Here is a 71,727-nt window from a genome sequence, read left to right as displayed (position 1 = left end):
GGCTAGGTTTTGTATTAATAGATGCGCAGTTTACTCTTGCCTGGAAAGTCCCATGGACAGAGGAGCCTGGTGGGCTGCAGTCCATGGGGTCGCTAAGAGTCAGACACGACTGAGCGACTTCACTTTCACTTTTCACTTTCATGCATTGGAGAAGGAAATGGCAACCCACTCCAGTGTTCTTGCCTGGAGAATCCCAGGGACGGAGGAGCCTGATGGGCTACCATTTATGGGGTCGCACAGAGTCGGACACAACTGAAGTGACTTAGCAGCAGCAGCAGCAGCAGTTTAGAAAAAGAGACAAAGAACCATGACTTAGTCCTTTGTGCCTAAAAGACATAATACCAGGTAAATGTCTTTCTGTCCCTGAAGCCAAATGTTCAGTAAGCTCAAGGGTACTTCTCTTAGACCCCCTAGGAATGTGGCTCAACCTTGGTTAACCAGAGTGTTCAGGATAGGACAAGGGAGAAGGGAGGAAAGACTGGGGGTAACTGGAAAGTTCTATCTTACTGTAAGTTAACCAGAAAACTTCTTTTCCCCCTATCTATAGTTCATCTTTTTTCCTGAAACACTTTGAGAAGCACATGTGTTTCTATATCAGAGTGAGCTGGTGAACATGGTTATTCCCCCCTTCTTAGCTTCCTCAAGAATTGGGGGACTTCCCTGGTGGTCCACTCATTAAGAATCTGCCTGCCAACGCAGGGGACACAGGCTCAGTCCCTGGCCAGGGAAGATCCTCCATGCCACGGAGCAACTCAGTCTGAGCACCATGATTACTGAAGCCCATGCACTCTACAGAGCATGCTCTGCCACAAGAGGAGCCACCGCAGCGAGAAGCCCATACATCGCAACTGGAGGGCAGCCCCCGCTTGCTGCAACTAGCAAAGCAACGAAGACCCAGTGCAATCAGAAACAAGTAAATAAAGAAATCTTTTAAAAACAGAATTTCGGGGCCTTTGGAGATTGCAATTGGCACATATACACTATTAATACTACGTATAAATAGATAACCAATGAGAACCTCCTGTATAGCTCATGGAATTCTTCTCAGCGCTTTTTGGTGACCTAAATGGGAAGGAAATCCACAAAAGAGAGGATATATGTGTGTATATATATATATAGTCACCCTCCTTATTTAACTTATAAGCAGAGTACATCATGTGAAATACCAGGCTGGATGAAGTGCAAGCTGGAATCAAGATTGCTGGGAGAAATATCAATAACCTCAGACATGCAGATGACACCACCTTTATGGAAGAAAGTGAAGAGCCTCTTAAGGAAGATGAAAGAGGAGAGTGGAAAAAGTTGCCTTAAAACTCAACATTCAAAAAACTAAAATCATGGCAACTGGTCCCGTCACTTCATGGCAAATAGATGGGGAAACAAAGGAAACAGTGACACGCTTTGTTTTCTTGGGCTCCGAAATCACTGCAGATGGTGACTGCAGACATGAAATTAAAAGACACTTGCTCCTTGGAAGAAAAGCTATGACAAACCTAGAGAGCATATTAAAAATCAAAAACATTACTTTGCCAACAAAGGTCTGTCTAGTCAAAGCTATGGTTTTTCCAGTAGTCATGTATGGATGTGAGAGTTGGACTATAAAGCAAGCTGAATGCTGAAGAATTGATGCTTTTGAACTGTGGTGTTGGAGAAGACTCTTGAGAGTCCTTTGGATAGCAAGGAGATACAACCAGTCAATCCTAAAGGAAATCAATCCTGAATATTCATTGGAGGGACTGATGCAGAGCCTGAAGCTCCAATACTTTGGCCACCTGATGTGAAGAACTGACTCATTGGAAAAGACCCTGATGCTGGGAAGGATTAAAGACAGGAGGAGAAGGGGGTGACAGAGGATGAGATGGTTGGAGGGCATCACTGACTCAATGGATGTGAGTTTGAGTAACTCCAGGAGATGGTGAGGGACAAGGAAGCCTGGAGTGCTGTAGTCCATGAAGTTTCCAATAAAAATTAATTAAACAAAAAAAGAAATGGACTCTTCCTCTCTGCTCTTGGAGCACTGAGTTTGAGTCTGATTATCCTAAGCTCATGAGATTTATTGTTTTCTTTTGTATCCATTTTTATTCCTCTGTACCTTATGAATATAAGACTTCTACATGTCTTATATCCAGGTACCAAAAGCAGGGTGTTTGGGCTCTGCCATGTGTGTCACAAGGATACTTGATCCTGTATCATCCTACTTCATGCCTCGGTTGCCTTTGAATGGGAAACTCCCATATACATTCTGCTTGCAAGAGATTTAATTCTGCCAAGAATAGACAGCTAATTCTGGCTTATTCATGCCACAAAACTGCCTTACGTGCCAACTCTATGCCAAGCACTATTTCAGGAAGAGCCGCTACATCATATTCTGCATTACATGCTATGGAAAGGGTGCCCCTTCGAGCTGTGCAATGTCTTTGCCCTGGTTCTAGACAAAGAAAACTAAACTCCTTGCTTTTCTGGAGCTTACAGCCCAATGTGCAGAGACAGACAATACAGTTCACAAATATAAGGAAAATATAGAATAAGCCAGATGTTAAGAAGTGCTGTAGAGAAAATAAAGCCAGGAAAGGGGATAGGAGCAGCGCTATAGGGAGTACTTTGAAAAAGGGCATTCCTAGAAGGCCTCGCTGAGAAGGCAGTGTCTTTTTTATTTTTTGGATGTGGATCATTTTTAAAGTCTTTATTGAATTTGCTATAATATGGCTTCTGTTTTGTTTTGGTTTTTTGACCTTGAGACATGTGAGATCTTAGCTCCCATCTCTCCCCAACCAGAGACTGAACATGCATCCCCTGCATTGGAAGATGAAATCTCAATCACTAGACCAACCAGGGAAGTCCTGAGAAGGTAGCATGTGAGCAAACATGCGAAGGATGAAGGATCAGGCTCTCCAGGTCTCTGGGGTAAGAGTGACCCAGGAAGAGGGACCAGCCCTGCTGCTGGAGGGTGTGCAGTGTGTGAAGGATCCCCAGAGGCCAGTGTGGCGGAAGTAGAGAGCGAAGGAAGAGGAGTCGAAGAGGAAGTCCAGCAGGTCCCAGGGGCCGTGTTCATTAAGCCAGGCCAAGTGAACGTGGAGGCTGCTGCAGAGAAGCAGCAAGACTCTCAGGTCACCGGGGACACAGACAGGTGTCAGGTTGACTCAGTCCTTCAAGCACTGAAGGTACGTGTTGAGGAAATCCAAGGGGTGTATCACCAGGCGGTGAGTGTGTAAGGAGACCGCCAAGAAGATCCAGGTAGCCCATTCTGGAACAAGGCATCCCTTTTATTAGAGCAGAAAGAGAATTTGGAGAGCCATGTTCTTGCTATCTTCAGTTCATGGGTAGGAACTCAGAAAACCACAGAGGAGAACAAATTTAGCTATGGTGCCCCTCTGGGATCAGTGACAAAACCAGGTCTAGAACCCAGGACTCCTGGAGCACAGTGAGCTCTCTTCTATCATGTTCAGCCTCCACCCACCGATTTAGACCACAAAATTACCTGGTTAGCTTCCTCACAGGATCACTGTGAGGAGTCAATGTAACCTACACTGAGATAAAGTCAACGGTACCTCTGGGACATCCGTCATGTCCAGAGGTGTGGGGGAGGGAACACAGGCCCCTCTTTCTAGAGAGAGAATGTAAGCTCGAGGACATAAGGCACAAGAACATGGAAGAGGTGACAGCCTAATACCTCTTGGGGGTCTCAGTCACCCAGCCAAGCCAAAGGCATTTTAGAATAAGCCCATGGAGAAGGACATTGCGGTAGAAGAGGAGGCATGGGTTTCCAGAGGGACCTGATACAATGCAGTCCATGGCCAGCACAGCCTGAGACCCAAGCAACACAGAGAAGGGTGTAGGGAGGCAGGAGGGAAGTCCTCTTACAGAGTCTCTGGAGAGCGGCAGATGAGGGAGCTCTGGGGACCTGGTCATACTCCTTGATATTAGAGCCCTGATGACTCCATGGGCAGGCGAGGACAGGCGAGTAAGCTCTCCCAAAGGCTGCATATGGTCATCACATACCTGGCCAAGTCAGGAGCCTCTAGGTGACCATTCTGAGTTCCTCCACACAAGACGAGAGAGTCCTGCAGGATGGGGCAGGAGCCGATGAAGCGTGAGATCTGTCCACTACAGAAAGCTGGAGAGACCTTGAAAAGAGCTGGAATATGCTTGTCGGGTGGTTGGCACGCAAAAGGTGCTCAATTAATGGTGTTCTTGAATCCAAAGTCTATGGAATTTCTGAAGCAGGGCCCCAGCCAACAGCCCATTCAGTTGCTATGACTAAGAGTAAATTCCACACAGAAAGATTATCTGAGGGGCTTTGATGAGCAGGAGCATTATACATTTTTGGATGGCCCTGTCTGGTTGGTCACCATTATGAATCTTGAGGCAGTTGCCAAAATCGGAAGTGGCGGGTTTGGTGTGTTTGTGTGTGTGCACCTGCCTAGTTAACCTGATTAGTATTGGTGGGGGTGGGAATTAGAAAGCAAAGGAGAAATGGTCAGAAGAGAGAAGGTCAGGAGGAGCAGAACAGGGAGGTTATAGTTCCAGACTGAGTCAGGGACCCAGGGCCACCTACCCATTGGGAAGGCCACAGCTCAGCCTTGGAAACACATCTGGCTTGAGCCAGAAAGGAAGTAAAAGGAAGCTGGGGACCCATTTGGTCTCAGGCCAGGCAGCTAATTGTTTCTGACACAGGCTAGAGTTCTGCCAATAATTGCTAGGCTCATCCTCATATTCAAAGTTAAAAAAAAAAAAAAGAAAGGTTCCCTAACATCTGTTTCAGATTTCTTTTTGATTTCAAGCAGGCCTTGGTCCCATTATCTTGGAGCATTTGACATTAGTGAAGGGAACAGGCTGGGCTTAATAGTGAAGAAGCACATAGGGATCCCCTGGAGCCATCCCTGCTCCCTGAGTCTTAAAGGGGGCACTGGTCCCCTCTGGACAGGCCAGCAGAGGAGCTGCCTGCGCTCAGGACTCTCACCCGTGCACTAGCACCAGCCTGGAATTCCCAGCCCAGTGCCTCTGCCCAAAACATCGCTAGTCACCTTAACATGCACCGCCACTTGTCTTCTAGTGTCCCTTGCTCCTCCAAGAGTCTCAGGGCTTGTTCACAAGCCTTCTTCGTGCCTGGAGATGTGACGGAGTAGAAAGACTCCGGGGTGGAACAGCATCAGCTGTGTCTCTCCCAGGCTGCTGATGGCCATGGAATAGTTATTTGCTTTCACTGCTCTCAGTTTTCTAATCCCAAAGTCAGAAAGAACAGTAACCACCTGGCGATGACACACATGGAGCCCAGCACAGTGCCTGAAACATACCCATGCTTCACTAATTCAGTCCCAGCCCCACCCCACTCCCCACCAGGACAGAGTTTCATCTGGTTCATTCACTGATGCAGTCCCAGCACCTAGACTGGTGCCTGGCACGGGGCAGCAGCTCAGTAAACATTTCTGGAAGGAATGAAGGAACTGGGATTGGGATGGGGCATTGAGATTCTAACCAGCTGAAATAGAAGCCACCCCAACTCAACTTCACTCACTAAACTTATCCTAGCAGTCTCTTCCTGTCCCAAGCTTCTCAGATATCACTGTTTTTCCTCCTTCCCTTCAGAGCATCCTCCTGCACCCAGCATCCTTGCTCTCTGCTAGCTCTCCCTGCTCACTTGCCTGCCTTGAGGTACATGGGATTGTCCTCCTTTTATAGATGAGGAAATGGAGCCCTAGAGTAGGAAATCGCATGCTCAGTAAGTAGAGAAGCTGAGATTTGAACCCAGTTCGTGCCGGCTCTGGTGCTTCTGTTTTCCATCACCATCCTGTCTTCCCATCCTGTCGCTCTTCAAGGCACTGCCCAGGATCTGCTGGTCCCCAGTGCCCTTGATCCACCACAGGGAGGCAACTGCCCCTGCCTGCTCACTCTTTTTGAAGTCCTCTCTACTCTCAGCATCTAGGGCTCAGGGTCTCTGTGTAGGGGATTTCAGGGGAAATTCTATCATAGTTAGCCATATCTCTTTTCTCCCTCTGAGTTAGAGTCAGTTAGGAAATAGGATGCCAGTCAGGTAGCTTGTGTGATAATTTGAAAGTTCAGTAGATTCTTACTCTCTTTGGTTTCCCTGAGCAGATTTCCCTGATCCACTGAGGCTGGGCGGGGCCACATGACTGGCTTTGATGGGTGGAATGTTTGCAAATGTGACTAGCATATCTGCCATCTCCATGGCTCTCGCCCAGATGGGTCCACTGGCCCTGGAGGAAGGAAGGATGTAGGGGGCAGATCTGAAACCAACACACAGAGCTGGGGTTGACCGCGACTAGATCAGTCAACACCCAGATGCCCCACAGACACAGGAGCAAGAAGAGAATGAGGTTTGAAACCACGGAGTTACAGGGTCTGCAGCTTTACTGTAGTAACAAAGAAATAAAAGATCTAGAAACCAGATTCGTAACTGATAAGGCTGACAGGGTAACCTTGCCCCCACAGCCACACCTGTCCTGTGGCCACACCTGTCACCCGTTACTGTGCCCGGGGTGGAGGCACAGAGCCAGACATACCCAAACCTACACCCAGGGGCCTTGGCCGGATAGAGAGAGCCGCTGTGCATTTGGGTTGTTGGGTAAGTGCAGGAGGCTCAGACCCCTTCTGTTTCCACATTTGTTACTGAAAATCTCTGAGACGTCACTGTCCTCTTAGGTAGCTGAGAACTGTCCAGGCTGCAGAGGCATAAGGATTGGGGCTGAATATCTAGATGGGAATCAGGCTGTGGTGGGCTGTGGTGGCCCCGGCCCCTCTTTCTAGTTACTGCTCTTTGTAGGGATGGGGCTCACTTCAACTCACTCCTGGATCTCAACTTGATTTGTGATTCGACTTTCAACTGAGACGTTAACATGAAGGGGGAAAAAAAGTAAAGCATACTAAGGTTTTCTTTTCTGTAAAAGCAAGGAAATGCCCCTCTTGTACGTTAGTAGGCTGTGGTGATGTGATCAGGAGCTTCCAGCTTCCTGGGGGTGCCCTCTCTGACCCGGGCAGGTCCCCCAGCCTCATAGCTTTGTTTTCCTCCACAGTGTGGGAGTAGAGATGTCTCCCTGCCCGCCTCCACAGGGCTGTGGTTACAGAAAGCAAATGACAGAAAGTCAAGATATGGACCTACTTGGAAAATCAACACAGCCTGCAGATGCAAAATGGTAAAACAGTTCTCACTTTTTTGGCAACCTTAGTCTCCCCTTAAAAGTCAACCAATTTAAGTACAATGTCACTAAATCATATTTCTGTAACAGAATGTCTATTCTGTTCCTCGATCTTCCTAAAAGAACTGACCTTTCTACTTCTGCCATGTTCAGAAGACCACATGCCTAGGAGACAGAGAAACGTGAGTCCAAATCCTGGTTTCAGTATCAATAAGCTGGGTGACTGTGGGCAAGTCAAGTAATGTCATTGAGCCTGAATTTCCTAATCTGTAAAAAGAGTATAATAATAAATGTCCCTGCAGATTGCTGGGAAGGTCAAAATGGACATTGGTATCTAAAGTACTTTATGATTTGGAAGTGACATGTGGGTGTCAGGTGCCATTACTATTTTTCAAGCATTTGTTAAGACTTGTGATAATCATGTGTGTATGCTAAGTCATCTCAGTCGTGTCTGACTCTGTGTGACCCTATGGACTTTAGCTGGCCAGGCTCCTCTGTCCATGGGATTCTCTAAGCAAGAATACTGGAGTGGATTGCCATGCCCTCCTCCAGGGGATTTTCCCAACCCAGGGATCAAACCTGCTTCTCCTACATCTCCTGCCTTGCCTGTGGATTCTCTACCACTGAGCCACCAGGGAAGCCCAAGTCTCAGGATATATAAAGGCCCTACACGCCATCCTCATCAGCATCAGGTACTTTGAGAGCAACTTCTGGTATGCAGCCAGGGACCTCCGCTCTTCCTCTTGAAGGACACCTTTTACAGACAAGAAATTCCAGGTCTCTCTTCAGCAGCCAAGACTGAAAGAAGAAAGTGGCCAGAGGAGATAGAGGGATGGGTGGAAGGAACCGAAGCCTCCTGGGGTGCCTGCAACACCACCTCAGTTTCCAGAAACTCCCAAACATGCTGGGTCTCCTCAGGGACCAACAAGACGAGGTGCAGAAATTGCTGCTGGCTAACAGTTATAGTCATAAAAACAACACTGTGAAAAATCCACGTCGTGGATAACAATGAGAAGTTAACACAACGCATTGCCCTTCGTTAGCGAAAACTTTGGTAGCGACATTTCCAGGCTCCCGGGAAGCCTTCGGAGAATGCTGCTTCTACCCAGAAGCACTTCATCATTTATATGAATGAAAATGAGTGCAAACAGATTGTCGGGATGTCTGTTAACATCACCTCTTTTTTCTTGCAAGGAATCCCCTCCGTAATTACATTTTGCCTGTCAGTTCATAAATTTTTCTTATTACAAACTGGCCATTATTGATTGCTTTTTAAAAGTACAAAAACTGAGCCCAAAGCAGTAGATCTCTCAGTAAATTCAAAACATATTCTCTTTGGTCCCAGTCACTGGCGAGGAGCAAAGGGGAAAGTCCCTGAGTTTGTCGTGAGCAGAAGCAGGCCTGACATACGTTTCAGTTTAGAGACTTGGCTTTGAGGACTGCATGTTTTAAGCCACAGTGAAAATAATAAATAAAGGATAAACTTATTTGGCAAATGCTGACACCCTGTGAGCCAACATCCTGCCATTGTTCTTTAGCTGGGTCCCACCGCTCAAAGGCTTCTATTTGGGTTCTTGGCATTTATGGCCAAGCGTCACAATGAGCAGAGGGAGGCAGGGTGGACACGGGCAGGATAATAAAGACTTGCAGTCAAGAGTTTTTAAGTAACCAGTAGATCGTGTTCCCAAATCCTTTTAAAATGAGATGCTATGATTCTATATTTAGACCTATCTGGTTAAAATGCGAAAGTGCCAAATTTCAAGTGATTACTGCCTGCTGGGGAAAGAATGGGCGTTCCTCATTGTTCTTAATCGGAGGGATGTTTCTAGAACATTTTCTGGTCACAAGTAAGGGAACATATCAGCAGAAGATGCTTACATTCCAAGCCTCCGCTTTGAGTCAGTGGTGGGAGGGAGGTGGGGGCAGGTTGGGGAGAAGGGACAACCAGGGGACATCCCCTGTTACTCCAGCCCAACCCCCTCAACACACAGAAACCGAAGTAGGCTTCCAACCCCAAACCCACTCCTTTAAGTTGCAACTGTGGAAAACACGTGGGGGAGGAAGAGCAAATGCAAACCTGGACATGTGTGATCCATTCCTGATTGGAGCGGGATGGAACCAAGTAATCAAAGCAAGCCACAGTGTGGTCTAGGTTGGGCTGCCAGTCTTGGACTGCTTGCTCGCTAAGTGCAGGCAGCAGCTACTGATCTGGCCAGGAAACAATGCCCCATTCAGCTCTCAGTATCTGTTCTTAATATCAAGATGCAGAAGCGGGGTTCCCATCGGTGAGGGAGCAAAGTCCGGGCCAGGAGAGCAATTACACCTTAGCCAATCAAGTGAACAGAATGGGAGACATAAAAACATTTTTCAAGTGGAAATAATTCAAGAGCCTTCTAAATATCTTAACAGCGCACTTGGCCACACTTGGGATTATGAAGCCGTATTTTATGCTGGGCAGTGGGGCCTTTGTTTTCTGTGCTTGCATTTTTCTCTTTAGCCAGGGATCTGAAGAGGGGACTGCATTCTGTCAGAGTGTGGCATGGACCCCTCCAGCCCCCCGGCAGGGTACAGCATCCCCAGCATTTGGTGAGAAGCCATGGGAGTCAGTGATGAAACAGACCCAGTCCCGTGTTGCATCTGACAGCTTGGAAGCACACCCCACCCATGCTCAGGGGTTCCCCCAGCCTCACCAGGCTTGGTTTATGGGAGAGGGTTACCCTTAGAGCCAAACCCAGGAGACAGGCAAAATGTCCAGATCACAAAAGGCTTGGTCATGGCCCCCAGAGTAGGGTGAGGCTTGAACTGGGTCACCCTCTGTTTTCTGTCAGCTCTCAGATAAGATGAGAAAAGATTGACCCTGTTGAGAGGAGCCTGTAATCCCACCAGAATCCCTCAGTCGGCCCCAACGTTGGCCTCTGGGCCATAAATCTGCATCCTGTGAGCAGCAGTCCTGCTCTGCCTGGCCTCAGGGCACCCCACTTGAGTTCTGAGAAAATTCTCTGCCCTGGGCACTGGGGCCCAGAGAGGAACAAGGGAGGGCTGGAGGGAGGCTGGGAGGAAAGGGATGGTGATGATGGCAAAAATAATGAAGAGGGAACATCTATAACGGGCTCACTCTGAGAGCTTTACCAGTGATCACTCCTTTAATCCTCTGCTCTGCGAGATCAGCATCGCCATCATCTGCAGCTCACCGATGGTGAAACCAAGGCTCAGAGAAGTTAAGCAACTTGCTCAAGTTCACACAGGCAGGGGTAAGATTTGAACCCAAAACATCTGGCTCCAGGGTCCACATTCCTAACCACTTTGCACCTAAAGGAGCTGATGGTAGAAGCAGATCAGGGAAGACGTCCTGAAAGAAGCTTTGAGAGGCCAGACGGACATGTCCGTTGGCACAAGTTCATCTATTAACACTCCGGGTCTACACAGGGGAAAAAAATACCTTGACTCTGGTGCTGTCTACACAGTGTGCCTCAGAGTCCAGAGGATGAGAACGGGTTAGTCAGAGTGTGGTCCTGGGTGACAGCACCAGCCTCTTCTGGGAGCTCTATGAAACAGAATTTAATTTTTAACAAGCCCCCCAGATGACTTTCAGGCACTCTCAAGTTTAGGGGGCACTGGCAGGGAACATCAGAATTAGACAGACCCGTGGAGGTGGTGTGAGTGGCAGGCATAAGGCCACAGACAAAGTCAGGGGAGGCCGGGTGACAATGTCTCCCCTCAGCTCCCAGTGTGTCCCATCTGGGCTGCTACAGCCCAGCTGTAACTGGGGCTTTTCTCACCACAGCAGAACCAGCACGGTGATAGGAGGTGGCCCCTCCGCCACCCCGCACACTCTCCCCACAGCTCACTCCCCAGAGGGGTCTCCTTTAAAAGGAACCCAAGCTCTGTCTTCCTTACACCCTTTACTTAGGGAGGGAGTGGGCAGGAACCATCCCAGACACTCACTCACTGACCTCAATTCTCATTCTCAAGGGGGCTCTCCTGTCCTGCTTCTCAAACTATGACCCTGGGGCAGATGCTCACCCTCTCTCCCTCTCCCCATTACCAGTCTCCTTTAAAACAAGTCTCGATGGAGGGAGCACAGATCTTAAAATCACAAAGTGAAATTGCTAGTCGCTCAGTTGTATCTCTTTGCCACCCCATGGATGGAATCCTCCAGGCAAGAATACTGAAGTGGGTTGCCATTTCCTTCTCCACGGGATCTTCCCAAGCCAGAGATCGAATCTGGGTCTCCTGCATCTTAGGCAGATTCTTTACCATCTGAGCCACCAGGGAAGCCCCCTCTCTCCCTCTCCCCATCACCAGTCTCCTTCAAAACAACTCTCGATGGATGGAGTACAGACCTTGAAGCCACAGACTCAGGCACAAAAATCAGTTTCATCATTCCCTACCTGCGTCACCTTGGGCAGTTTGCTGAACTTTTCTGAGCTGCATTTTCTTCACCAGTCAAATGGAGATGAGAACAGGTCTGCCATAAAGGATGAGATAATATGCGTGAAACACCAGACACAGAGGTCCCTTTCCCGACCACTTTGAATCAGTGATCACTGGGCCTAGGACCCAGGTGACTGTAAATCACACGGATGGTGCCGAACCAGAATATGTTAACCTGGGGCTGCTGACTCCAACCCCACATGGAACGCCATGGGCGTAGTGCCCATGCAAGAACAGGATGATCACTCAGGGATTTCGAGCCTGCAAGACCTGACCTGTCGCATTCCCGTCACTGCTTTAACTGAAACCAAAGCCCATTTCCTCTCTAGAGTCAGTCTCATGCTAACAGCTGCAGGTGGCTCCCAGGAGCACACCTCTCAAAATCCCAGTGGCCCCAGGTAGAGCTGCCTCAGCCAGGCTGGTGGTCAAAATCAGACCAAAGGAGATGTGGGAAAGACTAAGACCCAGAGTCCTTTGCATCTGGGATTGAAGTCATCAGCCCCCAGGTGATCTTATTCTGCGTTGGCATCATCCAAGTTTTCCTAAACACCCTCCGAGCCACTGCTTCCCACATCCTGGCACAACATAGTGAAAAGGATTCTAGGAAGGCTTTCAGGGACCGCATCTAAGAACAGCCATTGCCTCCCCACCCACAGGACAAACATCACCCACAAGCATCACATGAGCATCACCCTGGCAGAGGCAGAAGGGCAGGGTGAAGAAGCAGAGCTGCCTGAGAAAGCTGCTGCCCACAAAGACCAGGACTCGCCTCCCTGGCCCTGCCCAAAGCTCCCAGGCCATTTAGCACGTTGCCTTTAAGACAAGAATCCCTTCCAGAATTCTTGCGCTTAATACTTCAAGGATGCCTCCCCTTCTCTCAGAGTAAGCATAATCATACTTATAACTGTTGCTATTTGTTCAGTGCATGCTACATGCTAAACATTTTATGTAATTTTATTCAAATTGACCCTTGAGAAATCTATGAGACAGAACACACAATCATGCTCTTTAACAGATGAGGAAGAAGATGAAGCTCACAGAGAAAGAAGAAAATTTCTGCTCAAGGCCACACAGTCAGCAATATAGAGCCAGGATTCCCACTTAGATCCCTTTAATTCCAAGGTCACGCTCATAGCTACTTGGCTAACAGGTTTCCTTGTCACAAAGATTCCGCTACCTTTTTAGTTCTATTGCTTAACCAGTAATGTCTACGTTCCTTTATCAGTTTGGAGACCATAGGCAAACACCCTGATATCTTTGGAGATGATCAATATGGAGGATGGCAGGACCATCATCTCCCTGATTCAGCACACTCTACCTACATTGGTAGGACCCCAAGACAGCAGCCCTCCAGGCAGCCTCCCACCACTGCTGACACACAAGGAGCTCACACCAGCACAAACATCTCAACATTTTCAACCTCCACGGATTTCCAGAGGGACTGGGAGTGGGCCTGCCCGCTTCCTAATGGGGTCTCAGAGTGAGGATTCGGCAGTACAGCCCCTGGAATCTTCTCTGCCAGTTCAGGATGTCCTCATTGCTTCTCGTTTGCCCTGAGCCTGTTAGCTCCACATTCCTCATTAACAGCAAAGTCAATAATTGCACTTCTTCGACAAGCCAGAGTCAGACCCATCCCCAGGCACCCCAGATGCCCCAGACCTGTGTACTTTTTCAGAATTTATGTAGTTTTAAAATAACAATTGCTTACTCCAAATGGCAGATGCATCCTCCTGACCTGTAGCTTTCATTTTAGTTCCTGAGGTCAAGTCAGAGGCCTGGAGCCAAAGTGCCTTTCTGCAGATTCAGAAGGTTCTCTCTGGCCCATAAGACAGTCCCCTCCCTCAATCTTTCCCTAGTAAATGATATGAAAGTTCTGCCTAATTAGAGTCTCCCTTTAAGTTCTGTAGACTGCTAATGAGTAAGAAAGAGGAAGCACTTGGGAGCCCTGAAGAAATTATTTGAAAGCAGAACCAAGTGGCCTCAGTAAAACATCACCGTTTCAGTCAAAGGCATTTTTTCCCCTTACGCACAACCACCTGATGCAGCCCAGCTGGCAGCATATTGAAAAATTAGAGACACGGGCTTTTCTCAGAGAAAATGGCCTTCACTTTATTATCCCTGGGCTTCTTTTGCTTGGCAAACTGTCTCCTTATCAACTTGACCCTTCCATGACCCCCGATCCCCATCAGCTAAGACAGGAGCAGGTATCCTCTCTTGCCTGGGGTTCCAAAGAAGGTAAGTTAATTGCTTGAGCTTGCACAGTAAATTGACAGTCAGCAAGAAATGGGTCTTAGGGCTAAACTTTCAAGGTCATTTCACTCCATCGCTAACAATTCTGAGTGCTCACCATGGGGTAGGAATGATGTTTCCCAGGCACTAACTCATTCATCTATTCCTTCAAGAAACTGTTATTGAGCAAAGAGTTATTCACTAGCTGGGCCTACAGCAGTGAGCTCAACAAGGTCTCTGCTCTCCTGAAGCTTACATTCTAACAAGGGAGACAACAACAGATAAATGTACATGACAGTGTCAGCCGATGCTCAGTGATTTGGGGAAAATACATCAGGATAAGGGAATTGAGGGGGCCTCCCAGGTGATGCAGTTATAAAGAAACTGCCTGCAATGCAGGAGATGTGAGTTCAGTCCCTGAGTCAGAAAGATCCCCTGGGAAGGGAACGGCAACCCACTCCAATATTCTTGCCTGGGAAATTCCATGGAGAGAGGAGCTTAGTGGGCTACAGTCCATGGGGTCACAAAGACTCGGATGCGGCTGACTGAGTACAAACACACATGCACACACACACAGGGGAACTGAGAAAGCCTCAAAATGCTGCTTACGAGAGAGAATCAGGAGTTGTCTCTAGGAGGAGGTGACAGAGAGATTTCAGCCAAGTTGAATCAACGGTGGAGACAAGCTTTGCTCTATCTGTTTTCTGAGGGCCTCCCAGGTGGTGCTAGTGGTAAAGAACCCACCCGCCAATGCAGGAGGCATAATAGATGTGGACTTGATCCCTGGGTCGGGAAGATCTCCTGGAGGAGGAAATGGGCAACCCATTCCAGTATTCTTGCCTGGAGAATCCCGTGGATAGAGGAGCGTGGTGGGCTATAGTCCAAAGTGTCGCAAAGAATCGAACACAAAGGATGCAACTTAGCACGCACGCATGGGGGCAAGGCATTCAGGCAGAGGGAACACACGCACAGATTCCCTGGGGCAGGAGACTGCTCTGTTTAAGGAGAGAAAGGAAAGTTGCTGCTGGCCAAGTGCAGGAGCAGACTAACTAGGGATGAAAGGAGGCAGATGGCAGATTGCATAGGGCCTGCCAGTCCACGGTGGGGACTTCAGATTTTATCCTAAATACTCTGAGATGTGTGCTTGAGAAAACAAGTTCCAATTTCAGTTTTATAGGGTTTATCTGGCCATTCTGTGGAGAACAGTCTGGAGGGGGTCGAGGGTGGAGGCTGGGAGCTGAGTAAGGGACAGATGAGATCATCAAATCCTTCAGCAACCCCAGAAGATAAGTCGTATTGTTAAGAGGCAACTGGGGCTCAGAGACATTACAGAACTTGCTTCAGGTCTTACGCCAGGATGCAGACAGACTGGGAAAGAACCCATATTTGACCCTGAGCCTGAGCTGCCCCAGGACCATGAAGCTCAAAAACTGAAAGACGCCAAGGAAAAGGCAGGCACTGCTGCTTCTTTAAGGAATAAAGCTCATTTCAGGCCTGCCTCTAGCCAGTGCCCTGAGCCCTGGTTCACTTGAGAAGCACCATTTACTGGGGCCTCGCTGTGTCCCAGGCACAGGCTGGGGCTTTGACGTACAGGATCTCATTTAATCCTCACTCTAGCCCAGGGATCTGGGTATTATTATCCCTGTGTTACCAGATGAAAAAGATCTCATTTTCTCAGTGGAGATAGTGAAAACATTCCAAAGCTGCTTTGGGGTTTAATTCACAGAAACCTCAGCATTTAATCTACTAAACCAGAAAGTAATCCCTTCTTTGGCTGGCCCTGGGAGCCTGGGTCTGCTCAGAGCCTGTGGGGGAGAACTGGTTGCTCTCACTTGTACACGTGCTTAGGGGCACACACTCTCTCCTGCATTAAGGTCCGGACCTATTTGAACAATACCAGCTCATGAGTCCCCAAGGCTCCCCTCCCCTTCCTGCCAGAGGGCTCTTGTTCGTCCTAAAGCCCCCATCTCTCCTCTATTCATCTACACTCACACAGTCGATGGCCTCCCTCTGGCCATTTGGCAGCCCCATAAACCCACCCACCAGGCTCCCCCGGCTGCAGTGACAAGCACCCCTATCCATCTGGACCCTGGCCTAGCCCTTTTCCCTCCCTGCTCTTTCAAAACTTACTGAGTCATTGGTAAAGACGTGGATGGACCTAGAGACGGTACAGCGTGACGTCAGTCAGGAAAGCAAATATAGTGTATTACTGCAGGTATGTGGAATCTAGAAAAATGGTGCAGGTGATCTTACTTACAAAACAGAAAGAGAGACACAGATGTAAACAAACATATGGACACCGAGGGGACAGCGGGTGGGGTGGGATGAACTAGAAGATTGGGATTGACATATATACACTGATTGATACTCTGTATTAAATAGATAATGAGAAACGGTTGTATAACTCAGAAAACTCCATTCAGTGCTCTGTGGTGACCTAAACAGGAAGGAAATCCAAATAGAGGGGACGTATGTATACATATAGCTGATTCACTTTGCTGTACAGCAGAAAATAATACATCATAAACCAACCATACTTCATTTAAAACAAGCAAACAAAGCAATAAAATGACTTATCACATCTGCGTCACTTTTTTTCCAGGACCTGGTAAAGCTAATCTGACAAGCTAGGCTGGGCTCAGGGGTGCATGGCTGTCAGGAAGCTATTGATATCAAAATCAAAGGTAATCCTTTTGTCTTTCAAAAGAAACCTTCTGAGACAATCCTTTGGTTACAGGCAGTGAGGATAATAAGGAAAATTGCTAAGTGTGGCAGATAGGAAGGAAAGAGATGTTCCAAGAGGAGTTTACAGATGAGGTTTCGGGGTGCTTCCTAAAATTCTGCTTTTTCAAAACTCCTGTCCTTGGAGATAAATTCGACCTGATAGGAATTTTAGCACCTAGAAGGCAATAGCAACCCACTCCAGTGTTCTTGCCTGGAAAATCCCATGGACAGAGGAGTCTGGTAGGCTGCAGTCCATGAGGTTGCGAAGAGTCAGACACTTACGGAGCCACTTCACTTTCACTTTTCACTTTCATGCCCTGGAGAAGGAAATGGCAACCCCTCCAGTGTTCTTGCCTCGAGAATCCCAGGGATGGAGGAGCCTGGTAGGCTGCCGTCTATGGGGTCACACAGAGTCGGATACGACTGAAGCGACTTAGCAGCAACAGGCTGGGTGCTCTGTGTAGGGAGCTCACAGTCTAGCAGAGAGCCAGATAGGTAGACAATTACAATGGCTAGGTAACTTGCACAGCCCTGGAACTCTGTCCATGGTCTAGGAGGGCTGAAGAGGAAAGGGTTAAGTCTACCCTGGGAGGGTTCCTAAGCTTTGGGAGCAGGTTTTGAAGTATAAATGTAAATGTATTTACATGACCTATAAACAGGAGAGGGAGTTCCAGGCAGAATAAACTATGGGGACAGGGGCCAAGAGGAGTGTGGCCTAGAAGACTGGCATTACTAGTGTGGACAAGGAAGTGGGCAGAAACAAGAGGATAGTTTTTGCTGGTATGTGTTTTACACCCTAATTTTTCAAAAAATTCCTCAGCCAATTCCATTTCCCAGCTTCCCTCTGGAGCAAGAGGGTATAGCAAGAACTGCGGGGGCTTCAGCAAGTAGATTGTTTTCTGATGGGGTCACTACCATGCTCAAAAACCCTCCATGGCTCCCCAGTACCTAGGGAATTGAGTTCATATGAATAAACAAAGATTGAAGCCGTTGCTAAGTTCTCAGAATCTTCTTCAACCTCGGACCCTTCTCCAAAATCTCTTGCCTTCAGCATGAAGCTGTTACTGATTTCTTCCCTGCTGGAAGGGGACCTCTCTTATGACACTGTGATGGGCCTCCCTGTATCAGAGACCTCTGTGTAAGCCACTGTCTGGGGCCAGCATGGTCCAGTGGGAAAAAGCAAAAGCTCAGGGGTCCTCATGATGCACAGAGATGGGCACGGCCAGGGCAGGGCCTCACAGTGGTTAAGTCCACAGGCTCTGGGAAAACTGTTTTCAATCCTGGCAGAAGACACGCAGCCTGGGGGTGGAGTTATTAAACATCAATGCCCGATCTCACCCTCAGAGATTCTGATTTTATTGGTTTAGGGAGAGATCTAGAAAATGGTTATGTTTTAAAAGCTCTTCAGGTGACACAAAGGGGCCACCAAGATCAAAACCACTGATCTAGAGCCTGACCGTAGAGGTCAAATCCCAGGTCCATCCTCACCAGCTGGGGACCTCAGGCAGGTCACCTAGTCTCAGCTGTTGAAACTGACAGTTTCCAGAATTATCCAAAGGGGATAATACAACACCGCCTCTGAGGAGTGCCTTGAGATTTAAACTAGGTAATGCGCATCCAGCTCGGGGCAGAAGCGCTGCATGTGGTAAACACTCCGAATTAGCTCTCATTAGTAGGGCTTTAGGCGGCTGTGCCACTCAGCTCTGTGTCCCCCGCAGAGCCCATCACAAAAGAGGCACCCGGGAGGTAAGTGCTGTATTAGAATCTGTTTAACTGAGCTCCTGGGTCAGCCGAGCGCTGCCAGGCAGAGCCCAGCCCCGGCCACCTCCCTCTGAGGCTTCCTTGAGCACTCAGGCGCATTCTTCAACGGGTTGGCAACTTGCGTCTCTCTGGGACCCTTTCAAGACCAGCTCAAGTGCAAACAGGTGAGAGCTCAAGGCAACCCCAGGACCTCTCTGTCTTCTCACTCTTGGCCAGCTCACAGCAGGGCCTGTCTGTATAACAGGACCCCAGACCCCAAGAGTATCACTGTATGTTCTCAGGACACAAGCTCTTGCACCCCAGCCCCTTAAAGTCTGACCACTCTGGTCAGTGGCAGGGGGAGATCTCCACCTCCCTCCACCCCACCCACCCCACCCCTACCCCTGCCCAGGCCTCTCTCTGGTTTCTTGGGTCCCTAGACTTCTGGTCAATTAATAGTAAGGTTCTGATCAGTGAAAGAATTGGTTTAGATTTGTGCATCTCAGCGGGGACCTTGCAAATCCAGAAATCTGTGTCCCACCGCCCTGGAAACAAATCTTCACATTTTCCAGGAAGGCTGGAATGCCTACAGGCCTTCCGCTGTTATATTTATCAAGAGCTGTAAAAAGTAAAAACATTTAAGTGTGACAGTACGATTGCCAGAAATTCGTTTGTTGTTGTTGCTAAGGCTTTATTGCACGAAAGAAAGAAATATCTGTGGGGGAAGGGAAAGCCTGCATCCCTCTCTCCAACCCTCCAACCAGCCTTTTCCTCACTCCCTGTCGCCAATAGGACATCTTCTAATCTGCTAGATGGGCTGTGTTTCCTGATCAGCAGGATCACTCCCTGGAGAGGCCTGACACACATGGGCCGCCCCCCACCCCGTCTCCGCTTCCTGTGGTTTCTTGGCAGAGCTGGTTGGGGAACCCCCGACTGCCCCTCTTGATGGCAGGCCCTGCAAATCTTCTCTCTGCGTTTCTCACATGTGCTACAGCAGGGCTTCTAACATGTGGTCCTTGGACCAGCGTCAGTCTGTGAACTGGTTTTCACTGGTCGGCGAAGAGATTAGGACCTGTGCCTGAACGCAAGCACAGTGTCACTAAGCGCACCGTTTAGCTCGGCTGACGATTTTCTCAGCAAGGCTGTCTTGATGAAGAAAGCAGGGTGTTGATTTACATTCTCCATACAATGCTCACTTCATTGCAGAAGGGTACTATGGAGGACTCCTTGTGGAGGACTCCTCCATGTAGCACTCTGCTGTCAGACGCCCTCACTTGGATAAGGTGCCTGGACAGTGATGAGGTTCATGTCTGAGCTTAGATGGAGGGAAAGAGGTTGCACCAGTGTCCCACCCCTACCTTACCAGGCCTCTGCAGGGGGGGCATTAAGCATGGCCCAGCTCACAATAGAGCAGGGATTGTTCCTTTTCTTTGTGTGTAACAAACCCAATAGCCCAGCTGGAAGGAGGGAGATTCACCAGCCAGAATTCAAACTAAAATACAATCCTTATGCTCCCAATACCGCTAATTACATTTGTATTTTGAAATGTACTGATATGTAGTATATCCAAGATTATCTTGAAAGAGCCAGGAGGTTTTAGATGAACCATCCACATCAGGCAGAACGCTTCCTTGCAAGTGGACCCAGGAGACCAAAACTCAGGAAATGTTCTGATTAAAATTCCACCCCAAAAGCATGCATCTACAGAGGTGCAGAGAGAAAACCACACACTGGGTAACCTACCTGGTTTTCTAAGGAGCACAGCTAAACCCTGGGTCAGTAGTTACAACAGGGCTTGTTAGTCCACAGTGGGGCTCCTGAGCAGTGTTTGCAGTGACAACAGCATACACAGGTCCTGTGCTTGATTCCTCTCATGGCCAAGGCAGGGAGCTGAGGTTCCCTAATCTCTCAGAAGACTGGATTTAGCACATACTATACATGTGACCCTGGGTTTCCCCTGTGTCTCAGCTGTAAAGAATCGCCTGCAATGCAGGGCACGAGAGTTCCATCCCTGGGTCAGGTAGATCCCCTGGAGAAGGAAATGGCAACCCGCTCCAGTATTCTTGCCTGGAGAACCCCATGGACAGAGGAGCCTGGCGGGCTAGAGTCCATAGGGTCGCAAAGAGTTGGATATGACTGAGCAAGTAAACAACAACAGTGCATGTGACCCTAGGAAGTTGCCAAGACTCAGTTTCTCTATCTGTGAAATGAGAGTGAAAGTATGTATGAGGGGGAGGCAGGTGTGTGTCCCCTGCAGAGAAGCACTTTCGCAGGAGGAACCCCAGGAGGGGGCCTGTCTACTCTGACTCTGAGGCAGCCAGACAGCAACTGGATGTTGCCTTGGTAAGAATGATGCTGAGGAATGCTGGTGGCTCTGGAAGTCCCCTCAAAAACAGTAATTCTCTGATGTTCCCTTGCAGATACCAAGAGATTACAACATGGGGAACTGCACCAGTTACAGAGAAAAGTCACTAGTCTTTAACCAGACACTCCAGCCGCCATGTCTCCATGGTTTGGTCTGAGGGTCTGTGTGTGTTTGGCTGCTCATTTTCTCTTTTTTTTTGTCTGTGATTCAGAACATGCTGTGAACAATGATGTCCAGGTTGCTGAGAGGCTTCCTGCCCCCATGCCTGAGCTTGGGTAGCCAGCACCTCCAGAGAAAAGTGGTTCTGATCTAGGCCCTGATGAGATGGCCAGCCTGCCCCCTTGCATATCAGGAGAGAGGCGGAGGGGCCAAGCCATCTTTCTGTCCCCCAGTGCCAGTGTAGTCATTTCCTAGGGCTGCCTGGATGGCGCTCTGTTACCATCAACTAGAGAGCTTAGAACAACAGAAAGTTATCCCCTCGTGGTTCTGGAGACCAGATGTCCAAACTCAAAGTGCCAACTGAGCCCTGCTCCCTCCAAAGTCTCTAAGAGAGGATCGTTCCTCACCTCTTCTGGCCGATGGTGGGTCCAGGTGTTCTTAGCTTGTGGCCACATCACTCCAGTCCTGCCCCTTTTTCATATGCCTTCTCTTTTCCTGCTGCTTCTTCTGTTTCTTAGAAGGGCAGTTGTCACTGGATTTAGAGCCCACCCAAGTCATCGTGGACTTCCCTGGTGACTCAGATGGTGAAGATCTGCCTGCAAGGCTGGACACCTGGGTTTGATCCCTGGGTCGGGAAGATGCCCTGGAAAAGGGAATGGCAACTGACTCCACTGCCTAGAGGATTTCATGGTCAGAGGAGCCTGAAGGGCTACAGTCCATGGGGTAGCCACGTGTCCACGGGGACATGACTGAATGACTAACAGTTTCACTTTTCAGGTCATCATCAGGTATGATATCATCTCAAGATCCTTACTGACATCTGCAAAGACCCTTTTTCCAAATAAGATCACATTCACAGTTTCCAGAGACTAGGATGTGTCTTTTGGGGCAGGGGACCACCGTTCCCCACTCCACCAGCTTAATGCCACCAATAGTGAGATCAGCACCCAGGAGAGACAAAACACGTTGCTGAGTGAAAGGATGAATCTGTTTTGTTCACTTCAAAGACATTGCCTGAAGCCTGCCATGAGCTGGGCCCTGTGCTGGACCCTGTGCAAGCTCCTAAGGACACTAAATTCATAAGACACAACCCTGAGCTTGAGGAGCTCAAAGTCAAGAAGGGAAGATAGAATAGAACCAACAGACCAAGCAGCATGGATCTTAGCCTCACCTCCTACCAACTGGAGAGCTGTGAAGCTCCTTCTTTACCTGTGGAGTGAAAGTCACTCAGTCGTGTCTGACTCTTTGCAATGCCATGGACTATACAGTCCATGGAATTCTCCAGGCCAGAATACTGGAGTGGGCAACCATTCCATTCTCCAGGGGATCTTCCCAACCCAGGGATCGAACCCAGGTTTCCTGCATTGCAGGCAGATTCTTTATCATCTGAGCCATCAGGGAAGCCCTCTATACCTATAGAACAAAGAAAATAATCCCAAGGGCCTGGGTGGTGGAGGTGTGATATTTCCTTGCTTGTAGAGAGGTTCCCAGTTCCCTCTCTCACCTGACCTTAAAAAGTGAGAAGGAATTCTCTGGTGAATTTGGTAGGGCTAATGTGGCCAAGCTCCCTCAGCATCTCTCTTTACCTGAGGAGGCAGCTTGCGTTTTCTCTCTTCTCTTAACAATTTAGAGATCAGTGCTCCACTCCCCCACCCCCATCCCCCATGCAACCTGTCCCAGCATAGCGTGCCTGTTTATGGGGAAGGAACGAGATAACTGTGAGCTTCAGAATTGCAAACTCGGCTTGCCTACAAATACCAGGCAGCTTCTGTAATACCAGCTTAAAATATTGGCAGTAAGCAGGATATTTAATATCAGTAGTAGAAGGCAATGGCAACCCACTCCAGTACTCTCGCCTGGAAAATCCCACGGGCAGAGGAGCCTGGTAGGCTGCAGTCCATGGGGTCGCTAAGAGTCGGACAGGGATGAGCGACTTCACTTTCACTTTTCACTTTCATGCATTGGAGAAGGAAATGGCAACCCACTCCAGTGTTCTTGCTTGGAGAATCCCAGGGACAGGGGAGCCTGGTGGGCTGCCGTCTATGGGGTCGCACAGAGTCGGACACGACTGAAGCGACTTAGCTGTAGCAGCAGTAAGTATGGTATCAGTGGTAAGCTTGATATTGATCTCTCATTTGCATCACTCTTTTGTGTTATTTCTCAATTGGTTCAGAATAAGTGAGGTAAAGAGGAGTATTGTTTCTCAAGCTCTCTTAAACCGTCACAACAATTACACTAGGTGGCCATCAGAAATTTTACATGAGATAATGCATGAAAAGGGTGGCGCTAGTGTTAAAGAACCTGCCCACCAATGCAGGAGATGTAAGAGACACAGGTTTGACCCCTGGGTCAGGAAGATCCCCTGGAGGAGAGCATGGCAACCCACTCCAGTATTCTTGCCTTAAGAATCCTATGGAGAGAGGAGCTTGGCAGCTATGGTCCATAGGGTCACAAAGAGTTGAACACAACTGAAGCAAATTAGCACAGCATAAATGCATGAAAAAGTTCCTAGCAGGCATCTGGGACATCAGTAGGTGCTCAGTCAAGGGCAACTATGCCATTCTCCACCCCTTCTGCCCACAGCAACCCCTCCAAGCTCCTGGACTTGGAGGCTCTGAGCCTGGCATGGAGGCTGCCTGGCATGGAGGCTGCCTGGCTTTTGGGCTCCCCAAGCCAGCCACTCCCACAGCCGGAGCCCCGTTTCAGATGCCGCCTGTTCCCGAGTGGCCCACAGCCTGGGTGGTAATCAGAGATTCCAGCCGAGTCTTTGATGCCACAGCCAGCGCAGAGAGCCGGGCACTGTTTGAAGTGCCTGCCTGTGTAATAAGGATTTCTAATTCACTCGAACCAAAGCAACATTTGCAGTAAAGATCATTTTTGGAATGAAAAATAAATTGTGACTGGAGGGTCTGGGTTTGTTTCAAAAAGGCAGATCACCCACAAGCATCGCGTTCTCTAAGAAGCCACCCGCCCGCCTTTTTTAAGATGGAGAGCACGCCACTCAGAATTTCAAAGTGCTGTTAATTAAGAGCAGTTTATTAAAATGTCAATCTTTTAAACCAAAACAACTCTCTTCCCCAGCTTGCCGAGTGGTCTTCCCAGTCATTTTTCCCACCCCAGATATGCCAGCAGGCAGCTTCATCAAGGCCCATGGAAAAGGATCTGTCTGCATATTGCTCTTGAAGAACAAGAAAGAATTGGTCCCAAGGATGGTCCCCAACACCTGTCATTCCTTTACAAGGACTGCTTGCGGAGCTCGTCTTGCACGAGACAAGATGACACACGGACCCAACATATGGACTCGGGGGCCAAACTGCCCAGGTGGAAACCTAGCCCTGCCTTGCCAGCTACATTCACCCCCTTTCTTTTGTACTTCAGTTTCTTTTTCTACGAAATAGAGTGATAATAATAGTAGCTACCTCACAGGTTGCTGTGAGCATTAAAAGAGATAGATAATACTTTTAAAGTGCTTAGACTGATGCTTATATACAGTCAGTGCTAAAAGAGCATTAGCCCTATTCTTTCCCAAAGTCTCCATGTGGCAGATACTAAATCTCACTTATTTCTTTACACATCTGTCTCTTTCAAGGCAGGAAATGAGCCTTATTCAGTTTTGTCGCTCTAGCAATCAAGATTTTGCACACAGTAGGTAGGGAGCAAATGTCTGTCAAATGAGTGAGACAATAAATGAATGAAGGCACACAGCATACCAAGGGCGCTCGTGAATATGATGTCAGCTGCCCTGCAGGAATTCGTGATCTGAGAGCAGTCGAAAGAGAACAGGCTGTGTGGTGACAGTTCTGGCACGGCTCCCAGTGACCCCTGCCCCTGGTGTTTATACCCTCGTGTAATCTCCTCCCCTGGGTGTGGCTGGACCTAGGTACATGCTCCTCATGACAGAGTACAGCAGACTGTGCCGAGACACCATGTCCAGGATGTCTTTATTAAGACCGGCTTCCATTTCTCCAGCACTCTTGCCTCTCTGGTTTGCTTGCTTTGATGAACTGAGCTGCCATGTTGGAGAGGGCCCTGCAACAGGGGACCATCTTCATCCAAGAGGCAGCAAGGATGGAATCCTGCCAACAGCCACACTGATGAGCTTGGGGTGGGTCGTTCCCCAGTTGAGCCTTCAGATGACTGCAGTGCCAGACAGTGGGATGGCAGCTCATGAGAGACCCAGAAGGAAGGACCCACAGGCACAATGAGATAATAATTGCCACTAAGTTTTGGGATAATCTGTTAGGCAGTATCAGAAATCTAATACAGGCTGTAAGAGAAGGGAAGAACCTAGGGGAGACAAGGAATCACCAACCTTGCCTGGAATCTACCTTGCAGCTTACTCTCTCCCAGAGACCCCTGGGAAAAGCTCTCAATTCAGGAGGTCTGGGTTTGAGTCCCAGCTCTGCTACTCCCACATAGGTAATCTTGGGGAGTTTCCTTGACCTCTCCAAGGCTCCGTCTCTGGCTATAAAGCAAGATCACAATACCTACTTATGAATGTGTTGGAAAGATTGAGATCACATGTATGAAAATTCTTGTCAGGCTTTTCTAGACTTTTCAAGTTAGAAGTTACTAGAAGAGACTTGTGCCCTCACTCTGATGGTCACCTGAGGGCCCTAGCTGTCCCCTCAATGACTGAACGTATAACCGTGGAGCAGCTATTGTCGTGTGCCAGGCTCGGTGTGAAGCACCAGAGATACCAAAGTAAACAAACCAGCGCAGTCCCTGACCTTGTGGAGTTTGCTCTCTAGTGCTGAGAGACAGTTCACCTAGTAAGGAGCAAGAATGAGGTGCAAGCACAGAAGTCCAGGGCTCAGAGAGAGCAGGCATGCCGGGTGTGAGGGCAGGGCTGGTGTGGCGGGGAAGCTGGAGAAGGCGTCCTGAAGAAGTGGGCTTTGAGCTCAGAACTAAAGTTCACCGGAGTTAAACTGCAGAAAGAAGGTGGCAGGAGGATCAGCGTATCTGAAGGGCCCACGGTGAGAAACGGCAGAGCAAGTTCTGGTTCAAGAATTATTTGTTTAGCATATCCCGTACACTAGACAGTGTTCTAGACACTGAAGATACAACACTAAGCAAAACACACATTTCCTCCTCTCAAGAGGCTTCTATTCTAATGGGGGAAGAAAGACACAAAATAAATATAATAAAAAAGATCATTTCAGACAGTGATAAAGTCCAGAAAGAAAACAAACAATCCCTCAGATAAAGGAATGAAAAGGGTCTGAGTGAGGGGAGGCACATGCATTTCAGGAAAGGCCTTGGGAACTGACGTGCCTGACGGAGTGAGATATTCTAAGAAAACAGTACCCCTAAGGGACACAGTAAGTGGAATGGTCCCAGACCAGAATGACACAGTGTGTTCTAGAACCAGCAAGAAGCCTAGGAACCTGGAATGAAGAGGTCAAGGAGGAAATGGCCAGAAATAAAGCTGGTGAGGTGGCCAGGGAAGGTCACGCAGAGCCTCCAGGCCCAGGGGAGAAAGTTGGACGTTTTATCCTGGTATCAACAGAGCTGCTGAAGGGCAGGAGTAGAGGGCGTGACACGACAGTGCTGGAGTTCTGGAAACGGTGTGGAGAGCGCTCGGCGCAAGCGTGGGACAGCAGGCTGGGCGGCCAGGGAGGAGCAACCGCAGACAGGTGTGAGAGAAAGAGAAGGTGGCCGTGGCGATGAAGGTGAGGGCTGGCTTCCAGGACCCCCGTCAGCCCCGCCTCACCTGGCCTCAAGGCGCCCAGCCTGAAGCTGACCCTGGTCTCTGACAAGGCTCCTCCCCTTCCCCAGACCTTCAGAGGACTGCCACCCTCCCCCAGAACAGGCCTCCCATCAAAGATCTCTGCATTGGGATGGGGAAGGAGGGGGGAAGGGGGGTTCAAGATGGGGAACACACGGACACCCGTGGCTGATTCATGTCGATGTATGGCAGAAACCACGATAAAATTGTAAAGTGATTAGCCTCCAATCAAAATAAATTACTTAATTTAAAAAAAGGATAACCAAAAAAATAAATAAATAAAAGGTCTCTGCATAAAGGACGGCAGTGTGGGCTCCAGACACCAATTACCAGGGTTCGAATGCCAACTCTACCATGCGGTAGCTGCGGAAGCTTGGGCTCCGTGCTTCCGTTCCCTCCACAGTCAATTGGGCAGAATAACGACTTCACAGGGCCGTCAGTCACCGAGATTAAGTGAGGTCAAGTGCCGGAGGGAGCTCTGGCACAGGGAGTGCCCCTGGCGTGAGTGATTGTAGGATTAGAGGGCCCGCAGACTGCCCTCCTTGGTGACCTCCTCTTCACCTAGCTTCAAATCCCCAGGGTTTAGAAAAACAAATGACAAATGATGTCTCCCCACACCCAGTGCCTCCACCCAATTGGGCCTGACTTAACAGGTTCCCCAAGGAACCCAAGGATTTCTTACGTGCCCCTTCCTGCACTGGGTCCACTGCACCCTGACCCAGGTAACCAGGCCATGAACTGTGGACAGGGAAGGCATGTGGGGACTCACCCTCTATGTCCCTCTTTCCAGCAAGCCCCTCCCAGCGGTGGGTTTCAGGGGGGCTGGGACTGTCTCTGCACTGCTCTCTGATGGATCCAAACACCCAGCCATGCTCAACAGCTCTGCCTTCTATGAATGAATGAGTAAACATGAGAATGAGGACAAAGAGTGAAAGGGTGAGCGTGTCTCCACCAACACGTGGGTTTCTTAAGGGCAGCCATTCATGTCTTCTACGTGTATTTACTGTGTGCGGACCTGCTCAGGTGCTCTTCCAGGTCCAGGCTCTACCCCACCCAGGGTCCCAGGGGCCTGACCTGGACTGCATGATCCAGGTACTCTTGTTCTTTGGCTTCCAGAGAGCCCTGTCTGACTGGGTGGCACTCGGGCGAGGGCGCTGATCTATCTGGTAGCTGTTCTCCCACGTGGGGCTGGGGAGGACCCTGCTGTGGCTAGCGCTGGGCACTCCACACCCTTGTTTGTTCCAGTTAACCACGCACACGGTTGATAAGGGTCTGTAAATGGTCCCTTCATTACATTCTCCTCGAAGCCCACTCCCCACTTTTCCCCCTGCATTTGGTGCCGGCCCCCGTGGTTCCTGCCAGGTCACTGATCCATACAGTGTACTCCATCCCAGACTTTCTTCTCGCCACTGAAGCAAGGGAGGCGGTGATAATTCCTGCCTTCTGGGGACATCAGTTTTAGTGGGAAGAGACTGACAAAAAGTATACTCGAGAAGTAAAATGTATATTATACAGTAGTGAATGCTGAGAGAAGGGGGATAGGAATTCTTGTGGGTGACAGCAACTTGCCATCTGAGACAAGGAGGCAAAGGAGGCCTCGCTGAGAAGGTAACGTTAAAAAATCTCATATAAGTGAAGGGGTAGGGATTCCGAAGGAAAAGAAGCTGAGGACAGAGAAGTGCAAAGGCGCCGAAGCAGCGGCTGTCCTCCTTGAGGAATGAATGAAGAGGAGGTGCCACCAGCCTTGTCTCTCTTATAGCGCCTGGGTCCCAGTGGGTTTTGGTGAATGTTGTCCCTTAAAGGGAGAGAGAGGGGCAGAGGGAGATGACAGTGGGCAGAAGGAGCACTGCTTGGGCAAAGTTCCCATTCCTCATCAGTGTGCCAAGCACAGGGCCTTGTGCAGGCCCCCAGACCATCAAGAGCCTGACTGAGCATCTCACTTCATGGGCTCTAGGTCACCCCAGGTTGGGGGCCCATCCGCCCACTGCTAACTAACCCCCACCATGGAGGCCTCTTACGGGGCTCCTCTTGGGGGAAGCTTCCTTCCTCCCAGATTGTACAGCTTGCCCTCAAGAGAGCTAGTGCCCAAGGTTTCCAGGGGCAGCTCTGGGCTGAGAAGAAGCCCGCTAGGTAGGGGCACCTGGTTCCAGGGGCCTCAGGCCTGCCCACCACCTCAGGCCCACTGCCTGGCCAGGGACCCTGAGAGAGGAGGACGCAGGGCGGAAGGGAAGGGGAGCCGGCAGAGGGCGGCCCTGCCCGCGCAGGAGAGCCTGTCCCTGGGGAGTCTCTCTCCCTTTGGCGATTGTTTCCCAGGCTCCCTGGAGCCAGAGGAGGATGGAATGTTCTTATCGCTTCCCAGAGGGACGGCTTTCTTCTTCCTTCACAAAAATGTTAAGCTTCATAATCCGATAGGAAACCTGGACAGGCTGCAGCTGGCGGCCTGGGTCCTGGTTCTGGGAACCACGGGGAGGGGAAGAGAGATGGGAGCGAAGAGGAGAGGTAGGGAAAGAACCCTACTGAGAGAGACCAGAGGAGGGGGACCAGGGGTGTCGGCAGGGGACCTGAAGACCCTCCCCCAACAATTGGGAAATCCTAGGGATCCACCTCAGACCCCAAGACTGTGAGAGATGGCCTTCTCCCTAGCCCACCACGGCCCTGAGTTATGAAGAGGAGGGGTCACCGGGGCAGGGCCTTGCCACCTCCAGGTTGCTGGCCTGTTTGCACACGTGCACAGAGTAGCCTCCCTCTGCACTGGGCAAGTAGTCACATCCCCATGGGAAGCGGGGTCTGGAGAAGTCTCTCCTCAGAGAGCTGCAGTCACAGGTCAGAGGCCTTCAGAGGAGGGGACAGAACAGGTGACCTCAGCAGGGCCAACCTCCTCAGAAGGCCCAAGTTCTGTGAGGCTAGGATTGTGGTTTCCTAGGAACTGCTCTACCTCCTGAAATGGGACAGGTTGGGGAGATGCCCTGAGACTCAGAAACACAGTTAGAGCTGATGAAGATTATCCTTCATTCATTCATTCTTCTGCAGATGTTCAGTGACTGCTGAGTGGAAAGCTGGGTGCTACTCAGTGAGCAATTGCTACTCGTCTGCTTCTGTTCTGCCCCAGGGCCCCGTGAAACATCCCAGTCTGACTTCTGGAGCTATGAATGCCCCAGGGGACCACAGGGTCTGGGAGGTCAGCAGGCCCAGCCATTTCCTCCTCTGGATCCCCAGGGAGGAGCAGCTCCCCTCACCCCTAGCAGTCTGGTCAGGGGAGAAGGCGTGCCAGGGGGACCCAGGCCAGACCCCTCAGGGCCTGGGTACCCTCTCCCAGTTCACCTCCTTCCATAGGGGATGGCAGCGGGCATGATCCCTGGGCCCTCTGGCTACCAGATCCCAGGAAAAACTATGCTAAAAACACAATCACTGCTCAGGCCAGCTTCAGTACTGTACCTGACCAGTCAGCCTGAGGCTGAGTATCCAGTAGACAGTCTTCCTAGTTCTCTTTGCTTCTGGTATGAAGCAAGGCAGTCTTCTGTCAACTGACTTTTTAAAATCAATACCATATTGGGATCTCTTTCCATTTGTACACTCATTTCAGCCTTAGCTCTACATATAAGTATGTTTATATATGTAGATTAAAAACAACTTTTAATAATGGTTTCTCTATGTTCTGTATAAGAAGACTCTCCAGTTTCTAGCATACAGATTTATATATGGTTTGAATTTTTAAAAGGTGTGCATTACTTTTACAATAGAAAAACAACAAGGACATTCCTATTCTGAAATTTAAAATACACTAATACATTGTTTTAAAAAACAACACATTAGTTTGTGTGGTGGAACAGTGAAATAACTGAGGGGAAAGATTATGTCACTGGGGGGTTCTGGAGGGGTGTGTGTTCTGATGTGTTCAGTTCCATGCCAGGTCCCCAGACATTTCCCATGCCATACCCCTATTCCCCCCAACCCCATCCATGCCACCTGACTCAGAGCAACTCATGCTAAGCCAGAACACCAACTCCTTATGTGAAGCCAGTGAGGGAAGTGTCCACCCTGGACACAGGGCACTGCACAGGGGTCAAAGGCAAGCTAACAGGGTGCATAGCCCTTCTCCATAGAAGATCAGATTAAGCTGTCCTCGGGAGAGATGAATGTTCACCCAGGCCAGGTACGCGTGCTATAGGTGTCATCTGGGGAGGGAGCCAGCTGCAGCTCAGCTGCTCTGGGGGCACATCAGACAGACCCCGTGGCCATCCCTGAGCTGCCAGGTGGGCGCTGGGACCAAACTTCTTCCCCAGGGACAGGAGCAGCTTCCGAGGTAAAGAGGTAGGGACACCACCTGACTGTAGGTTTTGGCAGAGGAGCTGTGTGAAAACGAGGGAATGCTGAAGCATCTGCGGATCCCAGGCTTACTGTCCCCGCTTTTGGGAGGGAAAAAAAGAAAGAGACAAGAAGGAAAAAACCTCCATGCTGCTCTTTTGAGCTGGGCTCCACACACCTCTGCAGTAGTCATTTGCCACCTTTGAACACATCTATGTGTTGGTGGAATTTCCCACTCTGAGTCCAGGTCAGAGACCACCTTCATATAGAAGCCAGATCCTTCGCACCCCACCTCCACTTTCCCATCCTCCTTGCAGCCAGAGTTCAAGCCTGTGACCTCACTCTGTTGACCAGACTCACCCACAGCAAACTTTGAACCTTTGAATTGAAAGAAAATGATGCAACAAAGCAGACGCTGCCTGGAGCCCGATCCAGCAAGGGTGCAGCAGCCACCGCACCCAGCTTCTAGGGGAGCTGGGTGGAGATTCTGGGACATTGAGTACCGGGCACTGGCGGTGACACAATGCCCGCGGCAGAGGCAGCACCCTGCAGTGACGGCCGTGGGGCTTTCCCGGACCAGTTGGTTCTGAGAAGCCATCTGGGTGTTGTTCCTGCCTTGTGGGAGAGGGGGGCCTCCAGGTCAGGCGCTCTGGCCCAGATTCTGCAAATTTCCCAACACCCTTTAATACATCTCCATTTTACCCAAATAAGCCAGAGCCGGTTCCTGTGTTTGCAAGATGGAAGCCAGGCCTGACTCGGAAGCCTGTGTGTTATTTCACTCTGAACCTGTCTGCAGGGAAGGAATGGAGACGCAGATGTAGAGAGCAGACTTGTGGACATAGCAAGGAAGGAGAGGCTGGGACAAACTGAAGAGCAGCATTGACGTGTATGCACGACCACATGTAAATAGACAGCTAGTGGGAAGCTGCTGCCCAGGGAGCCCGACCCGGCGCTCTGTGATGACCTACAGGGGTGGGGTGCAGGGAGGGGAGGGAGGCTCAAGAGAGATGGGGATATACATATAACTATGACTGATTCAGGTTGTTGTAAGGCAGAAACCAACACATTGTAAAGCAATTTGAAAGCGAAAGTGAAAGTCGTTCAGTCGTGTCTGACTCTTTGCGACCCCATGGATTACACAGTCCATGGAATTCTCTAGGCCAGAATACTGGAGTGAGTAGCCTTTTTCTTCTCCAGGGGATCTTCCCAACCCAGGGATTGAACCCAGGTCTCATGCATTGCGGGCGGATTCTTTACCAGATAAGCCATAAGGGAAGCCCGTAAAGCAATTTACCTCCAATTAAAAAATACATTAAAAAAAAAAGTCTACGTGTGTGTGGGCCAAGGAGGGACAGGAAGGCAGGAGGTTCTCAAGAAGGGACAGTAACTGCTCTGAGCCGCTGTGGACCACGTCACCCCATGGAGACCTTGTGGCGCTGATTATCAGCCTCAGCAGAGTAGACGTCTCTCCCCACCCCCACCCTGCCCCCTCCACAAGAAATAATAAAACAGATTTCTGAGTTGCATGTGCAGATGACTCAGAAGCCCCTTTCCACAGGTCCAGAGGAAGCCAACACCCACTTCCCCACAGAGCCTTTCACAGGTCTGAGGGCCTCTCAGTGCTGCCTGCCTTGTCCCACAGCCCCCAGGGGGTGCGCTCACAGTGCACCCCTAAGAACAGCTCCTGAACCCCAGGCGCAGGAGTCCCAGAGCGCTCGCTGTGGATGGGGTCCCTGCAGCTGTGCAAGAAAGATGGCTGGTCATCATGGGGTGGCAGGGGAGAGTCCTGAGACCCAGGCTCTGGGAAGCAGCACTAGCTGGGAGGCAGTATGAAAGGACTTTTCTATATCAGAGGGCTCTGCCTGCCAAAACTTCTCGTCTTGCAGCATCCACATCTCTGCGTTCCTCTCCAGATGTCAGAGTCTGAGACACTCACTGCCTCCCTTGGCCAGAACCCCTACTCCCCACACACACCCCTTCCCTTAACACCTTCTTCTGATTTAGAATGTCCACATGTCATTGTCTGTTTGAAGGGGGCTAATGGACAAATGACACGTACACATGTGCATGTGTGTGTGTGTGTCTGCCTGTGTGTATGAGTGAGCCCACCCATGCTGGAGAAGTACAAGCCCTATCTCTCTGGAGGCTGCCCAGGCCCTGAGATGCTATCAGCAGCTCCTCACTCTTGCTCCACTGAAGCCAAGGTAAATACAGCCACAGAGCCGCCCCCAGGCCGGGCCGCCCTAGAAGGCTCACGCCTCCTTCCCACCTTCTTGGGCAGCTACCCATGGAGCCAAGAGCCAGGTATCAGGCTTCAGCTGGCTGGACTCCCGGCAGCTCCTGCTAGTCTGTGCTGGGCCTGCAGCCCAGCCTGCCCACAGGCACTAGCCACCGCCCGGGCCGTGGGGCCTCAGCACTCAGCCCATTAGCGCCCACCAGCCAGCCTCCACTCTGGCCCCTGGGTGGGGTCTGGCTTGGCAGAGAAGCAGGGCACGTGGACAGGGGTGGCCCAATTCACTGCACTCCCCAAGACCTCCAAATCTGCCCCAGGACCCTTTCCATGAGGCAATGGGGAAACCTGAGTGCTCAGGCCAGAAACAGAACGTTTTGAACAATTTGAGGGGAAAAAATTATTCAGACCAATTTCATGACATCCGAGAGCTCCAGGGGAAAAACGCAGCCACCTCTTCAGGCACTATTGTGTGTTCACGCCAAACCCCTAACAGCTTGGACTGAAGCGGCACAAAGGCTGTGAATCTTCATGTCCCTCCAGAGGGGAACTGGGCTGACATCTGGGCCTCTGGTCCTCTGGGCCACTGGGCTCATCCTCTTCTGCATGACCCTGCTTTTCTGGACGCCCATGGCACGTGGTTGATGCTCCTGGTCCCACCCACTGGCTGGAACCATCTCCTTGGCCTTTAGAACTCAGCTCAGACATGCTTCCTCCTCAGAGCTCTCCTGGCCCTTCAAGACAGTGAAGGCCCAACTACCCACCGAACTCCAGGGGCCTGAGGTCTACCTGGCTTGGAGCCCCTTCCAAGTACTGGGCTCCTCCGAGCAGTGAGCCTCAAATAGGTCACCCTATTTAAAGGGCACAACCACCTTACCAGTGGGTGTCATCATTCAAGTCTCGAGTGGGGCCACTGAGCTCCAGAGTTGAAATTGCTCAAAGTTGCAGTAAGTAGGCAGTGGAGCTGGGGAACCAGGCAATGTGGAGCCAGAGGCTTTGCCCAAACCATTTCACACCATCTCTCCAGCAGCTGCTCAGAGAAAGGAGGGCCCAGCTCTGCTAGGGGAGAGAGAAGAGTCAGGAAGGGGTGAGTGGAAACTTCTAGAGGGGTGCCAGGTATCAAAAGATGCATAGACATTCACCAGGTAAATACAGCAGGGAAGAGCCACCCCTGTGAAAAGCTGGCAGGTACTAAGGTCTAGAAAAGAGAAATGTCAGAGGGTGGTGGTTCTGGGTTCCTGCAAGTGGGGTGTGAGGAGGGGGAGGAGGCTGCAGAGTTAAGCCAAACCCCAGACCCACCATTCCTTACACACACACACATACACACACACACACACCACCCGGCCCAGGGCCTCACCCGGTCCTCCAGGTCAGGAAGTACCACAGCTGTGATACAGGAGGGAGGTGCAGGAGTGCTGGGATCTGACTGGAGACCCACCCCTCAGGGACCCACGTGAAGCCGCAGCAGGGTCCTCTGCAGCCATCATAGGGCCACGTGAGCAGCATTAAGGGTCTGAGTGGACACAAAGGACACCTTTGGGATGCGCTTATGAGGCATGCTTTTATTTAAAGTATATTGTTCATTCCTGTGATATTTGATCATATTCAATTGGAAGACAGTTGTTTGGTTTTGTTTTAATTTTTTTTTCCATTTAAAAATGGTTGAAAGTTAAAGTTGGGCACTCAGTTGTGTCTGACGCTTTCTGACCCCGTGGACACTATCCTGCCAGGCTCCTCTGTCCCTGAGACTGTCCAGGCAAGAATACTGGAGTGGGCTGCCATTTCCTTCTCCAAGGGATCTTCCTGACCCAGGGATTGAACCTGGGTCTCCTGCATTGCAGGCAGAGTCTTTACCATTTGGACTACCAAGGAAGCACTTAAAAATGGTTATGTATGCTTTTAACCAAAAATTTAAAACAAAAAGTTTTTGGTTTTTTTTTTAGTGAGAAATGCATGAAGTAAGACAGAGAAGTCATTCTCCCCTCTGTTCCCACTCGGTTCTCTCCCCAGAGGTCACCACTGCAATAAATGTGGTCCTTCCTGAGCTTTTCCATTTTCATAAACATGCACACAGCTGTACCCATGTATAGGACTTCTTTCTTAGGAGACACATATTTGTCTGCATCCTGCTCTTTTTCTCACACAGTAATACATAGTCAAGGCTATGGTTTGTCCAGTGGTCATGTATGGATGTGAGAGTTGGACTGTGAAGAAAGCTGAGCACCGAAGAATTCATGCTTTTGAACTGTGGTGTTGGAGAACACTCTTGAGAGTCTCTTGGACTGCAAGGAGATTCAACCAGTCCATCCTAAAGGAGATCAGTCCTGGGTGTTCATTGGAAGGACTGATGCTGAAGCTGAAACTCCAGTACTTTGGCCACCTCGTGTGAAGAGTTGACTCATTGGAAAAGACCCTGATGCTGGGAGGGATTGGGGGCAGGAGGAGAAGGGGATGACAAAGGATGAGATGGCTGGATGGTATCACTAACTCAATGGACATGAGTTTGAGTGAACTCTCGGAGTTGGTGATAGACAGGGAGGCCCGGTATGCTGCAGTCCATGGAATAGCAAAGAACTGGACACAACTGAGTGACTGACCTGAACTGAATACATGGTAAATTCATTATTCACCAATTCAATAAATATTCACTGGGATCCTAACTGTGTTCATGGCCTGGACTGGAAGGCTGAGTAGAGAGCAGTTGAGACTAGAAGTCAGGCTCCTGCCAACCAGCTTCTGCAGTCCAGCAGGACTGAGAAAGGCAGGTGGTTGCTGGTAGCTGAAAAAGACCAGGAAACTCACCCCAGAAGCTCCAGAAAGTAACACATCCCTGCTGATAATTTGATCCATCCCAGTGAGATCTGTGTCAGACTTCTGAACTACAGAACTGTAGATAACAAAGCCATGAAATTAAAGGACACTTGCTCTTCAAAAGAAAAGCTAAGACAAACCTAGACAGCAGAGACATTACTTTTCCAACAAAGGTCGGAACAGTCAAAGCCATGGTTTTCCCAAGAGTCATGTACGGATGTAAGAGTTAGACCATACAGAAGGCTGAGCACCACAGAACTGACGCTTTCATTGCGGTGTTGGAGAAGACTCTTGAGAGTCCCTTGGACAGCAAGCAAATCAAACCAGTCAATCCTTAAGGAAATCAACCCTGAATGTTCATTGGCAGGACTGATGCTGAAGCTGAAGCTTCAGTATTTTGGCCACCTGACTTGAAGAACCCTGATGCTGGGAAAGATTTGAAGGCAGAAGAACAGGGATAAGACCGTTGGATGGCATCACTGACTGAGTGGAATGAGTCTGAGCAAACTCTGGGAGGTACTGAAGGACAGGGAAGCATCAGAATTCGATTTGACTTACTGACTGAACAATAACAACACAAGTTTGTGTTGTTTCAAGGCACCAAGCTTTTGATAATGTTACAGCAATGAGTAGGAGACTAATACAAGTGGGTAATCCAGGAGTTCAAGTGAGAGATGCTGGGGCTTGGTCCCAGGTGGTGAGAGAGAAGCAGACAGATCAATTTTGGTACCTTCCATTACAAAGGGAGGGGCTCACAGGGGGAGACTTGGGGACTGAGCTGAGTGGATGCGGACGCTTCAGAAGAAGAAGGAGCCTCAGGTGGCTCTGGGTTTGGGGCAGGCAAATGGAAGATGGTGGTGCTTTATTCTCCACACCTTGTGAGGGCAGGACTCTGTCTCATTCACTGCTGTGTCCCCAGCCCCATTAGAGCATCTGGAACACAGCATGTGCTCAATAGAGATTTGCTGAATGGATTTATTAATTAAATAAATAAGTGGAGAATCTTTGGAGGGGAAGACAGTGATTTCAGTGATCAGCACCACGTATCCCAAGCAGTCCTGTGGGCCCCCTGCAGCCATCAGAAGGATCCATCAGAAGCAATGAACCCATCCCTGGGATGAGAAAGATGCGCCTCAGTGGAGGGGTCCCCAGCTGCCCTGGCCTGCGAGGCTAAGCTCAGAGAGTGTGGCCAGCCAGGAGTCCCTGAGGCAGGCAGGCAGACTAGAGGCTGCTCCCTGCTGACATTACCCCCTAATAGGAGGTCCTTATCACCCAGGATGGAGCCAGGTGCTCTACTTAATTCAGGAGAAAGCTACTCTCTGGGAAATAGGTGCCAATTTGCAGCAATCACAATAAGAAACATCCTCTCTCTGGCTGATGCAAGCTAACAAGGTAACAGGGCATTGTGCAGTAGGGAGAGATCAAAAGGGTTTTTTTTCCAAGCCCACGGTGGGCACTTAATCCATCTTTTGCTCTCTCTCTCTCTCTCCCTCCATTACAACCGCAGATGCACTATTTACAGGGCCTGCATTAGCTGCCTTTTCAGATATCGCACTTCCTCAAAACCACTTCAGAAGAAAAGTGAATTAGAAATGAGTTTGAGACGCAGGCAGGGGCTTTTGCTGCCTCCTCCCTGCGCTAAGGCCAGCAGCACCTTCCTGCCTGGATGCGGGAACCCAGGTCCATACCATCTCAGCTCCCGGGAGAATGACTCTGCTGTCCTCCAGACCCTGTGGATGCTCTGACTCTGGCCCATGAGGCTCACCTGGAAGCAGCAAGGTGAAGGGCCAGCAGGTGTGGATGAGAAGCAGGTAACGCATCCTAGGCAAACACAGGAAGCCAGGCTGAGACAAAGAGGCAAATCTGGGATGTGGATCCTGGTGGAGGTGGCAGGGTAGGGGTAGGGGTGCATTTTAGACAGCACTGATCTCTGTAGGACCTTCCCCAGGAGCCTTCCTGCTTTTCTCTGTCTGGGTCCCTCCCTTCCGCCTCCAGGGAGTTCAGAGCCACTGCTAAGTTAGGGTGGTTGCCTGGGCAAATACCAAACTGATAAGGCCCAGGCCAGTATCCTGACCTTTCTCTACCAGCTCCCCCCGGCCTTCACCCACCGCCCCTGGAATGCACCACCCCAGGAATGCAACAACCCCTCTCAGATGCACTGGCATCTTCCAGGTGTGAGTCCATGAAGGGTAGAGGGAAGGCAGGAACGTGAGCTTTCTGTCCCCAGAGTGGGAGAAAATTTCAGTTCAGGAGAATGTTCCACCAGAAATCCCCATCCAAGTTTCACCTTTTACAGGTAAGTTCATCTGAGAACTGAGTGACTTGCCTGAAACTCCTGAAGACCTGGCCACGGACCTGACATTTCTGACCCGTGGCCAAATGCTTTTGCCCCCATCAGCTGTTCGCATGCTTAATCGTGTCCAGCTCTATGTAACCCTATGGACTGTCGCCTGTCAGATTCCTCTGTCCATGAGATTTTCCAGGCAAGAAAACTGGAGTGAGCTGTCACTTCCTTCTCCTGGGGATCTTCCTAACCCAGGGAAGCATCTCCCATGTCTCCTGCAACGGCAGGTGGATTCTTTAATGCTTGAGCCATCATGGAAGCCTCCATTGGATGGGTATAAAAATCTAGGCTGTACAACTGCAAAGAAACTTAGGCTTCATCTAGGCTGAGACTCCTGTCTGGAGGTGAGAAGAGGCTCTCATCCCTCCTCCAACTCCATTTAAATTGTATTGGGATTTCCCCTAAGAGTTTGAAAGCAGATGAACTATTGAGTGGGAGGAGAAGCCACAGGCTTCCCTCAGACCTTCTTTGCCGACTGACTGTGTGGGAAGCCAACTCAAACAGCTCCTGATAATCCCCACCTCCTAGGGCTACACCTGTGATTCCTCACTCTGAGGGTGGGTTGGACCTTGTGACTTGAGTCTAATGAATAGAATGTGGTCAGCGTGGTGGGAAGTCACTCCTAAATGAGGTTACAAAAAGATGCTACTTCTGCCTGCTGGCCCACCCTGGTCTCTCTCCATCCACCCCCTGAAGGTGCCTCCCAGCCAGGCACCACGCTGGGAGCCCTCATCTTGTCAAGGAACTGGTGTCTCTGGCCAGTCGACTGCAAGACCCTGAACTCTGTCAACAGCCATGTGCATGAGCTGGGACACAGATCCTCCCCTGTAGAGCCTCAAGAAGATTGCAGCCCTGGCTGGCACCCTAATCCTCTCCATACAAGAGACCTTGAGACTTGAATCCCAACTAAGATGCACCCAGTTTCCTGACCCCCAGGAACTTCGCAATAACAAATGTTTGTTGTTTCAAGCTGCCATATTTTGGAGAAACTTGTTACAGTGTAGTTGATGGCTATATACAATGTCCTCTTTGGAAGACTGCTTTTCTTGAGACAGGTGAAGCAAGAGAGAGCAGAGGCAGCTGTGAGTTTGCCACATGCCAGTACTGGGTAAGTTAGGAGACCTAGGCTTTGTTTTGGGTCCTGCTGCTGACCCACACTCTGTCCTTGGACAGGACCCTAACCATTTATGGGCCTTACTTCCCCAACCTCTGGGGAGAACTCTGGGTCAGTTCCAACTGCCTGTGACTTGAGACCTAGGAAAGGGAAGCTTCCAGGCCTGAGACGACTGCATATGTCATCAGGAAGGGGAGGAGGAAGATGCCTGACCGCCCTGCACCACCCCTCTGCCCTTTTCCCCAGACCTGAGCACTAAGGCATGAGTCAGTCTTTAGTGACACCCTCTGACCTCAGAGGCTGGGGCATTCCAGATCGGTGGGAGGAAACTCAAGACACTGAGGGTCCCTTGGAAGGAAGAGCTGCCCTCACTGCCCTAGTCCTCTCCATCAAGCACGTCTCCTGCCTTCAGCCCCAGCAAGCTCTGAACAGATCTCCATCAGCCCCTTCCCCTCAAGGACCCAGCTGGGCTCCAGCCCCCACCTCTTCCCCTGGGAGAGCACTCCGCAGGGGGCCCAGGGGCCAAGAGGAGGCTCCCCAGGCAAAGACCCGACCCTTGCTTTTTCCCAGGCCCCAGCAGCAGCACAGGCCTCCCACTCTGTACCCCAGGTGGGGGCTGGATCTCTTCTCTCCACACCAGGCCTGGGACTGTCCCTAAGGTCCCACTTCCCTCCCTGGAGCAGTGGGAAAGCCTGGGAAAAGCCAGGCTGCTTTAACACTCCTGGGGGATAAAAACAAGCCCAAATAAGGGTCCATTTCTACCACATTCCTTCAGGCTGCAAGAGAATGCCAGGCCAGGGCAGTCTCCCCACGTCCGCCTCCCCCCACCAGGGCCAGGCCAGGCCTGACGTTTCCAGGCCAGGCAGAGCTGTCTCGAGACCAGACCCTCTGCAGCCAAGCTGGCAGGACTGCTCCCTGCAAACTCTGTCGAATGTGAGTCTGTCATCTCTCTCACAGGCCGGGGATAGGGGCTCCTGCAGGACATTCCTGGAAGGGCCAGGACTGTTGCGGAGCCCCCAGAGGTTCCTGGAACCCTCACAGGCTATTGCCACTCAGTTCTGGATGACTCCGTAAGATTCTTGCCACATTTTATGCTCTGGCTGATTCTCTTTCTCATAAGATATTCAATTCTTCTAAGTCAGGTTTTCTCAACTTTAGCACTACAAACGTTTGGGGCTGGATAATTCTTTGCTGGTCCTTCCCCAATGGCTCAGCCTTAAAGAATTCGCCGGCAGTGCAGGAGACACAGGTTCAGTCCCTGGGTCGCGAAGATCCCCTGGAGGAGGAAACGGCAACCCACTCCAGTGTTCTTGCCTGGACAGTCTCATGGACAGAGGAGCCTGGCGGGCTGCAGTCCACAGGGTCACCAAGAATTGGACACAGCTGAGCGCCAGAGCAGAAGCATAATTCTTTGCTGGAGGTGGGATAACCAGCTGTCCTGTATGTTATTTAGGAAGCACCCCTGGCTTCTACCCACTAGATGTCAGTAGCACACCCCCGCCCCTATGGGTTATATTAACAAAGCTTGCTCAGATTACACCAAGAATCACCCCCAGTTGAGGATCACTGTTCTAAATGCATTTAATGGCCTCTGGTCTCTGATTAAGTGTCCTGACTGCATGCAGGACTTAGGAGGAAGAAAGGTGGCAGAGAGGGAGGAAACCTAACTGGCCCCATGACCACAAACCCCTAACACAGACACACACACACACACCACAGACACACATCCCAGGGTCAGAGCTGATAATTGATCCTTCCCCAGTCTTGAGAGGCCAGTATTAACATCCCCGCTTCCTGCTTTATCAGTGAAGCTTGGGTGGCTACATGGCTTGTCCAAGGCCACACAGCTCAGCAGAAGCAGAGCTGGGCTCCTGCCCAGGGAGTGGTCCCCAGACTTATGATCTGGGCCATACCACCCTCCCCAGTCTACGGATGAGAGACCACACTTCCCTCACCGACCTACTTCAGGGTCCCAGGCCCCCACATTCTCCTGCTCAGGCGGGGTCTCCTGAGCCTCCTGGGTTGACTCCCCCTTCCCATCAGGACTGCGCTGTCCTGATCCTGGGTGATCGATTTGCATACCATATCGATCTCAAGAGCCATGTAATATGTTTGACTTGTGGCACTTTGCATAATTTTCTGATTAAGTTACTTATTTAACCTATTGACCTTTTCTCTTAATTAGAGTATCTGGGTACCGCAAATGTTGAGTAGTAATCAAGTCGTGCGTTTCCCTGAGTGGAATTCACGTCCTCGCCACTTCCCCGCTCCTTCAGGACTTCGGCTTCCTCTGCAGTAGCTCCTATGGAACCAGCTGTCCCCTCCTGTTCACCACCCCCCCACGCTTTCCCCTGAGGGGTGTGAGAGGTGCACACGTGGGGCCAGGCCTTCTCTAAGCCTCTGCTGTCCAGAAGTCTCCAGAACCAGGAAGGGATCAAGATAAGGGGACAGGGTCACTGGAAATAGTATCCCCAGCTGAGTGGACAAAATAAGGCACATATGTGGGTCAGAGTAGTGGACCCTGTATCCATTAGCTATTGTACATAATAAACCACCCCAATACGTAGTAGCCTGCAACACCACCCATGGATTATTTTCTTAGGAGTCTGTGGGTCGGCTGGACAGTTCTGAAGATCTGTACCAGGCTCCGGTGATTTGGCTAAGCTCACTTACCCATCTGCAGCCAGCCAGTGGTCTGCAGGGGACTGGCTGGGATGAGTGTGGCTTTCTCTGTCAGTCTCCTAGAGTCTCCAGGAGCTGACCTGGACATGTTCTTACCGGTGATGAAGGAACAAAAGGGACAAGAGTGCACGCCCCCATACACAAGTTCTTGTGAAACCTCTGCTTGCATTGTACCTATTACCACACCATTGGCCAAAGCAAGGCACCAGCTGAGCCCAGCGCCAAGGATATGGTGGAAAGCTCTGCCCAGAATGGAAGGAGAAAAGACCCAGGCCAGGTGAGCCTCTTCTGTCCCCCTCCAAGGAAGAGGTGCTCACTTAAGAGTCTTAACACAAGTGCGAAGCATCTTCTTCCTCCTGCCCTTCCCACCCTGGACACCGATCCCAAGTGTCAAAGCCCAGTGTGGTGAGCCTGGGGCCCTGGGAAGGGAGGTTACAGTTTGCTACAACTTCTTATCCTAGCATCTACTTTTTAGAAGGTCTGGATGATACCCTTTCAAGGGTTCTTAAAAATCTTCCTGTTCTTCTGGTTGCATTGGGACAGGGGGGATACAGAGAGGCTGTCTCAGGTGCTCTGTGCCCCTGACCACCACCCTCTCCCCTAGTGTGGCCACATCATCTCCACTCTGCCAGCACTGGCCCAGAAAACTCCAGCAAAGTTCTTGCCTCCCAGGGATCCATGCAGGCAGGGAATAGGTCCTTCTTACTCTCTCCCCAAACCTCTTTTACTCAGCGTAATTACTTTGAGATATTCATCTATGTTGTTACATGTACCAACAGTGCATTCCTTTTGATTGCCAAGCAGTATTCCTGATTCATTCACTTCCTGATGGATAACTTGAATTGTTTCCAGTTTGGGGCAATTACAAATAAAGCTGCTACATTCACACAAGTCTTTGTACAAACATATGTTTTTATTCTCCTGGGTAAATATATAGAAGTGTATTGTCTGGATCATAGGGTAGAGGTATGCTTAGCCTTCTGCTTAACTGCCACGCCATTTTTCTAAGTGGTTGTAATTTTACATTCCCACAGGTGGTGTCTGAGAATTCCAGTTGCTCTGCATCCTCATCAGCACCCAGAATGATCAACCCTTTCAGCCATTCTAGTGAGAGTTTAGCAGCATTGCTCCACGGCTTTAATTAGAACTTCTCTACTAATGAGCATATTTTTATGTCCATAGCTCTTCTTTTAAACTGGACATCGGATTGTGCCACAACAGACTATATCTTTCAGCCTCCCTTGCAGCTAACTATAATCATATGATTAATATTAATTTTCTAACCTTCACTCCTGCTTACTTAAAAGAAAGTTGCTTGCCCTCATTCCACACTTCGTATCAACTTGCTTTTGCTGCAGTAATAATGCATAAAACCACCCCAAAATTCAGTGGTAAGCAAGTGTGAGTATTTATTTTTGACACATCCATGGGTCTCAAAGTAGCAGCTTCATTTCCAGTCCTAGGTCAAGTTCAGATCTGCCCCACATGTCTTGTTCCCACACAGAGGCTCCCAAGACAGTAGTCACCTTGGGCAGGTTCTTCTCATGGCTGAAGTCAGAAGCTCCCAGAGGATCAGATGGAAACTTATGGTGCCTCTTAAGGCCTAAACTTGGAACTGGGGCAGGGAAGTTTATTCCCTCTGTGAAGTTTATTCCTACTGTTTTTGACAGACCAAAATAGAAGTGAAAATTTACTGGACCATGAAATCTCCCAGTGTACTTGCCCCCCTCCCACAAGCTGGAACACAGATGTGTCTGTAACCCACATTGTCCATGAAGCTGAGATTATTATTCTAGGGATGATGGAGCCACAGGATGGAGGGCACCTGGATCCCCAAGAATCCTCATGGAGCCAAACTGTGGCCCACCAGATCCCCTCTCACCTGAGGATGGTGAGGCCAAGGTGCAATAACCTCCATCTTCTTTAAGACATCGCATTTTTAACCCTCTTTGTTCCAGCAATCTAGACTTCACTCTCACATATGCTTCAGTTTTTCCTTTTCTGACACAGGGAAAACTTGTTTTTGTTTTACTTTGCTTTAATCCCTTTCAGGTGGAAAAAAATTACCCAGCCAGCATTCTTTCATGTCTGGTAGCCAGAAGAGGGACGGTCCTGGGGTCAAAATGCAAAAGTTAATGCTTCACGCTACTATCCAGCCACATGACCTGCCCCGCTGGGTGTCTCCAAGAATTCCAGGAGCCGACTTGCCATGCTCAGAGCACCCTTCCCTGCTTTCCAGCACATTCGCCTTCCTCCCACATGGAGCTCCTGGCTCTGCTGTCCCCAGTCCTGCCTTCCCCAGGCCTGGGGCTCATCCTGCAGAGGGGGGTCCCAGTGCCAGCCCGCTCTCCTTGTCTGACTGGCAGCACCTCCATCCAACCCTGCTCCACTCGACAAACGCTAAATAGCAGGCTCTGGCATCTCCTGAAGTTCTGCTCTCATTAGCACACTGGGAGGTAAGTGCAGGCAACCAGGGAGAATTTACCCTGCAGCAACAGGCTTCTCCCCGCGAAGCCAAACACACCCCAGCAGGTAGTGAGTGCAGAGGCTGGGCTTCCAAATACTTCTGGAATCGCTCCTTTTCCCTCTCCACAGAGCCAACCCTCTCCTCTTCTCTCTCCCTGTATCTTCTGCAGCCTCAACCCCGCTTTTGTGCCCCTTTTCAGCAGGCTCAGCTATCAGGCTCTTCTCCTGTGGAGCTTCCATGGGAAACAGCCCAGCCTCATCCAGGGCAATTTCTCCTCCAGGCACACTCTCTGGCCACTGGCAACTCCACCCCATTGCAGGAAAAACCCTGGGTCTTACTGCCTGCTCTCCTCCCTGCCCTCAATACCCTTACCTTCTTCTCTGCCTGGGCAAATTCCTTCCCATCTGCCAAGTCATGATGAAATGACACCACCTCCAGGAAGCCTGCCCTCAGCCTCCGATTGCAGCGGTACTTTTTTCCTCCTCTGGCTTCTACTGGCCCATGAGCATCTCTGTTCTAGTTCCAGCCTCTCTGTATCATTGTGAGGTGTTTATCTGTTTTCCACACTTATCAGTCTGTGCCTGCTTCAAGCAAAAGGTCATGGTCTTTTTTTTTTTTTTTTTGTATTCAAGTCTCCAGCACCAGGCCTAGTGCCAAATAAATGACAAATATCGAGCCCTTGTTTATTGATGCCTGAAGCAATGAATGAGCAAAAACAGACACGTGAAGAAATAAACAGCCAGTTAGATGGGAGTCTGCTTGGATGCATTTTCCCTTCCTAGCACTTATTTCTGTTGAAGTACGTCTTATATATTTATTTACTATATCCTCTCCCAGCCACCCTGTGTATGTGAAAACACAGGCTGTGTGTTTCATTCACTGTTGTAGCTTCCATACTCAGCTGAAGGCCTTAAATATCTGTTGGGCAAATAAAAAAAATGAACATGGATTGGAGGATAAGAGGATGTAGGGTGGATACCAGGATAAAAGCAGGAAAGGTCCACTCAAGTTTTATAATCTAGAGAAACCTGGCCACTTTTTCTTGAGAAAAAAAAGAGTTTAACTGGTCTCTTGGTTTCATAAAGAGACAAGGCTCAGGCTTAATCTAAAAGTGTGCTGTGCTTAGTTGCTTCAGTTGAGTCTGACTCTTTGTGACCGGGGTTCTCCAGGCAAGAATACTGGAGTGGGTTGCCATGCGTTCCTCCAGGGGATCTTCCTGACTCAGGGATCAAACCTACATCTCCTGCGTTGCAGGTGGATTCTTTACCACTGAGCCACTGGGGAAGCCCCATCTAAAAGTGTAGATTAAGGAAATTCAGGGTCACCTTCATTACAGAATAATCATCAATCATCTGCCCTATGGACAAGGGCCCATATATGTACTTTTTTGTTTTTTAATGTTAAAAGAATGGCAATTTTTCCTTTGGTTCTGGTTAGTTACTCCTGATGAGTGAGAGGTACAGGTGTCATAGTCTTGGACCCAGAGAGAGAAAAGAGATGAGAGAAGATGCTGAGCTGAGGGGGAGCTGTAGCACCCCTCCTGGCCCCTCCCCCCAGGACCAGGGAGACAGGCAGGGACAGGCATCCCTGTGATGGGCCATGAGAACACTGATGTCCGCACGCTACGTCGCTTCAGTTGTGTCGCTCTTTATGACCCCGTGGACTGTAGTCCGCCAGGCTCCTCTGCTCATGGGATTCTCTAGACAAGCATACTGAAGTAGGTTGCCATTTCCTCCTCCAGGGGATCTTCCTGACCCAGGGGTGCAACCTGTGTCTCTGATATTTCCTGCCTTGGCAGGTAGGTTCTTTACCACTAGCACCGTCTGGGAAGCCTGAGAACACTGATACTAAAGGGTAAATTTTAAGTTTTCTTTCTCTGGGTCACAGTTTCCTTAGAATGTTCTCAATACCATCCATTACCTGTGACAACTGTATGTCAGGGGAGACTTGGAGAGTAAGACAGGTGCTGTGTCCATGTTGGGCACAAACTGTTAGGGAGGAGAAGTCAGGATAAGCTGGGGAGGATGAGGGGAGAAGCCCACAACGAAACCTCATGGAAGGAAGTGACAGCAACAGCCACCTCAAGGAAACACTCCCCAGAAAGCCTCAGGGAGTTGCAGGTGGGGCTGAGGTTTCCTCCCATCAGGCAGGGTGAGGGCCTCAGGTATGAGGCTAGGATGGAAAAGGAAAGAATGTGTGGAAGAGCCTGGAGACTGGGAAGGCACAGATTATTAAAGGATGGGCAGATGGATGGACCAACAGGTAGATGAAAGGGTAGATGACAGGGAGAAAAGATGGATGGGCTGGAGAATGAGTGGAAAAATACATGAACAAGCCGCCATTATTACTCTCTCTGCTAACGGTATGTGGACCCAAACAGAGTGAATGGCCACTTGGATATCTGAGTTACAAAGGAAACGGGTAATCGTGTTGCCCATCTGGAACTCACTTCACTGCTTAGAGTCCTAAAAAACAAGCCCGTCTCTTCGGCTTCCTGGCCTTCTGCCCTGGCAAGCCCTGTCCCAGGCTGGTGCGTGGATATGCTACAATCAACTCAGGGGAGGAAATCTCCTAGTTAAAATATTCAACTGCAGCAGCTAAGAATGCACACTGATTAGCCAAGTGCACCCAGGCCCTGCTACTCCACTCCACCGCACGGGCCTGATTAGTACAGGAGGAGGCTCGGTCAGCAGAGTCTGCAGGCCCTAGAAGGGGCCCTGGCACTGCCAGTTCTTCGTGGACCTTCCCTCCAGAGGAGGGCAGATGGACGGAGGGGCTTGGCTGACCCCCAGGAAGTCAGTCCTGCTTCAGGCCTCCTGCTGCCTCGTTAAGACCGGGATCCTCACAGTCTGCCAGGCTGCTTCCTGGCTGATCACCTCCCATTCAATCATTTCATCACACAGCACTTTGAGGCTGATCTTATTACTACTCCCATTGTATAGATGAGAAGACTGAGGCTCAGTGAAGTCAAGTAGGCTATAGAACTAGAATTCAAACCCCCATCTTGAGTTCCCATGTAATACTACTGTCTCTGTACAGGCATCTGACGGTGAGGGTGCCCAGTCAGGGACCTGCAGAGACCCGATTTGTCTAAAAGCGCTGACCAGGTAGGATGAGGCTGATCAGGGAGTCCCTCATTTGTGGGTTCGTCTCAGTTTCTTCAAAGGAGATAGCTACACAGGCCTCCATTCCTGGACCTAACTATAGCTCACGGCTATGCCCTCTGACCCTAAGAACTATTCCTTCACCTTGCCCTACCACCTGGCCTCACAGCCCTCACACCCAGAGCCAGGGACCCGGTCTCCTGGTTGCCCTAAGCCAGCATCACTGGTCCCGGAGGACCTCCACCTATCTCAAGCCCTCTTCCTCGTCAGAGCCTAACGGGGTGCGGCAAAGCCTCTCTCAAGACAAGAGCAAGTGCAGCTTGGTCTTGCTCCTACCGCTCCCTGCTCCCCTGCCTCCTGGTGGAGCCCACAGAACCCTCCTCAATCTTCCCAGCTTCCCTTCCCCTCTTGACCTCTCACCATCACTCCTGTGCCCTAGTCACACCGACAGGCCACACAGCTTCCCCAGTCACTCATTCCGCAGCAGGACCATCCACTTCCCTCCTCCTCCCCACCCACTCAGCAAACCCCAATCCTCTTTCTAGACTTGACTTGAATATCATCTTCATACTGGAGACATTTCAGTGCCCCACGTCCACCTATCTGAAGACCACTCCTTCCTTTGGATCCTTTTGGGTCTGCACCTCTCATCAGACATAAGCTGCCCTGCCCATGGCTGTGATAGCACCTTAGATAGATGGCAGTAGGCAGAGGGAAAGATGAAACAGTGAACCTCTCACTTGGCACCAACTGGGCCTGAGCTCTTTACTTGCAGAACCAATAATCCCAGAGAACACTCTTGGGGCTAGGCTGGGGTGGGGGTTGATCAAGAGAGGCTCCTGATCTGGCCTTCTACTGTATCCCATCAAACTATCCCCAGGGCAGTATCAGCTCCAGTGTGGAGCCGTGATCACAGTCCAGACATCTCCTCCCATGAAATGAGTTTCCTGTCAACCTCCCATTTCCTCCACAGGGATACAACCTCTGTATGTTAGTATCTTGACTAAAGACTACTTTCTCACACTCTGTTGCAGGTAGGTAAGTCCTGAGACTAAACTCTGGCCAATGAGATGTAAGCAGAGGGTAACAACTTGCTCAAACCTTTTTTAAAGGAAGCTGGAATGAACCTTTCCCCTTCTTTAGTCATTGCTTGCTCCATCCTGCTGCCTGGGATGTCTTGAACTTTAGCTTCCATTACAGATCATCTGAATGAGAACCACACTTTAGGGGTGGAGAAGCAAGAGCTTAAGAGTAGCAAAAATGTTTTATCAGCCATGCATTACGTAACTCCAAGTTTGTAAATGAAAGCAAAATAACAATGTCTCTTCTTCCTCTTCTTTCTTGTATTATTTTTCAAGCTGCTGCTTGCTTATGTCTCTCTCTTGCGCAGCAGAACATGGCAGAGGGTCCTTTTCCTACCCACTAACAGCAGAGAAGTCAGTGGCACCCCACTCCAGTACTCTTGCCTGGAAAATCCCATGGATGGAGGAGCCTGGTGGAGTGACCCCAGTCCATGGGGTCACTAAGAGTCGGACACGACTGAGCGACTTCACTTTCACTTTTCACTTTCATGCATTGGAGAAGGAAACGGCAACCCCTTCCAGTGTTCTTGCCTGGAGAATCCCAGGGAAGGGGGAGCCTGGTGGGCTGCCGTCTATGGGATCACACAGAGTCGGACACGACTGAAGGGACTTAGCAGCAACCTCCATTGGTATCACCTCCCGAGTATCAGGTTGTGTTCACAGTCAGATAGTCCATCCCCTCCTCTCCCAATAAGGCACCTTATTCTTATTCTTAAGATGGTTCTTAATCTCTACAACCACCCCAATAACTTTGAAGACCACATATGCAAAGAATGTGAGAGGTGTAAGCTTTGTCAAGCAAAAATCTTGTGCTATAAACCATCAAGTATTAAATATGGTAACAGTGATTAACTCTTAACCATAGGACTATGGGTGTTGTTTACTTCTTCCCTTCTTGGCATATTCTCATTTTCCTCAGTGAACATTTATTACTTGTAATAATAAAAAGTAGGAACTTCCTTGGAGGTCCAGTGGTTAAGAATCTACATTCCAGTGCAGGGGGCATGGGTTCGATCCCTGATCTGGGAACTGGGATCCCACATGCTGCGGAGAAACCAAGCCCACGTGCCACGACCACTGACCCTCATGCTCTGGAGCCTGCTCACCGCAACTAGAGAAGCCCGGGTACCACCACAAAGAACACACATGCCGGAACCAAGACTCAGAACAACCGAAATGAGTAAGTAAACACATAGGACGAAAACAGCGATAAACATAAACAATTTAATTTAAAAAACCCGATACAACTCTAATCAAAAAAACACATCAATGTCTATAGGACACATCAAAAGTTGGGAGGATGATAGGTATTTCCAGAGCAGGCTTTCCTGATGGCTGCCTGCAATGCAGGAGACCTGGGTTCGATCCCTGGGTTGGGAAGATCCCTGGAGAAGGGAATGGCTGCCCACTCCAGTATTCTGGCCTGGAGAAAGAGGGCAGACAAAGAAAGGAATGATGCCTCTCTGAAGGTACCGTATACAGAAGGTGTATCTGTCCAGTTACCACAATCAGAGATATGTAAGGGCTCGCTCTAATCCTCATAACCCCCAAAGGCAGGTACTATCTCCATGTCACAGATGAAAAAAACTGAGGCTCAGAGAAACAAGATATTTTCCTCAAGGTTGTTTATCACATAGCTAGTTCCTGGAGGTGGAATTTGAATCCACTATTTTACCATATGAAGCTATTTCATTTTCCATGATACCCATGGGTTCAGTTCAGTCACTCAGTCTCGTCCGACTCTTTGTGACCCCATGGACTGCAGCACACCAGGCCTCCCTGTCCATCACCAATTCCCAGAGTCTGTTCAAACTCATGTCCATTGAGGTAGTGATGCCATCCAACCATCTCATCCTCTGTTGTCCCCTTCTCCTCCTGCCCACAATCTTTCCCAGCATCAGGGTCTTTTCAAATGAGTCAGTTCTTCACATCAGGTGGCCAAAGTATTGGAGCTTCAGCTTCAGCATCAGTCCTTCCAATGAATATTCAGGACTGATTTCCTTTAGGATGGACTGGTTGGATCTCCTTGTAGTCCAAGGGACTCTCAAGAGTCTCCTCCAACACCACAATTAAAAAGCATTAATTCTTCAGCACTCAGCTTTCTTTATAATCCAACTGTCACATCCACACATGACTACTGGAAAAATCATAGCCTTGACTAGATGGACCTTTGTTGGCAAAGTAATGTCTCTGCTTTTGATTATGCTGTCTAGGCTGGTCATAACATCATCCTTATAACAGTTAAAACTTTTAATTATTGGTTACTAATGGAAGATATTTCAACCCAAACTAGACTAAGAGGGGAATTAATCAGCTAACAAAACTGAAAAGTCTGAGAGGAATTTCAACTGCAGCTTGACTGGACCTCAAACCATATCAGTAGGGCATCTTTTGTCTTTTAACTGTCATCTTCTTAAACTCTTCATGGTAGCAACCTGCAGAGAAATAACTCCAACCTGCAGGCACTGGGGCTTCTATCCAAACGGGGATATCACACATCTTTGTCCCAGAATTCTCAGCTAAAGTGACTTTTATCTCATTGGCTCTGCAAGTCATGTGCCCATCCGTGAACCAATCACTGTGACCTCAAGGATGCCCGCGGGTGGTGCTCCTACCCCAAAAGTTCTGAAAGTTGATGTCATGGGATTTCCCAAAGGAAATTCTAAGAGTTATTTAACAAAAGAAAGGTGCAGGGATGTTGTGGGCTGAACAACAGATGTTTCACTCCGCCCGGCTCCCAATGCCCATCCTCTGCCTCAGGCTTGTCCTCTTGGAATCACTTCTTCATGTAAATGCACAAACCCACCGCTGAACCGTGTGCAGCTCATGGAAAAACTGGCTTCTGTAGGACCACTTATTCCTTTCCCAAACGGACTTTGTTCTTGAAATCCTTTAATGAGGAGCAAGCTGGCAAAACACATCTATCTGGATGTGGACTCAGGGCCAGAGGCATTTGATGATTTATTAATTGACCCACCAAATCTCGTGCCTCCCTGAGGCCCATGCTAACAGGCCATTTCATTTATTACTGGGCAAAGTTTGAGTCCATGAAACAGATTCTTTCAAGCACTTGGTACAGAGGAATTTACTTTGGCCAATTCAAGTCAATGAGCACTTATTAAGTACCAATTATATGTCACGGACACTGAGCTGGGAATGCAGAGACAGAGGTCACCAGGTCCTGCTCACAGACCAGTGGATGGGAACTGGCCTGTGACAATGTTTTCAGTGATCTGCAGACAAGGCTGTGCTAGTTGCCAGGGCTGCCATAAGGAATGACCACAGGTGGAGTGGCTGGAAACAACTGACATGCCTTCACTCACAGTTCTGGAAGCCGGAAGAAGGAACTCGAGGTGTCAGCAGGGTTCAGTCTTTCCAGAACCTCTGTTCTGGGTCTCTTTCCTGGTTTCTGGTGGCAACTGGCCATTCTTGGCCTCTCTTGGCTCGTGGACAGCCTCTGTCTCCATCTCCAGGTGGTCAGCCCCTCTGTGTCTGTATCAAATCCCCCCTTGACCTTTCATAAGGACAGTTGTCATTGAGTTTAGGACCCAGTCTAATCCAGGATGATCTCACCTGGAGATCCTAAACTTCATCTGCAGAGACCCCTTTTTTTCTGAATAAGGTCACATTTACAGGTTCCAGATTGTCATCACATTTGGGGCCCACCTCTCCACCCACAGTCAATTGTTCAGGATACAGAGAGGCTTCAGAGAAGGGAGTGGTTTCTGTCTATAGAAGGCAAGGGCTGTAGAGCCCCACAGAGGAGGGCACAGGGGAGCTCTCCAAGAGGAGATCAGGGATCTCTGTTCTGAAGAGGGAACAAAGGGAGCCAGGGCTTTGCAGGAAGGAGCAGGGGCTGAGACAAAGGAAAGAGAAAGAGTAGTCACCTTCAGGGAGAAGGCAGTGGCAACCCACTCCAGTACTCTTGCCTGGAAAATCCCATGGACAGAGGAGCCTGATGGGCTGCAGTCCATGGGGTCGCGAAGAGTCGGACACGACTGAGCGACTTCACTTTCCCTTTTCACTTTCATGCATTGGAGAAGAAAATGGCAACCCACTCCAGTGTTCTTGTCTGGAGAATCCCAGGGATGGGGCAGCCTGGTGGGCTGCCGTCTATGGGATCACACAGGGTCGGACACGACTGAAGCGACTTAGCAGTAACAGTCACCTTCAGGGAACAAGCAGCCAGGGCATGGTGGGAGAGTGACAAAGGATGAGGCTGGAGAGGGAGGTGGGGCTGGACCTCGACAGGACTGAGGAGCCTTGCAAAAGAGTCTGGATTTGATCCTGCAGGAGCCACGAAAGAGGGAACTGGTTTGCTCTGTGTGGACCAGTTCTCGGCTCTATTCAGAGGCTCTTTTCTTATAGATTTTATGCATTTCCTTTACAATCATGGCAAATAATAGATTGTGAGCTAATTGAGGGTAAGATTCACGTTTGATTTACCTCTGAATCTAGCACAATGCCCATGTGTGACACACAGTGTGTGCTCAGAAAACATCTCCTGTTTAATGAATGAGCTGAAAGGAGTGAAAAGGTGGCTGCGGAGGACGGATGGCCTCCAGCCCTCACCCATCAGAGGCAGCGTGGGAATAAAGTACAGAACTTGTGTTTACGAGACTCCGTCCAAACTGCAGTTCTGCCACTTAGGAACTCTGTGACCTCAGGCAACCCCTTCACTTTCTGGTTCTCAGCTTGCTCCTCTGAATGATGGAAATAATCATCACTGCCATAAACACCACAGGTTAATGTCTGGACTTCAGGCGTCTGTGGCCTGCCCCATGTAGCCTCCAATAAACAGGAGTTGTATCTGAAGAGGCTGACAGACTGAAGGAGTGGGGGCCCAGAGCCGGGCTGGCCGTGGGAGCGGCTTCAGCAGCTTAGAAGCCAGAGGCTCGGTGGCTGGCCAATGACGCATCTGGCGTGAGGGCAGGCCCTGGCTGTGGCGGTGTCAGAGGTGATGCTTCCATGACAAGTCGTGGACTGCCTTTGCAGCTGCTCACATACCCTGTGCAGTTGTCCGTCTGATGGAACCAGGAGCTCCTCAGTCCCAAAGCCTGAGGCTGGGCTCCAGGTTGGCCAAGGTGAAACCCCACCCAATTCAAGGAACTGAGAGGCCTTCCACCCTGACCCGGGTCCACCCAGCCTGTCGCCCAGCTCCTGGGCTCCACAGGCTGCCTGGAAGGAGCAGGGATAGAGCATCCAAGGTGCCTTGTGCTCCAGAGTCCTCTTCGAGAGCCTGGTCCTGGCTCTGATCCTGCTGTCTCTCTGTCAACGAGAGACCCCCACAGTGGCCTGCTTGGCCACAGCCTCCTCCCACCTCCTGTGACCTTTGACTACCAGGTCAACACCACCCTCTTCCCTGGCATCAGCTCACCAATGCAGAGCCACAGCTCCTAGGGAAGCTGGGACCATCAGAACATTTCCCTTGAGGATCTGGATTTGGAACCCTGAGTCTATTGGCTGCAGGATCAGTCTTAACAGGCTTCAGCATCTGTTGGCACTTGGAGCTCATACCAGAGACGTACACAAACCCCCAGATGGGGGAATAAATGCTCCTGCAGAGAGAATAAGGCACAAGCAGGAGCTGAAAGTGAGAGGAAATGGCTTCCGAGGGGCTGTCAGGTCCTGCAAGCCCAGCTGTCCCTCCTGGTACTGGAAGTGGAGCGAGTGAGTTTCAGTTTCCTACACTTGGAAATCTCTGCCACAAATAAGCTTGCCCTCCTAGCTAAATGCGACTCTGCCTAAAAGGACCGACTTAAGTTGTTCACTCGCAATGCCAGTGCCTGACGCTGTGCACCTCGTGCTGATGCAGGAGGATGGCAGATAACACGTACTGTGCCTCTGAAGTGCCTGGCCAGTGTTGAGTCTTTAAACCTTTGCAGCAGTGCTTTGAAGAGGTACTATTTTAGGTCTAGTTTTCAGATGAGGGACCCAAGGAACACACAGAGGTGTTAAGCAGTAATGCCAAGGGGACCTAGCCTTATGTAATGGAGTTGGCGTCTGGTTGCAGAGTCCACAGTCTTAGCCCCAGCGCACGCTGACTGTCTGGGACCAAGATGTCAGTAAGACTGGTTCCTGCCCCAGAGCCCAGTGGAGAGCTGGCAGAGCAGGAGATACTTTGTAACCACTGAGATAAGCAGAGAAGAGAGAGAGATTAAGTGCTGTGGGTCACACAAGAGGCAGCCTCGAACAACCCAGGAAAGCCGGAAGTCTTCACTGAAGGGTGACCATCGGGCTGGGTGTTGAAGAATATATAGGAAGCATCAGGGTAGAAACAGAGGAGAGACCATCCCAGACCAAGGGAACAGGTGATGCACAGGTGAGAAGACAGGCAAGCCTGGTGTGCCTTTTCTAGCCCGTGCTGATCCCATTTTCTTCTGAGTCCTATTGCACTGTCTGGGATGCTCACAGGCTGATTAAATGCCGAGTAGACAGGTGTTGTGCAAGTCTCTCTGTATCCACAGAGGCACATGTACGTGGCTGGTCTCTACCTCTTTAAACAAAGTGTCCCACTCCAGGACTGTGTGGAAAGCTGATCCCCAGGAGGAACAACAAGAATTGCCTCAAAGCCTTTCTGTCTCCCAGTTCCAGAGATACTAAATCCTCATAGCATGTCCTGCTTTCAGCCTTTCCGTCTCCTTCAGGCCTGCCATCTGGTCCTTCCCTCAGTGCTCATCTCATCCATGAAGAGCCTCAGTCCACTCAGGAAAGACCCATGTCTGAACCACCCAGCACCCAGGAGCCTGCCCTGTCCCCAGGGCTGCTAATGCCCTGGCCCACCTGCCCTGTTTCCACTCAAAGGGCTCAGTTAGAGAGCAGAATTTGTGTGCTGCTTCTCTGCCTGGCAGCAAAGCCCCAATAAACTCTGAAAAGCTCTCCCCTTGGATCCTGCACTAATTACAGCAAACAGAATTCTTTAATGTATTTCTGGGCTCCCTAGAAAGTAAGGGAAATTCCCATGGCCAGACACGGACAAAAAAGAGAGCAAGATCAGCAAACTGAAACTCACATGTAAAAGGCAGAATTCGCTGGAGTGCAAACATCAATTATATGGAGAGGAGACTAGCCCTGTGCAGAAGGCAGGGTCAGAGATCTGACCAAGACTTCAACTTTAATCAGGGGAACTCTGAAGGGGACTAACGTAGATCCAGATCTCTGGAGCTCCTTGCTTCTCATCAGAATTATTTATCAATTCTCTGAAAAAATAACCTACCAATCAAGGTCTGACGGGATTATTCAGATAAGTTCAATGAAAAATGAGCTCACAGTGGAAACTATCAAACATATATGAAACGGGTAAGAATCATCCAAATGATTTTGGCTTTCAAATGCTTTAGATGTTGGAATCGTAATACCTAAGATATGATAACCCTGTATTAAATCACCCTATATTAAATAAAGAGCTAGAATAAAGAGCTAAAAATGTTCATGGGGCAAAAAAATATCAAGACTAACCAGGCAAACATGAAAATGAGTAACACAGAACTTGCAGAAGTGAAAAAAATTTTTGAAATTTAAAATTCAGTGGCTGAGTTAAACAGTGGATTAGACACAATTGAATAGAGAATTAGTGATCTGGAAGACAGAGCTGATGAGATTTCTGAGAATGTAGCTCAGAGAGGGAGATGGATGAAAGGCTAAGTGATATGAAGGATGAAATGAGAAGGAGTAATAATAAATGAAAGAGAGCCCATATTCAAAGAAGTGATGGCTGAGAAAGTGTCCAGAACTGATGAAAATTTATAAATCTACAGATGCAGAAATGTAAAACATAAACATAAATATATCAAACAAGACTAAGTAAATAAATTCATGCAATATTGTAGTGAGAGTGTGGAAGAACCAGTGACAGAGAGAAGATCCTAAACCCCGCTTTGCAAAGGAACAAAGCAGATCATCCCCAAAGGAATGACAATTAGATTGACAGCAAAATTCTCATCAGTAATTGAAGCCAGAATGCAGTAGAATAAGATCATCAAAGTGCTAAGAGAAAGTAAGTATCCAAAAAACAAAAACCAAAGACAAACAAATGAAAAAAACCACTTTCAAGGTTGAGGGCAAAACACAGTTTACAATCAGTGACCTTCCCTAAAAGAATAACGTCAGAAGAAGGAACACAGTCTCAGAAGTGCAAGAAAGAATGAAAATTTTGGTGAACATGTAGGTAAACACAAACCAGACATTATCTTTAAGGTAAAGATAATAACAATAACTGCCTCAATAATAACAACAGAAAATACAGAAATATGAGGTTTAAAAAGGACAGATCTAAATTATCCAACGACAGTACCATGTCACTCAGGAGAAGGGTGACTGTAGTAAAGCATTTGAACATTCTTTTGATGTTTCCTATACTGCTGAAATGGAGAAGGAAATGGCAACCCACTCCAGTATTCTTGCTTGGAGAATCCCCATGGACAGAGGAACTTGGTGGGCTACAGTCCATGGGGTCACAAATGGTTGGACATCACTTAGCAACTAAACCACCACCACCATACTGCTGAGAAGAAACGTTTAGACATTGCTTAACAATGTTAAGGGTACAAGACAAATAGCAAATGCAGTAAGTAAACAAATATAAATTAAATGTATAACTTACAAAAATGTGGAAGAAAAAAAATTAAAGTTAAACCAGTAATAACCATAAAAAGCAAGAAGAATAAAGCAAGAGAAAGTACAGAAAAGAGCAGGCAAAGAGGAGGTACAGAGTAAGCTGCAAGAAGCAAATACAAATATGTCAACCAAAACAATAAATATAGAGACTTAAGTCACCAGATAAAATATCAGCGCTCACCATACTGGATAGAAAATATAACTATATGCTGTTTCAAAGAAATAAGTCTAAAAGATAAGGACACACAGAAAAAGGTTGAAAGTAAAAGGGTGGAAAAAATATACTAGATCAAGTTTAATAAATCTGGAGTAGCTATACTGATGAGGCTTCCCAGGTGGCCCTAGTGCTGCCTGCCGATGCAGGAGGCACAAGAGATGCAGGTTCGATCCCTGGGTCAGGAAGACCCCCTGGAGAAGGGAATGGCTACCCACTCCAGTATTCTTGCCTGAGAATCCCATGGACAGAGCAGCCTGGCAGGCTACAGTCTGTGGGGTCACAAAGAGACACAATTGAAGCAACTTGGCATGCTCGCATATTGATACAAAATTATACTTTAAAACAAAGAGCCCAGAATTCATTACATCTTAACAGGGTTAATCTTCAGGAAGTATACAGGCTATTTACTTACATTCACCTTATAAAATAACTTCAAACTTGTTAGACATATAGAGAGGAAATGAAAACTTACCTTCATAGTGAGAGTTCAACACATCTCTCTACTGACAGATGAAGCAAATAAAAACAGAGGAAAGATACAGACATTTGGACAACACAATCCACTAGCTTAATTAAAACTCTGTACCCCATATGTGTGTGTGTGCTAAGTCGCTTCAGTCACTTCTGGATCTTTCTGTAGCCCACCACGCTTCTCTGTCCATGGGATTCTCCAGGCAAGAATACTGGAGTAGGTTGCCATGCCCTCCTCCAAGGGATCTTCCCAATCCAGGGATCAAACCCTCTCATGTCTCCTGCATTGGCAGGTGGGTTCTTTATGCTGGTGCCACTTGGGAAGCCCATTATATCCAGTATGTGTATGTGTATGTGTGTGTTAAGCCACTTCAGTTGTGTCCAACTCTTTGCAACCCCATGGACCGTAGCCTGCCAGGCTCCTCTGTCCATGGGATTCTCCAGGCAAGAATCCTGAAGTGGGTTGTCATGTGCTCTTCCAGAGGCTCTTCCTGACCCAGGGATCAAACCCTTTTTTGCCTCCTGCATTGGCAGGCGGTTCTTTACCACTAGCACCACCTGGGAAGCCCCTGTACCCAGTATAGATCATAGCTTTTCAAGCACATAAAGATCATTTATTAAAAAAATCAACCACAGTATTAAACTATAAAGTAGTTCTCAACCAACTGCAAACACATTCCTGTTGAGCAAGTAAGGTGTAAGTCAATAACAGAAAGGTAACCAATCACCAGCAGCAGCAGCAGGCTGGTTAGGCAGATCCGCTCTACCACGTTGTTTAGGGAGTGCAACCTCCTCCACGTTGACGCCTGATCATTCCTTAGGGTATTGTCATCTGCACGGGTGAAGTTTGGTCATGGACACATTTGTCTGCCAGTTTGTGGAAAGAAAAAGCGCCCAGGGCAAGCAATTTTACTTTAAATTCATGTTGCATCAGTGCTCATTTAATCACATGGAGGGGCCACAATCAACTCAGAGAAGGCGGAAAATGTCATCTCTGACTGTGCAATCATGTCCAGGAGAATGTAGAGATCAGAGCTGGAAGACCAAACCGACAGTTTGCCTCATACCAGACTCCTTCTCTAAAGTATAATATTGTCACAAAAACCACAAAAGAATAGTAGGAAAAAAAAAAGAAAGAAATAGCTGGCCAATCTCACTCATGAAAAGAGATATAAAAACTTTAAACAGGAATAGGGAAAAAAAAATCCTATTCCAACGATTTAGAAAATATATAAACCGAATTAACAGGTGTGTGTGTGTGTGTGTGTGTGTGTGTGTGTGTGAAACGATCATCTCAGAGTGGATCTACAGCCAGCTGATGCTTGCAGAGGAGAAACTGAAGACAATGAGAAGCTGACTCACTCAAGCTCACATGGTAACTGAAGGCTCCAAGTCCCCACCTCCACCCTACCCTCTTGGATGCTGCCCAGACGTGTAAAGCAGCCAGGACGTTTGTAGAGGACACACCCTTTGTAGTTACATCAATTATTTCCATTTCTCTGAGTCCAGTACAAACCAGACAAGCCCTTGGTTTTCTGGACTTTTCAACTCGCTTCATGAGCCCTGGAGCAGCTCTTACTTTACAGAGCACCCTGACAGGCATTATTCCTTCACTTCTCACAGAAACCCAGTGAGGTTGGTGGCATTAGCATTACTGCCAGATCGCAGGTGAGGACGCCAGAGCTGGCCTCTTGGGTTACTTTGGGCATCTACTCATTCCTGGGGATCATCTCGAGCTGGGTCCCCAGAAGTGGTCCCTGCAGAACTGTACCACTAGTTCCTCCCGAAGCTGTTTCTGCAGGCAAGGGACAGCCTTGTTCTGAGAAGCCCCAGAGGGCAGAGACTGCAGGCCAGAGGGCGAAGGGCAGCAGCCTGGGTTCAGCAAGTGTGATTCCTCCAGCTGTCTCTGGAAGGAGCCCCCACCCCACCCCGAGCCTGCTGCTTTGATGTCCCTATTTAAAGACTAAAGCAGGATTAAGCTCTCCTTTCCTCCCCCTACACCACACATACACACACTTCACACATTATTTATAGATTTATAGATGGGCAGGAGGCTCTGCTGGAGGTGAAAGAGGCCTGGACTAGAAATCAGACATGCCGAGTTCTGATTTTGGCTCTGTTACCCTCTCACATGTGATCTTGGACAAATCACTTCACCTTTCTGAGCCTCACTGACAGTGCACAACCTGAGGCTTCTGTGAAGCACCTGATGTACAGGGATGCCTGGGGGTCGCAGTAAGAAGATGTTATTGGCAGCAATAATATTTTTCAATACAGGAGTCAGGTCTGTTCTCTGGCTCAGCAGCCTCTCTTGAGCATCAGCTTTTGGGGGATGGCCAAGGGACCCACAAGTCCTAGCTGTATTAAGTAGGATAGAGGTTCATCTGTTGTAACAAAACCTCAAAATAACAGTAGCTTAAGTAAGATGGAGTATATTTCTCTTTCGTGTAACAAGCAACCCAGGCTTGGAGTCAGGGCTCCATCATGTCAGTGGCCCAGTATTCTTCCACCTGTTGCTCTGCCCACCCTTGGGTGTTGCCCTTGCCATCTGGGTCAGGTGGCTGCCACCCTCTCTGTGTTCCAGGAAGCAAGCTGGAGGAGCCAGGGCTCACCTTCCCCCTTAAGGGCATAATCCAGACATTGTTCACATCACTTCCACTCTGTCCCACCAGACAGAACTTAGTTGTATGACTGTGCCGAGTTACAGTGGAGACAGGATCTCTCGCCTTTAGATGAGAAGCCATACATCCAGCGGAAAATTCTAATCTTAAGAAAGAGGGACAGACATCGGAGGACAGTTTTTAGTCTCTACTACACCATCTCTCTCCTTTCACACTTGAGGGGGATAAGGAACTTCTCGGACTGAAAATGAGCTTTCTAGGGGTGTTCTAGACTGGGATGCATGTTAAATTTGCAATGACATTTAGAGGCCCTCTTTGGAGACACTGAGTCAGAGAATTCAGCAAATAAACACGGTCTATTCATGGTCAGCTCTGGAGTCCATCCTTCTTCCCACTTTCAGAGGAGAAACCTGAACCAGCTGTTAAAAGACAGAGCAGGAATCAACACACATGTCAGCAAAGGTGGGGGAGGGGGGCTTCTTTTTCTTTAAAGTAAATAAATTCATTTATTTGGTGGTACTGCATCTTAGCTGTCGCAGGTCGAATCCTTCCTGGCAGCGCACAGGCTCTTTAGGTTTGGTGCATCAGCTCCAGAGCAGGCGGGCTCAGTAGTTGTGTTGCTCTAGCTTAGTTGCTCCAGGGCGTGTGGACCCTTAGTTCCCCGACCAAGGATGGAACCTGTGTCCTACGCATTGCTAGGGGGATTGTTAATCACTGGACCACCCGGAAAGTCCCCGGGCTTCCTTAATAGCTGTGTCCTGTGCTTAATCACTCAGTCACGTCTGACCCTTTGCAACCCCATGGACTGTAGCTCCTCTGTCCACGGGGATTCTCCAGGCAAGAATACTGGAGTGGGTTGCCATGCTTCTCTCCAGGGGATCTTCCCGACCCCGGGATTGAACTCAGGTCTCCCACATTGCAGGCAGATTCTTTACTGTCTGAGCCACCAAGGAAGCCCTTCTTAATAGCTAGAGGCCTGTTTACCCAGCAGGATGCTGCTGGCCCTCAGCAAGTTGATTCCCCATCTGCAACTGAGAACCAGTTGGGAACAGGGCACACAACTCAGACCTGGGGCTCAAGGACTCCCTCACCCCTCATGGGAGGCTGTGCCATCAGAGTCATTGGCAAATTCAGGGCCTCTAGGACACCAGGGATGACAAGGTGTGTGTCCAGGGGGATGGAGCCAGGGGCTCAGGGGCCACACACAGAGAGCTGCAGAGCCCTGTGGAGGCCCAACTGACCAAGGACAAGGGCCACACACAGCCTCTGGCACCAGGGATGCTGGGGATGACATTCCACCCTCCCAGGGCCCTCAGGCAAAGGAGAAAATCAGAATGCCCAGATTAGCTTAGCCATTTATAAAGGGCTGCTTGAGCTAGGCATTAAGTCAAAGGCTTTATGTATATGTTATAGAAGAAATCTCATAGTTATTGCTCCCAAAACCCAACGGGAATGAGGGAAAACCAAAACCAAAAGAAGTAAAAAAAGTTGCTGAAATCCCAGGGCTCTGACTCCCAGGTTGGCAGGCTTCACCACCAGCACGCCGGAAGCCAGTGATGCAGGGTGGGAGGCCGTGGGCTTCAGAGTCAGGCGGGCCTTGGTACAAGTCCCAGCCCTGCTCCCACACCAGCAGCCTCTCTGAGCCTCCATTTACTCCTCTGTCTCAAGGGCCCAGTGGCTTCCCAGGTGGCTCAGTGGTAAAGAATCTGCCTGCCAATGCAGGAGACACAGGAGACAAGGTTTGACACCTGGGTCGGGAACATCCCCTGGAGTAGGAAATGGCAACCCACTCCAGTATTCTAGCCTGGAGAATTCCACGGGCAGAGGAGCCTGGTGGGCTACAGTCCATTGTGGTGGCAAAGAGTCAGATATGATTAGCAACTGAGCACACCTGTGGCCTCCACCTTGGCTTCATAGCGTGGTATTAACAAGACATAAGTGCACAGGTCTTCTCTAGCCCGCAGGAAACAGCACCCACTGCAGGAATGGGATGTTCACTGCTCTCCCATCTTAACTATGAATGCCACGCGCTGCAGGGACCTCACCCAAGACCTCACTGCTCTAGCCTGGCATCTCCCTGCCTCGCCCACATCCTCAGCTGCTCTACTCCACTGTTTTTGCAAATTTTTTTTAACCTGGCTTTTTTTTTTCTTTTATGTCTTAGCTCTTCTCATCACCTGTTGTATCACATATCTGCACATTCATTTATTTTGTCTGTCACCACACACTAGAATGGACGAGGACGAGGCTTTTTCTGGTTTTATTCACTACTGTAGCCTTACTGTCCAGAAAAAAACCTGGCAAGGAGTGAGCACCAATAACATTAATGAACAGGTCATCCTTCAGGGTCTAGACTCCCACTCCCTGTCACAGCTCCTAAGCCCCTTTAGATGACAGTTTCTTCAGCTTCCCCAGAGTGGGACCGTCAGACACTTGGCGTCCCCAAACAGCCTCTACCCCTTCCAGAGCACAGTGGGTTCTGGAACGTTCCAAGGAATGGGCTTCTTCGGCCAGCGAGAGCAAACCCCAAGAATCAGATAAACACCAGTGGCCCGCCTCCACCCGTCTCGGGGCTGATTCCTGAGGCCCAGGCGTGCCCATTAGCTGCCAGGCCGGCCCTGAACGCTCAGAAAAATATTGCCGCTGCTCTAAAGGCGGCTGCAGCATTTCTCAGAAGAGCCGCGGCCATAATAACCAGGCGTCCGCCTCCCGCCCGGGAGCCCATCAGTTATTATCTGCAGCACAAACACCTACCACTTTGTACTAACATTTTGGCAGTTTCATACAAACAGAGCACTTAGCGCTGCCCCATAACTCTGTGCTCTTGCTGGGCCCCAGCTCCCAGCTGGCACCGGCAGCCAAGTGGTCTGCAGCAAAAAAGTGCAAAAGCAAATGAAACATTTGGGGTTGTTTTTATGGCCCCCGCGACTCCCCCGGCTCCCGTGGCAGACACACAAGTATGAGTTCAGACCCTGCACGGCAGTTTTTGGACAGGCCTGAGTGACGCCAGCCCTCGGGATTACAACAGGACGGATTGTACACCCCGAGTGGCATTTTCCGTCCTCGGCCAGGGGCTTCCGCTGCAGGCGCCGGGGATCTGCAAGCTTGGTGTCTGCCCACCGCCTACGCAGTGGCCGGGCCGCTGTCCTCGCAGTTGGGCACCCCTGGCACATGCTGATCCTGCAGGAAGGACAGAAAGCCCTAAACGTGGCCGCAGGCTGCCCAGATATTTGCCGCCCCAGCCCTAGCTCAGCCAGGATCCCAGGCCCTGGGCAGTTCAAAGGCCTAGTAGCTTTTCCTGGCAGAGCTGGTGGACTCTGGAGGCCATAGGAGGTGGCAGAGAGTGACTTCTTGGGCTTGGAGACTGCTTCTCTGTCCATTACATCGGTTCTTCTGGCCTGGAGACTAGAGAGCTGACCCCATGGCTGGGTGGATGGCCTGGCTTCCTCCTGTCTCCTTTTTGAGCCCCTCCTCTCTGGCCCATTCAACTAGTTCTTGCCTCTTTCTAATGATCCCTGGATCCTTCAAAAGCTAAAAATGTTTAATAGAGCTATTAGGACAGCCCTGCTAGGTGTCAGGTGCTGTACTAAGCACTTTAACGGCCCTTAACTCTCCCTAACAGCCTTGTGAGAAGGCAGCATTGTCTACATCTGAAAGGCAAAAATACTTGTGCTCAGAGAGGTTGAGAGCCTTGTCCAAGGTCACACAGCTTACAAATGGGGATGCTGGGACAGAAACCCAGACCTGCCTCAGTCCAAAGGATTGCCTCTTACTATCTCCTGGGGAGAAATAGGGAACACAAGAGAGCTTCTTGAGGAGCCCATACACCGTTGGTGACTTGGGGCTGGAAACATATGCTATGTAACACTAGGCAGTTGTCATCACCTCTCTGGTCTAGAGCATCAGCATCTGTGCAGTAAAGGGCACAGATGTGCTGTTCCCTTAGCTCTCCCTGTTTCCTATACTTGGCCACAGTGAGCTCTGCCTTCAGAACACACCCAACCTTCACTCGGGCCTCCCTGTCCACCCCAAAGCTGCTGCATTGGTCCCCAGTGGCCTCCCGGTACCCACTCCCACTGCCCACCCACAGGAGCCCCTGAGGTCTGTGTAACTGGCCACTATGTAATAGCCATACTCTTTGTCTTGATGTTCGAGGCCTCTCAAAGTCTGCTGCTCATTATCAGGCACAAAGCATTCTGGGACACCAGAGCCAGAAGACTGGAGGAAGGGGAAGGAAGCTCGATCCAGAACAGACAAGGAGGTGGGGGCTGACCTGCACCAGGGCTGTGCTGAACTTGGAGGAAAATAAGGTCCTGGGACTCTCGGGACTCTCGGGCTTGGGTGATAGGCACCAAGGCCAGGCTCAGGCACAACTGGAGAAAAGACAGAGGCTACTTGCAACTTGGAGATTCAGGCCAGGGCTTGGCTCTGAGGGAACCAAAGGGCTAATCAGAGAAACTGAGGCAGCCACTTGTTCTCATGAGAGACAGCGGGGTTAGAAACTCCCCCTTAGTCCTCAACTAGGCCCATTTTCGGAGAAGGCAATGGCACCCCACTCCAGTACTCTTGCCTGGAAAATCCCATGGGCGGAGAAGCCTGGTAGGCTGCAGTCCATGGGATCGCTAACAGTCACACACAACTGAGCGACTTCACTTTCACTTTGCACTTTGATGCATTGGAGAAGGAAATGGCAACCCACTCCAGTGTTCTTGCCTGGAGAATCCCAGGGACGGGGAAGAATCCCAGGGACAGGCTGCCGTCTATGGGGTGGCACAGAGTCAGACACCACTGAAGTGACTTAGCAGCAGCAGCAGCAGGCCCATTTTGCTGCTCACCTTAACTCCCACCTTCCAGGATGGGCTGGGGGCTGAGGCCTCGCATGTGCAGCCTGTCGTAGCCAGGATGGGCCTAGGAGCTGGTGGAACACATGTATAGGTGTGGCAGACCTTTGTGCTGGAATTCCTGCCGTGTTCTCTGACTTCAGCTACCACATCTCCTCCTGTCCCGCGACTCATTTCTCAAGACTCGGTCTCTTCTCCGTCATTACCACCTTCTGCTCCTCCACCAAGTCTGCCCCAATTTCCCAGGCCTGGTTGGCAGGTCACGTGTACTGCCTTGCCTTATTTTATACTCTTTTTTTCTCAAAGCAGATCTTAGATTCCTTCAAGAATTCACACTGAGCCTTCTCCTTTTAAATCTGCTCACATATTCACTCACTCACTCATTCAACAGCAAAAACTTGTCTGAGACAGGCCGTATGCTAAGTGGCGGAGAGGAGGACAAAGATGACCTTAATCAAGGACTCATCAGACCTGAAATCAGATTATAGGATTTTTGAGTTTGGGATCCACTGGGGCAAGAGTGAAGAGAACTCAGAGAAAGAGCTCAAGAGAAAGCTCTTAAAGGTGGTGACACAGGGCTGGTCCAACTCTGGAATGTCCGAAGAGCCTGGGGGAGAGGGAGGAACAGGAACAGGGGAAGAGCAGGCTGTGAAGGCAGGCCCAGGCCCTCACTGGACAAACTCGACAGTCCCTGAAGGATTTTGGCCCTGAAAGTGACTAGAAGCCACGGAAGGTGAGATGTCTGGTCAGATTCCCCCCTGTAAAAAATTTCTAAAAACTTTGAAGCCCTCACTGTCTATGTAACCTTGGGCAAATATCTTAATGGCTCTGAGTTTCAGTTTTTCCTCATCAGCAAAAGGGGAAAATACCCTTTATGAAGCATTATTGCTCAGCAAAGGTGGTTGACAGTAGTGATGATACTAGTCAAATAGGGGGATAGTAAGAGACGTCCCCTCAGTCTTTCCACATCATTCCGTTCCCAGAAGGACCTGGGTGCCAGAGGCCCTCAGAAATTAGCCAGGGCCCTAAGTCTCCTTGCCCAGTGAAAACCTCAGCCTCAGGGAGGCCTGCCGGCCCTTTCCCTGCCCAGCTGCCCAGGCCTGGGAATAGAGAGGCCCAGCCCATCCTAATTACTCCCAGCCTGGCATCCGCCTTTGGTTAAATGCACAGCTCCTTTCACAGGCTTGAAAACTCAGCAGTAAACAGAGCATCTGTATGGCGGATGCTGACGTTTAAAAATAGCTTAGCCTTGGGAACCGCATTTCCCTGCCCTGGGGAGTTCCTGGAACGGGAGAAGGACCATCTTCTGCGGATTTAGCCCTCCAGCAACACACTCAGTCCCCGGGCCAAAGCAAGAGAGGGGCTGCCATGCTGGTGCAGTTCCACATCCAGCCACGAGGTGGCGTCGCGGGCACCGCCTGGGGGGCCGGGAGGGGCTCTCGGCCGCCCCAGCCTTTGGCAATGCCCTGTGCTCCCACCACTTGGCCCCGGGAGTTGGCTGCGGGCAGCGGCTTGGCAGCCTGCGGCTGGGGGCGGATGGTGAGGCCGGTGTGGGGTTTCAGCCTCCCCGGAGGGCCCTCTCGGCTGTGTGCTGAGCAAACGTTCGGGCCTGATGTCGGCAACATGCGGAACCAATTTTCGGGGAACTCGGCAGCCAAACCATCCACCTTTGGGCGGGAAGCAGGATCGCTGTCGGGCCTGAGGGCTCCGTGTCTCCCTTTTGGAAAATCAGAGCGGTCTCCTCGTGGTGGGGGGCAAGGCCGGCCTGCCTGTGCAGGGCCTGAAAATACAGAGTCTGGGCAAACACTGAACTCATTAGCCCTGGGCTGCCGAATTACAGTCCGAGCTCAGCTACCACTTCTTAATGAAGCATCTACTATGCGCCCAGCCATGTCCTACATTTTCTAAGCATTTTCTTATCAAATCCTCACCACCAGCAAGTCTCAGGGAGTGTCAGCCAGGGCCCCAGTCTTCAAGGGGCACTAAAACATCACTAGAATAAAGAAATGTGAGGCGAATTCAGGTCCCTACACAAAGAGAGGAGGGTAAGCTGATTCTTCTGCTCTGCAAGCACCCTCTCCTCCTAAGCTCCCCCCCCCCCCCCCCCCCCCCCCCCCCCCCCCCCCCCCCGGGTAATACCAGAAGGGCCTGGAAACCAGAGCCCTCAGAGCACCCAGCCAGGGCTGAGAGTGTCCTCGCCTCTGAAACCTCAGCATCATCTCTTAAACCATCTCCTAAACTACTCCGCACTCAGTGAGCATAAAACAAATATTTAAAGCACGCATCTTTGAAAGACAGAATTGTCAGCTTTTCTGGGTTTTTCATTGTCTGGCCCAGACACCATGTAATCACTCCCATTTTACAGATGAGAAAACAGAGACCCAGGGAGTCCCTATGGGAGGTGGAGGGCTGTACCAGAAGAGGATTTTAGATGGTCTGACAGACAGACAAAATCAACAGATGGGTCTCTCTACTTCATGAACTTGTACATGGATCTGAGACTCCATTTCCTCATCCATGTGGTAGGTGGTAGAAATCATAACAGGCTCTCCCTCTGTGAGACTCAAGTGATGTTCAGAAACTCTAAAGTGCTGTACCTGTAAATTAGTTCCAGAATTGACTGTGGTACAGACTGTGGTGTAGAGGAGTCAGGGAGTAGACTGAGGGGGCAGAAAAACTCTTGGAAGAGTAAATATTCCCAGGAAGTTATTCCAGGACTAAACAGGAAGAAGCCAACGGAAGAAGGATAAACAAGATGGTGGCCTTCACCTAAAACCACGACAGAACTTCCCTGAGAAAGGAAAATGACTCCATAAGAAAAACAAGGAGGGGCCTCTCTTTACCTCCTCTTCCCACCCTCACCTTCAGCCTTCCAGCTCCTCAGGCACGAATTTTGGGTGCCTCTGAATGTGGGTGGCCCTGAGTGTGGATGGCACTGAGAAGGTGTGGGAGGTCTTGTTGGGTGCCCACGGGAATAAGCAGTCCAGCGCCTGAGTGCGCAGTGTCTGGGTGTACAGAGCGACCGGAGACACCCGAGTTGCGTTGAATGAGGGCGCATGTAACGCTCGATGGCTGTGTGCAGCTAGTGGGGTGGACACGTGGGCTCCGGCTGCTCACGATGCCTGCGATGACTTGCTTCAGCTCCCACTGATGTGTCTTGCATTGTCTTCCTTCTCAGAAATGAAGAGGGCGTGGCCCTCTCCCCGTCTGCCACTGTGTGGGCAGGAAGAGCAGGATCAGGGAGGGAGGGAGCCCATGGCAGTGGCGTGCCAGCAGTAGATGCTGGGGACAGTCTCAACACTGAGGAGGGCGGAGAAGGAAGCTTAGGGGCAAGAGGGGGAGGGGGGAGCCCACCTCTCAGTACTCTGCTAGACTGTGACTGTCCTCTGCTCCTACTCCCAGTTGGGTGAACTTGCCCTGCAGGCTCCTTGTTATGGCCGCCTCATCTTGTATGAGCTTGGATGCAGAGGTCATCTCAGAATCAGGTGGAAGGAGTAATCAGAGTGTGAGGGAATCTTATGTAATTACTCACCAGCAAGACCCTTACAGGTTCCGAATTTCATATTCATCATCTCACTTAATTCTCCCAGAAGAGGTTACGATTTCCATCATTTGGCCTTGGAAGCTGAGGCTAAGGCAGTGTGCTCTGCAGAGATCAGTGAACAGTTACCAAAATGCCTCTGGCCAGGTCCTCACTTACTGGACAAAGCTCTAGGTCCTTACGTGGGCTTTTTAGGCTACCTGGATCAGACACGTGTAAGCTGCCTCATCCATCACCAGGCCCTTCCACCCATCCTGGTTCTAGCCATGCACAGTGTCTTACTGTTCTTTAAAATTCTTCCGAAAGACCCTTTCCCCTTTTGTGCCCGACAAACTCCTACTGTGCTTTTCAGATCTGCTCAGAAGGCAATGATACCCCACTCCAGTAGCCTTGCCTGGAAAATCCCCATGGGCGGAGAAGCCTGGTAGGCTGCGTCCATGCTAAGGGTCGGACACGACTGAGCGACTTCACTTTCACTTTTCACTTTCATGCATTGGAGAAGGAAATGGCAACCCACTCCAGTGCTCTTGCCTGGAGAATCCCAGGGACGGGGCAGCCTGGTGCGCTGCCGTCTATGGGGTCACACAGTGTCGGACACGACTGAAGTGACTTAGCAGCAGCAGCAGTTATCTCAAATATCAGCACAACTTTCTCCCCAAGGCAGAATTGGTATTCCTGTCTTGGAGTGTCCACTGCACTGCTCACTGAGCCCTACTGAAATTCTGACAATGACCTTAGGAGCTGTGATTCACTGAGGTCTGCTTGAATCCATACTGTGCTGGGTACTTAATACATACTTTACTGATGCATTTTCTAAGGGCTGGCTCTAGTATGAGGAAGATGAGGCACTCCGTTTGGGTGCAGAATTTAAGGGGGTGCCCCCAAAACCCAATAAGCAAGGTAAATAATGTTTTAATGCATTATCTTAAAAAATAAAAAACAGCACCTGTTTGAAACATGCAGTGTGCTCACGCACACACCAGCAAACATTTTCCTTTCCAACATGCCTGACTTTTTCCCTAAAAAGGGCCCTTTGTGATCAGGGAAATGTTTCTCAGTCCAGAGAGACATTGGGAAGTCACCTTGAAAACAAAAATAAGTTTAAAATGCCTTCCAGGTGATTCCTGGGGATTCTAGAGTTGGTTAATTGTTGACCTAAAATATTCCACCCCTGGGACTTCTAAAAAACTTTACTCCTTTTTCCCTTTCATGCTAGCAAAATGACAGCCACAGTGCCACAGATTCAGCCAATCCCAACTTTTCTGTTGAAGAGGCTGTCAAAGGCTTCCCTTAGAAAGTGCTGATTAAGTCTATCTGAATGAACTAAGAATGAGCCAAAGAAGATTTGGAAAAGAGAGTTCCAGTAAGAGGGAACAGCATGCGCGAAGTTTGAAAAGCTCTTTTAACCCAAAGTAAGTAGAAGGAAGGAAATAATAAAGATGGGAGTGGAAATCAATGAAATAGAAAACAGACAGGCAATTGAGAAAAATCAATGAAACCAAAAAGCTGTTTCCTTGAAAAGATCAATAAAATTGATGAGCTTGTAGCAAGACTGAGCAAGAAGAGAAAGCAAAAGATGCAAATATCGAGAATGAAAGAGGGAAGGAGAATAAGGAAATATTAGGCAAAGACTCTTTTTCGCTTTTGATCAATGATATAAATTTGAAAACTTAGAGGAAACAAAATGATTTTTAAAAAAACATTACCAAACTTACTTTAAAAATAGAAAGTAGAAATTATTTCATATCTTTTAAGTAAATTGAGATTGTAATTTAAAGTCTTCCCCTTAAAAAAATTGAAGTTCCAAAGGTGTCATTAGTCAGTTATCTCAATTATTTATGAAAAAACTACTAAGCTTACTTAAGCTTATTTTTAAGAGTATGGTTATCCTGATACCAATACTAGACAAAGATATTACAAGAGAAGAAAAATCATTGACCAACAGTCTTCATGGATATGGACACAAAAATCCTCCACACAGTATTAGCAAATCAAATCTGCAATATAGTAAAAGAAAAACACATCATTATCACGTGAGGTTTATTCTAGGAATGCAAGGTTGGTTTAATATTTGAAAAGTAATCAATACAATTCTCTGTTTGTATGCGTACATTCATGACTACCTTGTTTTTATTTTTGCTTATTTTCTCAAAAGCTACTATCATATTCAGGATTCCATGGTGGCTCAGATGGTAAATAATCTGCCTACAATGCAGGAGACACAGTTTCTATCCATGGGTCGGGAAGATCCCCCTACAGAAAGGAATGGTTATCCACTCCAGTGCTCTTGCCTGGAGAATTCCATGGACAGAAGAGAAATATCAATAACCTCAGATATGCAGATAATGCCACTCTAATTGCAGAAAGTGAAGACAAATTAAAGAGCCTCTTGATGAGAGTGAAAGAGGAGGGAGAAAAAGTTAGCTTAAAACTCAACATTCAAAAAACAAAGATCACGACATCTGGTCCCATCACTTCATGGCAAATAGATGGGGAAAAAGTGGAAACAGTGACAGACTGTATTTTCTTGGGCTCTAGAATCACTGTGGAAAGTGACTGCAGCCACAAAATTAAAAGACGCTTACTCCTTGGAAGAACAGCTCTGACAAACCTATAAAGAGTATTAAAAAGCAGAGAAATCACTTTGCCAACAAAGGCACGTATAGTCAAAGCTATGATTTTTCCAGTAGTTAGGTACAGATGTGGGAGCTGGACCATAAAGAAGGCTGAGCACCAAAGAATTGATGC

The 71,727-nt window shown here is 49.5% G+C and overlaps 1 long non-coding RNA gene across 1 annotated transcript; it reads left to right on the top strand.

The window, feature by feature from the left end:
- The first annotated feature begins 44,213 nt into the window (after positions 1–44,213).
- On the top strand, positions 44,214–49,531 carry LOC138420361 (uncharacterized). Its single transcript, XR_011249224.1, has 2 exons — positions 44,214–44,475; positions 48,949–49,531. It is a non-coding gene; the product is annotated as an uncharacterized lncRNA (long non-coding RNA).
- The last annotated feature ends 22,196 nt before the right edge of the window (positions 49,532–71,727 follow it).

The sequence above is a fragment of the Ovis canadensis genome, chromosome 15 (genome assembly GCF_042477335.2).
Source record: "Ovis canadensis isolate MfBH-ARS-UI-01 breed Bighorn chromosome 15, ARS-UI_OviCan_v2, whole genome shotgun sequence".
Lineage (NCBI taxonomy): Eukaryota > Metazoa > Chordata > Mammalia > Artiodactyla > Bovidae > Ovis > Ovis canadensis.
This window is presented reverse-complemented; position numbering and strand designations above follow the sequence as displayed.